The sequence below is a fragment of the Rana temporaria genome, chromosome 1 (genome assembly GCF_905171775.1).
Source record: "Rana temporaria chromosome 1, aRanTem1.1, whole genome shotgun sequence".
Taxonomy (NCBI): Eukaryota; Metazoa; Chordata; class Amphibia; order Anura; family Ranidae; genus Rana; species Rana temporaria.
Genome location: NC_053489.1, coordinates 209,286,309 through 209,358,397, shown reverse-complemented (window position 1 = coordinate 209,358,397; position 72,089 = coordinate 209,286,309). Strand labels below are relative to the sequence as shown.

The window sequence follows — 72,089 nt, the reverse complement described above, 5'->3', positions numbered from 1 at the left end:
ATAGAAGCAGCGGAAGAAACCCGAAGGAAAGAAGAAAAGAAGATTTTATTAAAAGATTTGTCAAAAACCGGCTACTGTCATTTTTAACACTTTGACATTTTTTTTGGGGTGAAATGGTAGAGGTACAATGTACCCCATTACCATTTCACATAGGGGGGGGGCCAGGATCTGGGGGTCCCCTTTGTTAAAGGGGTCTTCCAGATTCTGATAAGCCTCCCGCCCGCATACCCCCACAACCACCGGGCAAGGGTTGTGGGGATGAGACCCTTGTCCCCATCAACATGGGGACATCCTCCCCATGTTGAGGGCATGTGGCCTGGTTCGGTTCAGGAGAGGGGGGGGGCCGCACTCTGTCCCCCCCTCTTTTCTGCGGCCGGCCAGGTCAACGTGCTCGGATAAGGGTCTGGTGTGGATTTTTAGGGGGACTCCACGCCATTTTTTTTTCAATTTGGGGTGGAGTTCCCCTTAAAATCCACACCAGACCTGAAGGGTCTGGTATGGATATTTGGGGGGACCCCACGCCATTTTTTGGGGGCTTTTTTACGGCGGGGTTCCCCTTAATATCCATTCCAGACCTGAAGGGCCTGGTAATTTAATTTGGAGGGACCCCCTTTTTTTTTATTTTTTTTTTTAATGAGCAATGACTCTATTCTTTATAGCCATGAGTACTTTAACCACTTGCCCACCGGGTTAATTCTGGCACTTCTCTCCTTCATGTGAAAATCAAAATTTTTTTGCTAGAAAATTAATCAGAACCCCCAAACATTATATATTTTTTTTTAGCAGACATCCTAGGGAATAAAATGGCAGTCATTGCAATACTTTTTGTCACACCGTATTTGCGCAGCGGTCTTACAAGCGCACTTTTTTTGGATAAAAATCACTTTTTTGAATTAAAAAATAAGACAACAATACATTTTGCCCAATTTTTTTATATATTGTGAAAGATAATGTTACGCCGAGTAAAATGATACCCAACATGTCACGCTTAAAAATTGCGCCCGCTCGTGGCATGGCGTCAAACTTTTACCCTTTAAAAATCTCGATAGGCGACGTTAAAAAAATTCTACAGGTTGCATTTTTTGAGTTGCAGAGTAGGTCTAGGGCTAGAATTATTGCTCTCGCTCTAACGATCGCGGCGATACCTCACTTGTGTGGTTTGAATACCGTTTTCATATGCGGGCGCTACTCGCGTATGCGTTTGCTTCTGTGCGCGAGCTCGTCGGGACGGGGCGCTTTAAAAAATTTTTAATGGGTTTTCTTATTTATTTTTATTTAGTTTTATAATTTTTTACACTGAAATAAAAAAAAAAAAAAAAAAGATCAGTTTTCTTCCTATTACAAGGAATGTAAACATCCCTTGTAATAGGACTAGTGTGTGACAGGTCCTCTTTATGGAGAGAGGCGGGGTCAATACGGCTGGAAAGCATGGTATTGAAAAAATAAATAAAAGATCTCATGCTTTCAGCTGCAATCATGTTCGTTCACCACAGTGGTGTAGTGTATAGCACTTTGACCTAGCAAAAGAGTCGTTGGTTCGAATCCCGCCCGTGACAGCATCTGCATGGAGTTTGCATGTTCTCCCTGTGCCTGCGTGGGTTTCCTCCCACAATATAAAAACACGCTGTAAATTGGATCCGGTCTAAATAAGCCCTAATATGCAGTATTATATTTAGGTTTGGTTCTGCCCTAGGCCTGACTACATATCTGCACCTCCTAATAGAAAAATGACCCACCCCTTCCTGTCAAGGTCACACCCTGTTTTTGTATAACCCCGCCCAGTAATTTTCAGGGGACCCACACACTAGTTCTGGGGGGGCACTGGATTCCCTTAACCACTTCCATACCAGGCACTTACGCACCTTCCCGCCCAAGCCAATTTTCAGCTTTCAACACTGTCGCACTTTGAATGGCAATTGCGCGGTCATACAACACTGTACCCAAACAAAATTGGCGTCCTTTTTTCCCCACAAATAGAGCTTTCTTTTGTTGTTATTTGATCACCTCTGGGTTATTTTTTTGTGCGCAACAACTAAAAAAAGACTGCAAATTTTGAAACAAAAAAACGTTTTTATTTTTTAAGGTTAATTTTTTTGTAAATAAGTTTTTCTCTTTCAATTACGGGCACTGATATGGCGGCACTGATGGGCACCGATGAGATGGCACTGATGGACATCGATGAGGTAGTACTGACGGGCACAGATGAGGTGGCATTGATTGGCGGCGCTGCTATGCGGCACTGATGGGCACTCATAGGCGGCACTGATGGGCACTCATGGGCGGCACAGATGGGCGGCACTTATGGGTGGCACTGATGGATACTTATGGGTGGCACAGGTGGGCACTGATAGGTGGGCACTGTGCATGGATGGGCACTGTGGGGTGGCACTGATGGACACTATGGGGTGGCACTGATTTTCCCAGTCAGTGCCCATTTGTGGGCACTGATTGGCATCTTTTTTCTTATTTTTTAATGCTTTTTGTTTTTTTGTTCTATATTTTTTTTGTTTTTGCACACCCTGGTGGTCCAGTGTGGTGATCCGAGGGGGGGCTGCGCTGATAAACAATCAGCGCGAACGCCCCCTGTCAGGAGAGCCGCCGATCGGCTCTCCTATACTCGCGTCTGTCAGACGCGAGTGAGGAAGAGCCATCGATGGCTCTTCCTGTTTACATCGTGATCAGCCGTGATTGGACACGGCTGATCACGTGGTAAAGAGTCTCCGTCTCCGTGAGAGACTCTTTACCGAGATCGGAGATGCAGGGTGTTAGACTGACACCCCGCATCACCGATCGCCGCGCTGCGTGCCCCCACAGGCGCGTGCGGCATGAAATCCTGCAGGACGTCCTGTCAGGATTGTGTAACCACTTCCCGGACGTAAATCGGCCATAGGCTGGGCGGGAAGTGGTTAATTTGCATAGTTTTTCTCTCACTTCCTGTTTGGCTATGGGGCAGGAAGTGAAGGCAAATCTCCCCAATTGGACACAGATAATACAAAATAAACTGACAGGGCCTATAACCCTCCCTCACTCTATCCAAAATTAAAGAAAATAAAACTTGTTGATTATAGTTCTTGTCAGGGGCGGACTGACCATTGAGTCACTCGGGCACTGCCCGAGGGCCCCATGCCACTAGGGGGCCCCATCCGGGTTGCCAGGCTCAGTAAAACCAGGGACAGTATGTAAAAATCTGTGTTTTTTTTAGATCTGTCCCCGATATGTCCGAAAATGACATGCTTTTAATGTGAATATCCCAAGATTTTAGCTGCCCGCCTCTGCACTACCTCCTGGCGTGGTGGTCATCTGTAAGCCAGAGGGGCCCCATAATCTTCTATTGCCCAGGGGCCCCATGAGTTGTCAGTCCGCCCCTGGTTCTAGTTTAAGCACAAATTTCAGAGTTTTATTGAGAGCCCTAAGAAAATATAACCATGCCAATAGGCCAGGATAGAGCGTTGCTAATATGTAGGAATGTGTGTGTTAGAGCACCCCACCCAATGTTAACTAAAAAATTATTAATTTGCAAATAAGTAGTATCTGCTCATTTTTTTGGGGATGTCTGCACCCCTGATAGTGACAACATTTGTGAGGTGTCTTCACCCTTTCTAATTCATTCACTTCCTGTCACATAGCCAAACAGGAAGTGAGGGTAAAACCTTACTAATATCTTTTCTTGGGGACACAGATCAATCTAAATAGTTTCCCATTATGTAAATTGCACTCTAGCATTTTGCTGTGTACACCCCAAATTATTAGGGATCTTGGACTTTGGGGTCCATTGACTAAAGGCAAATCCACTTTGCACTACAAGTGCAAAGCAAGGAAGAAAGAAAACAAAACAACTTTGCTTCTACAGGATTGGATGTTAAAACCATCAGTGCTTCCTCTCTGATTTTCAGCAACTATGCTTGTACTGCAGAGTGGCTTTGCCTTTACTAAACCCCAAACTAAATAATCATTTTGGGCAGGGATCCTCAAACTACGGCCCTCCAGCTGTTTTAGAACTACACATCCATGAGGCCTTGTAATGCACTGACATTCACAGACATGACTAGGCATGACTAGGCATGATGGGAATTGTAGTTCCTGAACAACTGGAGGGCCGTAGTTTGAAGACCCATGATTTGGGGTGTACACAGCAGTGCTGGAGTGCAATTTGCTTAATGGGGACACTAGTTAGATTGACCTGTGTCCCCAAGAAATGACACTGGTAGGGTTTTAACCTCACTTCCTGTTCAGCTGTGTGACAGGAAGTGAAGCCAATTTTAAGAAAAGGGACACAAAGCTCAACACAAAAATAAAAAACACAAAGCAGGGGTTCTAACACTCACTTGGCTTCCCTCAAACACCCACAATTTGAATAGGATTGCCTTGCGCTAGATTTAAGCACAGTGCTGTAAATCAGCACGTCAAGCCTGTCCACCAATAGCAAACCCCCCCCACAGGCCATGTTTGCAGGTTTTCCTTCATCTTGCACATGTGCTTTAAAATACAGTCTGGACAGCAATTCTTGATAAGAGAAATCCACAAAACATGTCCTGTCGGGGGTACTTGAGGGCTGAGGACCACTGCAGAAAAAATAAAATACTTACCAGTTTTTGTCTTTAAAGTCAGGGAGAATAAACATGGCAAACATTTCATGATTACACACCAGGAAAGAAGCTTAGACAAAAATCACACATAATTTGTTAGGCCCTAACCTAGTTCAGCTGCAGCTGTCAACATATGTAGCATGAAAAAGTAACAAAAGACAAACTTAACAATTTTAAAGTAATTTTTATTGGTCAACAAAACAAGGAAAGCAAAAAAGACAAACAAACAAAAATACATTTCAAAATTCTAAACAACCATAGCTTTACACATTTTTCATAAAATAAGGCCACATAGACAAATACATCAAAGTGAACATCATTTAAAAATAAACCAAAACCATTGGCAAAAAGCAACAAACCACATTTGTGTTTAGCAACAGCATTTCTGCCAGCCTGCCCCTTCTGAGGGCAGCTGAGGACTGATCGATCCAAGCTTTTTATAACAGTGCTAGTAATGAAGCAATTGAAATCACATGACCAAATTGCAGTCTCTAGTTTGGGTGAGCTTGTAATTGGGCACACCTGCAATTAACCCAAACCACGCTCTATGAGCATCCAATGAGTGTTTTTCACCTTTTAAAAAGAAAGGATATTTTTTTTCTAAGTGTTTGAGCATGCTCAGTTCATCACACATGTAGGAACCAAGCTGCAATGGAATGAGAGCTTTTTTTTTTTTGTTTCCCCTGATCTGATGCTTTCCAGCCTGAAGGGGAGGTGTTAAAGACAGAAGTAAACACGCACATTTAATAATCTATTTGTGGGAAAAAAAAGGTTGCCAATTTTGTTTGGGAGCCACGTCGCACGACTGCGCAATTGTCAGTTAAAGCGACGCCGTGCCGAATCACAAAAACTTGCCCGGTCATTGACCAGAAATATGGTCCGGGCTCAAGTGGTTAAAAATTAACAAAACACAAAAGTGAGCCCAATTTTTGGGGATAATGTGAAAGATGATGTTACACTGAGTAAATAGATACCTTACATGTCACGCTTTACTATTGGAAACACTCCTGCAATGGGGCCAAAATGAATTCCGTGAATATCCCCATAGGCGACCTTTTATTTTTTTTTCCAGGTTACCAGTTTATAGTTACAAAGAAGGTCTAGTGGTAAAAGTATTGCTCTCGCTCTAAGGCACGCGTCAATACCTCACATGTGTGGTTTGAACGATGTTTATATATGTGGGCGGGACTTGCGTAAGTCCCGCCCACATATGTAAAAATTATTTTTACTTTTTGCTATAATAAATATCCCCAAAAATATATATTGTAAAAACTAAAAAAACCCTCAGTTTAGGCCGATACGTATTCTACATCTTTTTGGTTCCAAAAAATCGCAAATAGCGTTTAGTGTTTGGTTTTTGCAAAAGTTATAGCGTCTACAAAATATTGTTTTTTTTTGTTTTAACTAGTTATTGGGGCGATCAGCGATTTTTATCGGTACTGCGACATTATGGCGGACACATCGAACACTTTTTTGGAACCATTGGCATTTTTCTAGCGATCAGTGCTGTAAAAAATGCATTGCTTACTCTAAAAATGCCACTGGCAGGGAAGGGGTTAACACTAGGTGCGAGGGAGGGGTTAAATATGTTCCCTGGGTGTGTTCTAACTGTAGGGGGGGGTGTGTGACTGACATGGGGAAATGACAGATCGCTGTGCATGAAGGAGAGCTCCAGACCAAAAAAAAAGTCTGGTGCCACACCCGCGGTAATTGATTGGGGAGTGGACGTGCTGCAGGAGTGCTCTCTGACTTCCAGGAGCTATGGAGGCTGTAAGCCCAGGAGTTGGCCCTAGTCCCCAGCCTGTGCCTAGGATCATACCAGCGGTGAGGTCTGATGCAATTTCGGCAGCAGTGGAGAGTTTGAAACCTAATGATGTGGATATTCTCTTCCTGGAGGCCCAGGGGAGGACTAGTTGGCAGAGACCCGGGCCAGCAGAGAGGCCTGAACAGACTGAGGACCGTATCCTGTTTGTCCATGAAGCCATGGACAGGATCGTGACCTATCTGGAGATGGTGCATAGCGAATTGGCCCGGCTGAGGACTGCAAGGGATTTGGTCGGTCAAAGCAGACGGAGGGGGTACCGGCAGAGTATTTTGACGCTCAAGGCGACCCTCAGTGAACATGTTGCAGTGATGAACAGTGTGTCTAGTGCGGCTGATACTAGTTTCCCTGCATTGGAGGAATGGTTTCACCGTTTGGCGGTTGCTAGTCGCAAAGGTAGCCAAGCTGTTCGTCGTTCCCAACCTGGAGTGTCAACTTCTCTTCAACCAGCAGGGGGCGCACAGTCCGGAGGTCTGGCCGGAGCTCCCGCGATCGCCGCGGAACCGGAAGTAGCGGGTCCGATGGCCGCCGAGGATGCAGTGGAGTGTGCGATGGAAGTCGGAGCTACGGAGGACAATGCTATGACGGGTGGAGCCGCGAGCGGGAGCGGGACTATTGCTGTGGATACCGCAGGAGGTGAGATACCCGTTGCTGCCTTTGTTATGGACTCTCAGGGTGGAGGTGCGGTGGCTGCGGGTGAGGTGGCTGCTGGAGTGCCGCTGCCCATGATTGGACTGCCTCAGGCTGGTGATGTGTCTACTGCTGTTCCCCCCCCTGATCCACCGGCCTCTGTGTCCCCAGCCTTGACACCCCAGGCTGTGGCAATGACCCCCCAGCGGGCTGAGTGGGGTGGCTGTGAACCGGGTGTTACATCTTGCTCAGATTTCACTATAAACTCCATTAGGCTGCTGGAGGGAGAGCCAGACAGAATGGATCAGAGCGCTGTTATCCAGGACATTGTTTTGCCCCTAGGGGCCTCAGAGGGTCTAGGTCAACCCCAAATGGGTCAAATAGGTGGTGCAGGGACCCCTCTGGTGGTCAGTATTTCTACCGAGGGTACTCCTGGCAATGATGCTTCTGCTGAGCCTGCTGAACCTATGATCCCGGGGGATGACCAGAGTACAGTTATGAATATGTCAGTTATGGAAAATGTTATATTGAATGCTGGTCAACCCCAAATGGGCCAATCTGGTGGTGCAGGGACCCCTCTGGTGGTTAACACTTTTACTGAGGGTACTCCTGGCAATGATGCTCCTGCTGAGCCTGCTGAACCTGTGATCCCCGGGAATGACCAGAGTACTGTTATGTCATCAAATGCGGTTATAAGGAATGCTATAGGATGTGCTATTGGTAATAATGTGGTGAATGCTGTGGTGTCCCCTGTTTCCCCAGTTGTTCCTGTCCCCCTCCCTAGAAGAAGGAACCCCCCGGGTTCACTCTCTGGTCCCTCCCCCCCTGGTCCTCTCCCTGTTTCCCCCCCTCCTCCTGGTTCCCCCCTTGCCCCCCCCTCACATCAGTGGGTCCCAGGAAGCAGGGGTGATGGCCGCTTTAAAAGCTGGCAGATCCTTTGCTGATGTCACTGGTGGTCGGGTACAGCTTGGGCGCTTTTATGATGCCCATGGCACCATGACCTTCAGGGGCTCGGTGCCAGCTGCCACTAGGGTGGCGGGTATTGAGAGGAAGAGGCGCAATGTGGTTCAGTTGCGGTGGCAGGGAGATCCTGGTCGTGCTCCGGGGAGGGATGCAGTGGTGGATATGGTGCTGGCGCTCGGTTTCGAGGCGCCGGATATTTTTGCCATTATCCACCCTGCAGGCTCCCCGGAGTATGACGTGAGCTTCACCACTCCTGTGTTAATGGAGAGTTTTATTTCCAAGCGGGAGGTGGTGAGGACTCAGGTAGCATGGAAGCCATTCAAATTGATCTCTCTGTCTAGGCAAGAGGAGATAAAGAAGGTTACGATTCTGGTCAGAAATGAATCTATACCTGTTGAAGATATTGTCACCTGGTTGGGGCGTTATGGCCAAATAGTGTCCCCACCAAAAAAGGACTTGGACTCTAAGGGTATTTGGACAGGAGGCTGGTCTGTCCCAGTGAAACTCAAACGTGCAGGCCTGTCTGTAACCCACATACCATCGTCAGGGTATATTGGGAGGGACAGGATCTTGGCTTTTTACATGGGACAGCCGAAACTCTGTTTCAAATGTAGTAGTCCTTTGCACTTAAGTGCAAGCTGTAAGATGTCTCGCTGCTCAAAGTGTAACGAGGTGGGGCACCTGGCAGATGGGTGCAATAAGATACAATGCAATCTGTGTGGGGTGTTGGGACACACTTTCAGTCGCTGCCCTGCGGCTTTTCGGACGCCTGATGCGTCTGGAGGGTCTGGTGGGCCTGTGCCTCCAACCACTGTACCAACTGTTTCCCTTCCCCCACTTCAGCTTGCCGGTGCTTTGCCAGTTCAAGCCCAGATGTTTGTGATAGGCTCCAGAGATTTGGAGTCTTCATCAGACAAGGGAGTGACTCCAAAGCCTGGTTGTTCCAGGGATTCTCTCCCTAAACAGGATCCTATTAAAAAAGTGTCCCAGAAGGGTAAAATAAGATTGGTTCAGGAGCCTGGGGAGGTGTGGCGTCCTCCACAAAATCAGGATTCGCAACCCATCCCTACTTGGACCCAAGTTGGGGTGGATGTGGACGTTGGCCAACTTTCGGAGTCTGACTCCCCAGATGCTGCCCCGATTCGTAAAGGGAGAAGGAGGAAAAAAGCAGTTAAAAAAGCTTCCCAGTCTGAAGTAAAACCATCTGCCCAACCACCTACCCAACCACCTACCCAGCCACTTGCCCAATCTCCTATCCAGCCAGATAAAATGAGCAAGGGCAATATGTGGGTGACTGTGGGTAAGAAAGGCTCTAAGCCTACTGTGTTACCAAGCTCCGGTTCTGGTCCTGGCCCAGGCGTTGTTCCCCCAAGTCCAGGGGCACTGGTGGTACTCAGGCCCATGCATCCCTTGTAATACCTGTGCAAAATATGTTTGCAGCCCTGGATCCCGTGGGGGATCCCGGTGAGGGGATGGATACTGGGGTGAGTGTTGGAAATTAATAAATAGAATTGAAAAAAAAGAGGAAAAATTTAAAAATATATAATATTTTTCTTGCATATGTTAAATGTGTTATAAGTTTGTCTTTTGAAAGTTAGTAGTATTGTGTTGGTGTTAATATATTGAGTAGTGATCAGTGTTATAATATTGTAAAGATGGATTATGTCATTTTGTGTTTATGGCCAAATGTGGCATGTTTTTGTATATCTGTTTCTTTTGGAATGTATGGTAGCAGTCTTTTAATAAAAATTTCCAGACCCCCCCCCAAAAAAATAAGGTGGGTTCCCTCCAGGTGCATACCAGGCTCTTAGGCTTGGTCTGGAACATAAGGGGTTAAACCCGCGCAAAAAAAAATAGCGTGGGGTCCCCCCCAAGATCCAAACCAAGCCATTATCCCAGGCACGCAGTCTGGTCAGACAGGAATGGGGGTGGGGACGAGCGAGCGCCCCCCTCCCTCCTGAGCCATACCAGACCACATGCCCTCAACATGGGGGAGTGTGTGCTGTGGGGGAGGGGGGCACTGCCCCCCCACCCCAAAGCACTCTTGTCCCCATGTCGATAGGGACAAGAGCCTCTTCCCGACAACCCTAGCCGTTGGTTGTCGGGGTATGCGGGCGGAGGGCTTATCAGAATCTGAGAGACCCTTTAATAAAGGGGTCCCCAGATTCCGGCCCCCCACCCTATGTGAATGAGTATGGGGGTACATTGTACCCCTACCCATTCACCTGGGGAAAAAAAATGGAAAAAAATAATACACCACACATGAATAAATTAATTTATTAGTCAGCCGGGGGTCTTCTGCCGGGGCCCCCCACCACCACCCCATTAGGCCCCGGGCTTCGCCATCTTCTGCCGGAACCCCCTTCACCAGTGAGGCTCCTGCCTTTGGGGGAGGGTCCCGGGCTACTACGACGGTTTCTGCGGGGGGGGGGGGGTGCACTGGCACCCCTCCCCCGTCTTCAGCGACGTAATTCACCGGGACCCCCTTCACCAGGGAGGCTCCTGCCTTTGGGGGAGGGTCCCGGGCTTCCACGACGGTTTCTGCGGGGGGGGTGCACTGGCACCCCACCCCCGTCTTCAGCGACGTAATTCACCGGGACCCCCTTCACCAGGGAGGCTCCTGCCTTTGGGGGAGGGTCCCGGGCTTCCACGACGGTTTCTGCGGGGGGGGTGCACTGGCACCCCACCCCCGTCTTCAGCGACGTAATTCACCGGGACCCCCTTCACCAGGGAGGCTCCTGCCTTTGGGGGAGGGTCCCGGGCTTGTACGGTGTCTTCCGCCGGAGGGCGCCACTCTCCGGGCTTCTGCGATGCCTTCCGCTTCTGCCTGTCTCCTCCGCGGAGCACAGGGCTTGTCTCCGCTGTCTTCTCCCTTCTCTTCCATTCGATGTTGACACGACGAGGTCCGGCGCTGGAATGCCGTCTGCCGAGCAGTGGGCATGGACTTATATAGGGCAATGCCACCATGTGACCTCAACCCATGTGACATCACATTCCCATCATGCCCAGGGAATGTGATGTCACATGGGTTGAGGTCACATGGTGGCATTGCCCTATATAAGTCCATGCCCGCCGCTGACACGGCATGTCAGCGCGGAACCTCGTCGTGTCAACATCCAATGGAAGAGAAGGGAGAGGACAGCGCAGACAAGCCCTGTGCTCCCGGAGGAGACAGGCAGAAGAAGGAAGAGAGAAGAAAGAAGACGGAAGAAAGCCCTGGCTCCGCGGGGGAGCCAGGCAGAAGAGGGAGCAGAGAAAAGACCGGGGAGTTGGCGCACCCCCGGCAGAAGACCAGGAAGACCGGAACCCTGGCGGAAGGCACCGGAAAGACCGGGGGATAGGCGCCATCCCCCGGCAGAAGACCCCGAAGTCCGGATGCCCCTCCCTAATGAAAAAGAGCTTAAATGGGGTGGGGGCATCCGGCGGAAGGCTCCGGAGAGGACCGAGGGATGGCGCCCTCCCCCGGCAGAAATCACCGAAGCCCAGGGTCCCGGCAGAAGATCGGGAGAGAAGAAACCCCCCCTTCTAAGAGAGCTAAAGAAGAAAGGGGGGGCTCCGGAGCAGATTAATAAAATATTTTATTGTGTGGTGTGTTTTTTTTACTTTACATTTCCCCCATGTGAATGGGTAGAGGTACGATGTACCCCATACTCATTCACATAGGGTGGGGGGCCGGCATCTGGGGGCCCCCTTATTAAAGGGAGCTCGCAGATTCCGATTAGCCCCGCCCGCATACCCCGACAACCAATGGCAAGGGTTGTCGGGAAGAGGCTCTTGTCCCTATCGACATGGGGGCAAGAGTGCTGTGGGGTGGGGGGGCAGTGCCCCCCTCCCCCACAGCACACACTCCCCCATGTTGAGGGCATGCGGTCTGGTACGGCTCAGGAGGGGGGGGGGCGCTCGCTCGTCCCCTCCCCCATTCCTGTCCGGGCCAGACTGCATGCTTGGGATGAGGGCTTGGTTTGGATCTGGGGGGGACCCCCGCGCCGAATCGGCGCGGGCTTAACCCCTCACGTTCCGGACCAAGCCTAAGAGCCTAATGTAGCCCTGGAGGGGGACCCGCGCCGATTTCAAGTTTGAAATTTGGCGCCGAGTTCCCCTTCAGGGCTGAAAACAGCTCGGAGATTCCCGTGCGCCGCGTCACGCAGCGCAATCACGGGTACGCCGCTTGGTATTTACCAAGATTTTCACGGCGTACTGACAAGGCGCACGGGAATCCCTGACTTTTCTCTCTGCGCATGCCCAGTATGCAAATGAACCTCCCGAGGTTCAGGCGCACTGTGCAAGCGTACGGGGATCTGTTTTCAAAAAACACTTTCCCTTTCAATTCGGCCCGCCAAACACTTCAAAACACATGTCACTTCACTTCCCCTGCATCCCCCCACCTCCCCCCCTAATAAACTCCCGCCCAAACCCCCGCAATTTACAGTTTAATGTGCCGTGCGCCAGGTCTGTACTGGTGCACAATGCACCCTCTCCTGGGCGCACGGAGCACATTAGTAACTAGGGAAATACACTGCACTAGCAGCGTATTTCTTTAGTAAATGGCCAAAACGGCTGCTACTCCTGCTTTTACTCCATGAGTCATGGAGTAGTAAAGGCTTGGTAAATCAGCCCCAGTGTCTTAACCAGATAGATAGATAGATAGATAGATAGATAGAGTAGGAAGTGTAGTCAGTATAGTTAAAAGTACAGTTTGTAGAGAATATATTCACATCCTTAGGCGTTGTCAATATATTTATAAACTGTACAGCTCAGCTAGTTTATCTATCAGGCAGGAGATTGTTCCACATGCAGCGCTCTAACGTGTTGTATTGCCTGCATTAGGGATTTACTTTAAATATAATTATTCTGTGTTATTTAACGTGTGCTAGTTAATTGCACACACAGACGCATTACCTGTTACTGCACGTGTGCAATTTATTTGCACAGAAGCGCAGTCGCTGTTAATGCAACTGGGCTATTGAATTGCACAGAAACGCAGTCGCTATTACTGCGTGCGTGCTGTTTAATAGCAACTAAAGGCAGTTGGTGTCACTGCGTGCGTGCTGTTAAATCGCATTTGACCGCAGTCGCTATTACTGCGTGCGTGCTGTTTAATAGCAACTAAAGGCAGTTGGTGTCACTGCGTGCGTGCAGTTAAATCGCATTTGACCGCAGTCGCTATTACTGCGTGCGTGCTGTTTAATAGCAACTAAAGGCAGTTGGTGTCACTGCGTGCGTGCTGTTAAATCGCATTTGACCGCAGTCGCTATTACTGCGTGCGTGCTGTTTAATAGCAACTAAAGGCAGTTGGTGTCACTGCGTGCGTGCTGTTAAATCGCATTTGACCGCAGTCGCTATTACTGCGTGCGTGCTGTTTAATAGCAACTAAAGGCAGTTGGTGTCACTGCGTGCGTGCTGTTAAATCGCATTTGACCGCAGTCGCTATTACTGCGTGCGTGCTGTTTAATAGCAACTAAAGGCAGTTGGTGTCACTGCGTGCGTGCAGTTAAATCGCATTTGACCGCAGTCGCTATTACTGCGTGCGTGCTGTTTAATAGCAACTAAAGGCAGTTGGTGTCACTGCGTGCGTGCTGTTAAATCGCATTTGACCGCAGTCGCTATTACTGCGTGCGTGCTGTTTAATAGCAACTAAAGGCAGTTGGTGTCACTGCGTGCGTGCTGTTAAATCGCATTTGACCGCAGTCGCTATTACTGCGTGCGTGCTGTTTAATAGCAACTAAAGGCAGTTGGTGTCACTGCGTGCGTGCTGTTAAATCGCATTTGACCGCAGTCGCTATTACTGCGTGCGTGCTGTTTAATAGCAACTAAAGGCAGTTGGTGTCACTGCGTGCGTGCTGTTAAATCGCATTTGACCGCAGTCGCTATTACTGCGTGCGTGCTGTTTAATAGCAACTAAAGGCAGTTGGTGTCACTGCGTGCGTGCTGTTAAATCGCATTTGACCGCAGTCGCTATTACTGCGTGCGTGCTGTTTAATAGCAACTAAAGGCAGTTGGTGTCACTGCGGCTATTTTGTTACTTTACACTTGAGCCAAGTCGCTCTTACTGTGTGGTTGCTGTTTAATACCATCTGAAAGCAGTTGGTGTGACAGCGACTATTTTGTTACTTTACACTTGAACCAAGTCGCTCTTACTGTGTGATTGCTGTTTAATACCATCTGAACGCAGTTGGTGTGACAGCGACTATTTTGTTACTTTACACTTGAGCCAAGTCGCTCTTACTGTGTGGTTGCTGTTTAATACCATCTGAACGCAGTTGGTGTGACAGCGACTATTTTGTTACTTTACACTTGAGCCAAGTCGCTCTTACTGTGTGGTTGCTGTTTAATACCATCTGAACGCAGTTGGTGTGACAGCGACTATTTTGTTACTTTACACTTGAGCCAAGTCGCTCTTACTGTGTGGTTGCTGTTTAATACCATCTGAACGCAGTTGGTGTGACAGCGACTATTTTGTTACTTTACACTTGAACCAAGTCGCTCTTACTGTGTGATTGCTGTTTAATACCATCTGAACGCAGTCGGTGTGACAGCGACTACTTTGTTACTTTACACTTGAGCCAAGTCGCTCTTACTGTGTGGTTGCTGTTTAATACCATCTGAACGCAGTCGGTGTGACAGCGACTATTTTGTTACATAACACCTGAACGCATAACTATGGCTGGAAGGACAAAGAGAGGCAGAGAGTCACGAGGGCAAGCAGGCTCTGCATCTAGAGGTAACGCTGGTGATGGATGTGGTGCATCCTCTTCAGCACGTGGCCGTGGCCGCTCGTCCTTTTCGGGAGCTGGCCGTGTTGAGCCTCAACATGCTGAGAAATTAGTTGAGTGGATGACCAAGCCGTCCTCATCCTCCTCATCCTCTCTCACACAGACTGATTATAGTTTGTCTGGCAAAGCAGCTGCCAAGGCGTCCTCTACCCTCTGCACAATGGGATCACACAATCCTTCCCTAGTCCCACCGTGTCCTCCTGAGGAGTCCCCCGAACTGTTTCAACACAGTGTTGGGTACATGCTAGCTGAAGATGCACAGCGTTTTGAAGACTCCGATGACGGAACACTGATAGAGGAAGGCATTGATGTGAGCCCAGGGAGAGGGGGTGGCCGAGAGGGACAACAATCTGGGAGTGATGTTCCCCCAGCTGGAGCATACTGCCAGGTTGTCGCCAGTGATGATGAGGAGGGAGGGGATGATGAGGTCATTGACTCTACCTGGGTGCCTGGTAGGAGAGAGGAGGAGGAGGAAGAGGACGAGGCACAGGCACATCTTCAAAGAGGCAGGAAGCCCTCCAGGGGTCAGCTTAAGGGCAGTACACCAACTGCATTACGTGGCGCTGCTGTGTCTCAACGGTACAGCAAAAGTTCTTTGGTGTGGGCCTTTTTTGAAACCTGTCCATCAGATGCTACCTTTGCTGTTTGCAACATATGTCTCAAGCGTATCTCGCGTGGCCAAAACATCACCCGCTTGGGCACCACATGCTTGTCCAGACATATGTCGACCTGCCATGCAGCTCGTTGGCAGGCATACCAGAAAGACCCACACCAAAGACCAAAGCGGTCCTCCCCTTGCCCTTCTGTGACCTCAAACCCCACTAGACCCCTAGTCCTCTCTGCAGCCTGCACCGAAGGTGTAGAAATAGGTGTGTCACAACGTAGTAGTGGTAGTACATCCGGCCAATCTACTGATATTACCAGACAAATTTCCCTGCCCCAGCTGCTGCAGCGCCGAAAGAAGTACGCTCCCAGCCATCCACATGCCCAGCGGTTGAATGCTAGCTTAGCAAAATTGCTAGCACTTCAACTGCTACCTTTTCAGTTGGTAGATTCTGCCCCCTTCCGTGAGTTTGTGGAATGTGCAGTACCTCAGTGGCAAGTACCCAAACGCCACTTTTTTTCACGGAAGGCGATTCCGGCTCTCTACCGGCATGTGGAAGGCAATGTCCATACCTCGCTGGACAGGGCGGTCAGTGGTAAGGTGCATCTTACCGCTGACTCATGGTCCAGCAGGCATGGACAGGGACGTTACCTGTCTTTTACGGCCCATTGGGTGACTCTGCTGGCAGCTGGGAAGGGCGCAGGTCAAGGCACAGTAGTTTTGGAGGTTGTTCCACCACCACGCCTCCAAAACACTACAACTGCTTGTGACACACCTCTCTCCTCCACCCCCTCCTCTTCTTCTTCCTCTGTGGCCTCTTCCTGTGGTGATGTTGGCTCAGAACCAGCCGTGCTCCGTAGGCGTACGACGGGCTACGCAGGAATGCAGGCCAAGAGATGCCATGCGGTCCTAGAGCTGGTGTGCTTGGGAGACAGGAGCCACACTGGGGAAGAGGTTCTTTCAGCTCTGCAGGGGCAGGCTCAGAGGTGGTTGACGCCACGCCAGCTGAAGCCTGGAATGGTGGTCAGCGATAATGGCACCAACCTCCTCTCTGCCCTGCGACGTGGAAAACTCACCCATGTGCCCTGTTTTGCGCATGTTCTCAATTTGGTGGTGCAGCGGTTCTTGGGCAGGTACCCTGGCTTACAGGATGTCCTGAGGCAGGCCAGGAAAGTCTGTGTGCATTTCCGGAGGTCATATAATGCCACTGCTCGGCTGACAGACCTCCAGAGGGAATACAACCTGCCCAAGAACCGCCTAATCTGTGACATGCCCACCAGATGGAACTCTACGTTGGCCATGCTGCAGCGGCTGCACACGCAGCAGAGGGCCATCAATGAGTACCTGTGCCAATATGGCAGCAGAACTGGCTCAGGGGAGCTTGGGTTTTTTTCACCACGCCAGTGGGCCTTGATCAGGGATGCATGCACTGTCCTGTCACCATTTGAGGAGGCCACGAGGATGGTGAGCAGTGACAGTGCATGCATCAGTGAGACTGTCCCGCTTATTCACATGTTGGAGCACACCCTACGTGGAATAATGGACAGGGCCCTTGAGGCAGAACAGAGGGAGGAAGAGGAGGACTTCCTTACCTCTCAAGGCCCCCTTTATCCAGACACTGTTCCTGCTTGCCCACCTGGAACACAGGAAGAGGAGGAGGAGGATGAGGAAGAGGAGGAGGAGGAGGATTGTATCAGCAGCATGGAGGTGGAGCCTAGCACTCAGCATCAACAGCAGCAGTCTTCAAGGGATCATTTACAGTCCCAAGGAACACGTGGACTTTTACGTGGCTGGGATGAGGTGGCTGAGGATCCTGTCGTCCTCAGTGACCCAGAGGACTGTGCCCCGAATGCCTCTGCAAACCTACGCTGCATGGCCTCCCTGATTCTGCAAAGCCTGCGTAAGGATCCTCGTGTACGTGCTATCAAGGAGAGGGATCATTACTGGCTGGCAACTCTCCTTGATCCACGTTACAAGAGTAAGGTAACGGATCTTATGTTGCCATCGCAGAGGGAGCAGAAGATGAAACTACTGCGGGAGGCCTTGCAGAAGGGTCTGTGCAATGCGTTCCCAGAACCGGGGGGATTACCAAAACCTGGCCCTGGACAACGTCTTGCTGAGGCTTCGGTGAGTCAGAGAAGGAGCGGTGGAGAAGGTGGCCGTCTGACCGATGCGTTCAGACAATTTTTTAATCCGCAGCCCCAAGGTCTGACCGGTTCCAGCAACCATCGCCAGCGTCTGGTTTACATGGTCGGGAATACCTAGCGGCAAGATCCGACTTGGACACCTTCCCCACGGAAAATCCTCTGGCTTACTGGGTCTTGAGGATGGATCACTGGCCAGAGCTTGCACAGTACGCAATTGAGCTACTGGCTTGCCCTGCATCCAGTGTTCTTTCAGAACGTACATTCAGTGCTGCTGGAGGCTTTGTGACCGATCACAGGGTACGCCTCTCCACCGACTCTGTTGATCGACTGACCTTCATCAAAATGAATCAGGCTTGGATCAACACCGGCTACCAAGCACCTGATGCTGATGTTACTGAATAAGAATTTTGTGTTGAAATATCAGATCCCTTTGAGACTGCTGATGCTGAGTGACTGTCCTGTTGTGCTGCTGATGGAATATCCTTCTCCTCCTCACTTTTCATGCTGTTAGCTAGTAAGAAATTTTGTTTTTCTGTGCTCCGCCACCAGTGCCTAAGGCCTAATTTTTGTGCCCCTGTGTAACAGGGGCGTCTAATAACAATTTTTGATGCAATACTTTGCACGTGGCCTAAGGCCTAATTTTTGTGCCCCTGTGTAACAGGGGCGTCTAATAACAATTTTTGATGCAATACTTTGCACGTGGCCTAAGGCCTAATTTTCGTGCCCCTGTGTAACAGGGGCGTCTAATAACAATTTTTGATGCAATACTTTGCACGTGGCCTAAGGCCTAATTTTTGTGCCCCTGTGTAACAGGGGCGTCTAATAACAATTTTTGATGCAATACTTTGCACGTGGCCTAAGGCCTAATTTTTGTGCCCCTGTGTAACAGGGGCGTCTAATAACAATTTTTGATGCAATACTTTGCACGTGGCCTAAGGCCTAATTTTTGTGCCCCTGTGTAACAGGGGCGTCTAATAACAATTTTTGATGCAATACTTTGCACGTGGCTCCTTGTTGCGCTCCAATTACAGATATTGGGAGGGGTTGCAGTGTTATGTTGCGCCTATGGACACATTTTTATGCCCCTGTGTAACAGGGGCACCTAATAACAATTTTTGATGCAATACTTTGCACGTGGCTCCTTGTTGCGCTCCAATTACAGATATTGGGAGGGGTTGCAGTGTTATGTTGCGCCTACGGACACATTTTTATGCCCCTGTGTAACAAGGGCGCCTAATAACAATTTTTGATGCAATACTTTGCACGTGGCTCCTTGTTGCGCTCCAATTACAGATATTGGGAGGGGTTGCAGTGTTATGTTGCGCCTACGGACACATTTTTATGCCCCTGTGTAACAAGGGCTCCTAATAACAATTTTTGATGCAATACTTTGCACGTGGCTCTTTGTTGCGCTACAATTACAGTATGTTTGAGGGGTGCCCTTTTTTCTACAATTTTGCTTTCCCAAAAAGATAATGCCACCCCCCCACCACCCCTAAAATAATCGAGATATTGTTCCCATACAGCACGTGCGCAACCAGTATTAAATTACTTTGTTCTTATAATAATTTAATGTTGTGCAGGGACATTTCTAAACATGTGCCACTACTAGAGACACACAGCAGGTGTGATATTTGAAGGAATTTTTCATTTTTTTTTTTTCACTTTAAACATCATTAAAATCGCTGCTCCGCAAAAACATCCGTTTTTAAAATATTTTTTTCGATTGATACATGTTCCCTGGGGCAAGACCCGGGTTCTGAAAGACGTTTACCAACATTAAATTGAATATTGGTCTTTAAAATGATCGTTTTTGAATTCGAACGTTCGAGTCCCATAGACTTCAATGGGGTTCTAAATGTTCGCGCGAACCCGCGGTCTGTTCGAACGTTCTGATGCGAACCGAACCCGGGTATGTTCGGCTCATCCCTACTTAGGAATACCATTAACAAAGCGTCAAAGGTAAAAAATGTGAATATAATAAAAATTAATGCAGAGTGTCCATATAAACTTAAATATCCCCAGTGTTCACCGAATCCAATAGTCCAGGAAAAAGTGCTGACAGGATAGTGCCTCCACCAAACTGATGGACGTGATCTCTAATTATAGGAGATCAATATGCGCATATGGTTGAAATCCCAGCCTGGGTTCTCTATTGGTAGCAAAAATCCCTCAGTGTGGTTCAATACTGCATAGAAGATATCTCAAACAACGTAGCAATCCAAGATGCACCATATAAAAAAAAGGAAGGGACTAGCATAGCGTAAAACCCTTAAAAATGTAATAAGTAACATAAAAATGCACACTTACATCGATGGAGTGAGATAAGGCATATAAAATACAATCGAGCCGGCCGGCTCTTCAATTCAGCAGCCCGTATCTTCCGGGTCTGGCGCACAACGCGGTGATGTCAGAACATCGTTCCTCCCAATGTTTCGTCTCTAGAGGGACGTGGTCACTGGATAATTCGCTATTGTCACACAACTGGGTGGACTCGGGACACAGTGCTCTGCGCCCTCAGCCCACCCTTTTTTGAAGCCTATTACAGACTCTAATCTTGTGCTTCTTAAAAAAAAACCATTGGAATCCATGCGTCCGGCACCCCGCATATAGATTAGGGGGCCGGATACATGTATTAGGAGGGGCGGCACCCCTGCACTGTGTATTACGGGCCGCCACTGATCAGACTGTTTTCTATGTCTCTTCTTCAAATTTAAATTCAGCCTTCAGGTGAGCCGTGGTGCAGTGTGGAAATCTGCAATATGTCTGCATTTTTTAATCCTGCACGGCAGCACACGCACAGCTCCATTTGGGCTCTTTCACACCTGCATTAAATTTTAAAGCAGCCTAAAAGCGCATTAATGTACCTATAGTGTTAATGAGCATTTAGGATGTGTTGTACAGGTGTTCATGTTGTGTAACGCAACACTTCTCAAGCGCCCTGTGTGGCCCTGTACACACTGGGCCAGGATTTCCGTCAGGAAAAAAAACTTTGGTTGTGCATACAGGATTCATGTGCATACAGACGGCCATTCAAAAGAACTGCCGTTCTTTTGAATGGCAAGAACGCGGTGACGTCATCGACTACGTCACATTCGATGCCATCGCCGCTATCTTGCTACACCCTACACTATGCCTTGTATGCTACCACGCATTCGTCAAAGGCTTATCGAGCATGCGTGGGTTTACTTTCGGACAGGTAAGCATACAGACAACGGTTTTCTCAGCAGGAAACACTCTGCCGGGAATCCCGACGAGAAAATAGAGAGCAGGTTCTCTATTTTCCCATCGAGATTCCTGGCTGTTTTCACTTTTGATCAGAGGCGTCTCTAGGGGGGGGCCAGAGGGGGCCCTGACCCCCCCAACATTATGCTGTGCCCCACCATGTGCCCCCCCCAAAAAAAATTATTATTTTTTTTTTTTTTTGCTTTTTTTTTTTTTTTTTTTTGGGCCGCCGCTGGAGTAACAGTCTCTCCTGAGAGGGAGAGCGTCCCCAGTCAGCTCTGCGGGGCATTCCTCCCCCCTCCCTCTGCTCGCTGACACTGCATAATGCGAGCATTCACACAACCACAGCCGCCCGATCTGCTCCTTCCCCTGCATCCTCATTGGCACGGAGAAGAGCGAGTTGCAGAAAGGACTCCATGAGCACTGTGGGGGAGGGGGGCCCAAGCCTTCATCTCAGTTACTAAAAAACAGACTGATTTCTCCCGTCCTTAGGACAGGAGAACCAGCCTGTAAATTCCGAGAGTGGTGACTGCAAGCTGAGCCAAGTGTCAGTCTATGACACTCTTTTACAGCCCAGCGAGTCTAGCCACCCCCCCCCCCACTCTCCTCACATACGAGCAGGGAGGAATAAAGCTCCTCCTCCTTCTCCTTTCAGTCCCGCCCACACTATCTCGGTGTGCTGTATCTGAAGAGAGGGGATGTGTGTTCAGGAAATATGAAAATCAGCAGCATGTGTGTGAATGATGCCTGAGATTCTAGCCTGGACCGTGGGTATGTGTGTGCACTGCAGACTGCAGTACACTGTAATCACTGAACTGCATTATCTCTATCCCTTCTCTCCCCCATCTGTCTCCCTCCCCCTCTCCTGTTCTTTCAAGACATTCACAATTTACTTTCTGTAACGGTCACCACCGTTTACGATATTCCAATCCATCGCCCCACGACAGGTTATCCGACAGTCCGACAGACATCAGACACGACCCATTTCATTTCCCAGAATAAACGAGACAAAACAAGCTCTGGTACTGGCTCCAAAATTAATGAATGAATCCTTTAATGGTAACTTAGCTTTGTTATATACAGTACAAGCATGTTACAGTTAATCACAGGGACAAAGACACACTCCACCCACACATCACACAATGGGGGGGCTTCATACACATTCTTTTAGATAATAACATTCCGATGAGTTAATTACTACTTATTACCCAGACGGTCTGGCTCTGCATTTAGAGGGGTTAATTACTACAGCTTGACAAGTCACATTCCACATCTTAACAGTGTCATTAGCATACACAATGAACAGGTCTTAGGAGCAGACCTAATTAGCACAATGGACACAAAACAGTATTAGCATCACACAAAGGAATGTCTAGGAGCAGACTCAATTAACACCTCAAAAGCATGTCCCCCCCCATTGAATGAAAACACTCTATTGACCTGTTGGAGTCAGACTTTAACAACTTGTAATATTTCAAGATATCATGCAAAACATGAATTATCAGTAATGTCCCATCTCATGTAATTTATAATTATCATTTCTCAGTCACCCTATGCCCAAAAGGGCATAGTAACGCTGGCACAGGAGTAAACCCCATCCTTCAAAAGTCTCTGGGTGTCACGGGCCATTCTGTTACACTTTCACTTTCAGTTAGGCAGGTAACATACAATGCAAATTTTTTTCCTACATCCACAGATTGCAGGAAAGAAACTTGCATGATTCCCCCATCAACACAGACAGTGCTGAAGGGAATAACCCTCCTGCCCAGCAATTGTATTCTATACAGCAACCACTGGTGATAATCATAAGAGAATCTGCTCATTAATGGTTCAAATCTCAGCCAGTTCCTGCTGAACCAGCTGAGATTTAAACTGTCTATGGCTGGTCTTAGCTCTTAGGCAGCCCATACATTGATCACTTTTTTTCATTCAACTATTAGGTTGAATAAAAAAAAAAAGAAATGATCCAATTCCCCCATCTACACATTATAGGTGGATGGGGAAATCATCCCAGTGTGGACCAGTGCTGGAACAACCAGAGTTACTGTCCTGTCCCGGCTATTCACAGCGCTGGTCTCTGTCTCCATGGCAGCGGCGGCAGGACATTGGAACCCAGAGCTGGTTACTTTATGGGGCTGATGTACAGGAGGGCCAGCACAATTTGTTGTTAGAGATGGGCTGGGCATGTTCAAAATTCCACATGCCAGAGCCTGCCAGGAAGCCCACACTGCACAGCGCTAATCACAGGCAGTGAGACATTTCCCGGTCCGCAGCTGCACAGATCAGGAAATGTCTAACTGCCTGTGATTAGCGCTGTGGAGTGTCGGCTTCCTGGCGGGATCGGGCATGTGGGATTTCAAACACACCTGAGCCCATCTCTATTGGTTGTAGACAGTTGAGCTCCCTGCAGGTTGTTTAGCAGCAGTGGCGCTTCTCTGACATGCTGATCGTGATGCAATCCAGGTGATGCTCTTAGTCAAATCCTAGTGTTAAATATCAGAGATTTTATTGATCAAAGCCCACACTTTACAGGCATAGAGCCCACATGGCTGCGGAACATATGTTTGATTATATATATATATATATATATATATATATATATATATATATATATATATATATATATATATATATATATGGTTGTACTCTTGATGCTAATAAATATTGTGTTTATTAGATCTGACTGGGAGCATCACCTGGATCACATGCCGATCAGCATGTCAACAGAGAAGGTTATACAGCATTACTGCTGCTAGGTGACCAGCTGGGGGCTCAGCTCTCTATAACCAATAGTGCCAGCCTTCCCCTGCATGCACCCATAATGTCACCAGCACTAGGTCCTAATAGACTGCCGCCGCTGCCAAGGAGACAGACGCCAGACCAGCGCTGTCAATAGCAGGGACAGGACAGCTGGGGAACCCCACAGTGGCAGAACACCAGGCCCCAGTGGCAAGACAACCTTTGCAACCCTGAAAGTTCTCCCACTGCTTTGGACCCTTATATTTTCTTGGTGTGCTGGTGACATATATCTCTTGTTTTCTGCCACCCTGGGGGGCCCCAGTATAGTAGGAAGGGAGCTCACGACAGAACATGTAAAAGGACCCGTTGTGGGATCATAGTAAAGGGCCCCAGGAGATTTTTTTATATATATATATATAAATATATATATATATATACTGTATATATATATATAAAATTGCATTTTATAGTTGGCCCCCCTACTTTTTTCCCTGTCCCCCCATGTGCCCCCCCTAAATATGAAAGCTGGAGACGCCACTGCTTTTGATGCTTTGCAACCACACTGTGAACCCCCATAGGTGCAATTACAGTGCATTTAGTGTGCAGTTGTGGTACGTTTCAATAGAAGTGAATGGAGGCAGAGTTATTTTTGTAAACAAGCCCTAATGAAATTGTTGGTAGTTAAATCTTTAGAGATTTGAACAATGAGATCTACACACAGGAGGTCCCTTTCTGATGCCCCAAGATATCCTTAGCTTGATTTCACAGCTAAGAAGAACAACCCCCATTTAGAACTACGATAAATACAGGTTGCTGTGCATTTGGGGACACTTTGGGAATTATGTGTAGGCAATAAATCGATCTTCACAAAAGTGAAATATCAAGCTCTCTGTGAACTGAAGCTGGCCAAGAGTGGCGGCTGGTGAAGTTTTAGGATGGGGGGCGCAAGACACCGCCCATCCACGTTTGGCCCCTCCCACTTCTCGTAAGCCACACCCCTTATATAATCCACCTACTCCGTCCCCTGTATTCCACTTGCTTTCACTCATAGTTTCAGGAGTATACAGCTCAGCGTCACAGGACAGAGTATATAGCCCAAGCATCACAGGACAGAGTATATAGCCCAAGCATCACAGGACAGAGTATATAGCCCAAGCATCACAGGACAGAGTATATAGCCCAAGCATCATGGTATATAGCGCAGCCTTACAGATCGGCGCAAACAAACTGAAAAATTACACTGTTAGAAATGAGGGGTTCCCTCCATAATGAGGGGTTCCCACCTGTAAATAGCACGTATCTGCATTCTGCACCCTGTAAATAGCACATATCTGCACCCTGTAAATATCTGCATTCTGCACCCAGTAAATAGCACATATCTGCACCCTGTAAATTGCACGTATCTGCATTCTGCACCCTGTAAATAGCACATATCTGCATTCTGCACCCTGTAAATGGCACATATCTGCATTCTGCACCCTGTAAATAGCACATATCTGCATTCTGCAACCTGTAAATAGCACATATCTGCACCCTGTAAATATCTGCATTCTGCACCCTGTAAATAGCACATATCTGCACCATGTAAATCGCACGTATCTGCATTCTACACCCTGTAAATAGCACATATCTGCATTCTGCAACCCCCCAAATCAGGTCAGCTACAGTGCTACACTATACACATGTCAGGGGGGTGGTGGACACAGCAATCACCCCCCCCCCCAGACTAACACAGGGTGGCAGGGCAGACACACACTCCTCCAGGCTCCAGCCTCTTCTTCTTCTTCTTACAAGTACAACACTACTACAAGTCCCAGCATTAAAAAAAAGGCATGACCACTCATCCTTGTAGTTCTCTATTGTCTCCTGGGGCTCAGGTGCATGCTATCCACCATCTTTGTCTAGTTTTTCTCACTCCTGGGACTTGTTGTCTCATAGAAGGTGGATTGCATGCACCTGAGCCCCAAGAGAAGATGGGGAACTACAAGTCCCAGCAGGTTATAATATAAGGCTCCGAGGTGGATGGGTGTCCAGACATCCATCCACCTTAGAGCCTTATATTATAACCTGCTAGGACTTGTAGTTCTCCATCATCTCCTGGGGCTCAGGTGCATGCAATCCACCATCTTTGTCCAGTTTTTTTCACTGCTGGGACTTGTAATCCCATAGATGGTGGATTGCATGCACCTGAGCCCCTGGAGAAGATGGAGAACGACAAGTCCCAGCAGGTTTTAATATAAGGCTCCGAGGTGGATGGATGTCCGGACACCCATCCACCTCGGAGCCTTATATTATAACCTGCTGGGACTTGTAGTTCCCCATCTTCTCCTGGGGCTCAGGTGCATGCAATCCACACCCATCCACCTCAGAGCCTTATTGTATGTATAACCTGCTGGGACTTGTAGTTCTCCATCTTCTCCTGGGGCTCAGGTGCATGCAATCCACCATCTATGGGACTACAAGTCCCAGCAGTGAAAGAAAAACTGGACAAAGATGGTGGATTGCATGCCACTGCTGGCCAAAGGTGAGTAGTTTTTTTGTCTTTTTGCCAGTCGATTACCACACAAACTAGGTGGATGGTGGAATCCTCCCAGCCGGGAAATTGTATTATAATAACAGGACCTGTCACTGTTAGAATACACTGATTAGCAGCTGATTAAGAAAAGTTTTCCAACTTGTCACAACTGACTTCTGTCAATCAGGAGTGGCCACACAATGATTGATATTTGGGCGGTCCCTGCTGAAAAGGCTGAATTTCACTCCACCTATGGCCAGCTTTAACTTTTAAAGCTGACTCGAGACACGTATGAAAAAAAACACATAATTTATGCAACTATGTAATTGATAAATTTCATTAAAGCAGAAGAAAATGTTTTCCTTCCAATGCAGTGGGCTGTGCACGCACTGCATGGGTTAACTGCTCATTTTGTCCAAGGATGCACAGAAAGGCTATACTCACCTGATCGTTTGATTGTATGCAAACCAGCGCTCCCCCACGTCCAGCAGTGGACTGTTCCTGCCATCGTCATGTCCAAAGCCAGTCTATGGGCACAATGACTTCAGGAACGGTCCACCACATAAGATCAGGGGGGGCAGGGGCAGGGACCGGTCAAGCGCTCTGAGGATTGGCAGATTAGGTAAGTATATCTCCGCTCTCCTCACCCTTAGACAAAAGCGAGCAGTTAAACCATGCAGTACTACTGGCACAGCCTCTCTGCATTGGAAAAAAAAAATCTTCATTAAATACATTTTTGAACTAGTGGAAGTATCCAAATCTGTCTCAATATCAGTGCCTTGGAATTTCCTGCACAGCTAAACTCAGACTGAGAGAGGCAGTGTTAGTACTAAGAGCCAATCACTGCATCTGTCTGTTGAAGGCCCTTCATAGGCTGGGGGCCAGAAATTGTCCATGATGCATTTCTCAAAGGAAAAAGAGAAAAGCAAGGCCTGGCCACCAATCTGATTCTGCTATCTAACAGGGCTGTGTAGATCGCACGACTGGCTGGGCAAAATTACAAATCTTTTGACAAGTAAAACAGTTCCTACATATTTATTTCAACTGTGCCTTAAATGTTTTGCCTTAGAGCTCAGCTTTATGCTGCCCCACATCATAAGGCGTGTTTTCATCAAGCAGTTGTGGGCTAAAGGATTCTTTGTAAGAGAATGTCTGCTCTATAGTTCTTAGTTGTAGTAAGATAAATTAAGATTATAGTAATGCCCTTTTAATCTGAGCAGAGTTAAGCCTCGTACACACGATAGGTTAACCAGAGGACAACGATCTGAAGGACCATTGTCATAGGTTAACCGATAAAGCTGACTGATGGTCCGTCACGCCTACACACCATAGGTTAAAAAAAACGATCATGTCAGAACGCGGTGGTGTAAAACACAGCGACGTGCTAAAAAAAACGAAGTTCAATGCTTCCAAGCATGCGTCGACTTGATTCTGAGCATGCGTGGGTTTTTAACCGATGGTCGTGCCTACTAACGATCAGTTTTGACCTATCGGTTACCAATCCATAGGTTAATTTTAAAGCAAGTTGGCCTTTTTTTAACCTATGGTTAAATAACCTATGGGGCCCACACACGATCGGTTTTGACCGATGAAAACAGTCCTTCAGACCGTTGTCCTCTGGTTAACCTATCGTGTGTACAAGGCCTAAGGCAAAAAAAAAGAAAGACAGGCTGGGTGCTCCAGTATAGTAACAGAGAGACCACCCTCAGGCTGTCTGTCAAACTTGCATGGTTAGTTCTGCCAGTCTTGCAAGTTGATGTCAGAGGGGATGGGGGAGTGGGAAAGTATTGCACACAAATGTTTCTGGCCTTGTTCATCTCAAGGGACAACAATAGTGATCTAAACATGTTTTTAACATGTCCCAATAATGTTCCCCTTAAAATCCTTAGCTGGCATAATCTTTCGCAGTTTTGCAAGTGTACAGGATTTTATGGCTTGGCATATATAATATCTATTTACTGTACACAAATTAATCTTTTACATAAAATGGGAATTATATTGCGTTTGTGCCCATTCAAAATGATTTAAAACGGAAAATTGAATATCAAATACGTACCGCTATTTTCCTTACCTGACGAGCTTCAGGTCAGCCTACCCTCACCTGCAGGACCCAGCTCATAAATGTGACTTCATCTCCCAGGCCAGCGTTATGTAGTTAGATTTGCGCACCTGAGTGGGAGTTTGTGCTGACATGGAGCTCGTCAGGAAAGGAAAAAATGTGGTAAACATTTCATGTTCAATTTTCCGTTTTCCTGACAGCTTCATGTCAACCTACCACTGAGAATTAACTAGATAACCAGGCCTGGGGAGCAACAGATGGTCGGCCACAAGTTTATTGCAGCCAGGTAAGGGGAGCTGCTCAATCCTGTGAGGTGAGGAGGAAAAAGCAAGGAATGCCAGCCTGAGAGAGGGAGTAAAGTTTATGAATTTGGTCCTGCAGGTGGGGGTATGGGTGGGGCATACCCAGTCAGACTCGGGGTGAAATTTCAGTACTAATAGCGGTAACCCCGACCCAGACTCAGGATCGCATCGCAGTATCCAGGCAGGGAGTTACTTACCTTGTCCCCTGGATCCTGCAATGCATCCCCGCTGTGTGAGCAAGCTGTCTCCTCGCTCGATTCACACAGTGACCGAGTGCCGCCGAGCTCCGTTCCCTGCGACGTTACAGCGCACAGGGGCGGAGATCGGCGCCAAATTAAAAAAATAAAAACACAGTACACATACAGTATACCGTAATCTTATAGATTAAAGTACTGTATAAAATAATTACACACCCTCTTTGTCCCTAGTGGTCTGTCCAGTGTCCTGCATGCATTTTTATATTATAAATACTGTTTTTTCTGCCTGGAAACTGGAGATTGTCCATAGCAACCAAAAGTGTCCCTTTATGTCAAAAATGGTTGATAAATTAGATAAATTAGAATCACTTGCAGAATTGAGCGATAGCGATTTGTGGGGAAATTCGTCATTAAACACTGAAAGTAATGACGGCGACAATTCTGCAACTGAGCAAATTTCAGTGTTTTTGATTTGATTACATTATTGAATAATTTTTATTATTATTATTTGTTATAATTATTTATAGTTATTTATTATAATTAATGATTTTGTGTTTCAAACTTTATCATACCCGGGATGTCTACTAGACTTTGGTTTGGACAGATTTAAGCGAGTTATTTTTTAAGAATTAGAGGCCTACAATATAAAACACCAAATTTCCATGCAAAACAATTGTACCGCTTTTAGCATCAAAAACCTGACATAATCATACCGCCAGGGAGGTTAAACACAAAAGAAAAACAATCCAGCCTGTTTAACACACTGTATTATCATATTGTTTTGGGTTCATATTTTCTTTAGTTGTAATTATTTTATTTTTGTAGCATTGCATACATTTTTTTTTATATAAACGTCTCTTTATTGTATATGCTTTTTTTCATGCATTGTACCAGAGACAAATTTGTGTTTATTTACACAGGACAATAAAAACAGCACTTTCTATCTACAGTAATACCTGTTCTTTTACTGGTCAAGCTAGAAACTGGTTTTGTTACATCTTTGTTTGCCTTTAGTTAGCATTTAAAATAAATATTTTTTACAAAACAAAAAGAAAACCTTGGGGTCTATTTATCAATGTTTTCACTAGGAAGAAAGACAAGCTTCAAGCAAGATTCACAAATATTTATAATGAAATCTTACTTTAAAATGTGTGAATTGGATGAAAATGTTAATAAGTGGATCCCTTTATCTGTTTGCAAAAAAACAATCCATGTTATTTCAGTGTTTGACACATTTTTTTTTTTGACACTGACTGCATACAATGGCCCGGATTCACAAAGCACTTACGCCGACGTATCTCGAGATACGCCGCGTAAGTGTAAATATGCGCCGTCGTATCCATGCGCCGTGCCCACAAACTGAAATACGCCTAAAAATAGGCTTCATCCGACCGACGTAACTTGCCTACGCCGTCGTATCGTGGGCGCATATTTACGCTGGGCGCATTTGCCGCTCCCATTGATTTTCTATGCACATATGCAAATGAGGGAGATACGCCGATTCACGAACGTACTTGCACCCGGCGCATAATATACGCAGTTTGCGTAAGTCGTACATCCGGCGTAAAGTTATTCCCCATATATGAGGCGCAACTCATGCTAAGGTATGGACCAGGGAACACAGCCGTCGTATTTTACGTCGTTTACGCAGTACGTGAATAGGGCTTGGCGTAGGTTACGTTCACGTTGTAGGCAGTGATCCATCGTATCTTAGGGAGTAGTTCCGATGTGATTCTGAGCATGCGCACTGGGATACGTCCACGGAACGGCGCATGCGCCGTTCGTTTTAAGTACTTGTATGGCACTCGGCCCATCATTTGCATGGGGTCACGCCTCATTAGCATGGCTCACCCCCACTTCCACCTATGACGGCTTACACCGAGGGAACCCAGCGCAGTTTGGGAGGCAAGTGCTTTGTGAATTCGGTGCTTGCCTCTCTGCGCTACGTCGGCGTAGCGTATATTGGATACACTACACCGGCATAAATATGCGCCAATGTATGTGAATCCGGGCCAATATGTTTAATTCAAAATATTATCCTATGTATTTTTTTGTTACGATCTTGCTAGTTCATTGTATTGTATTATTTATATAGATATTGCTCCTGAAGAAGCAGTCCTTCCGCGAAACCGATTGAAGTTTTCGGCCTTCCTCCACTACAACAGACATCTGACGGGGCTCCGTCATTAACAACTATTGTTCTGATTGTGGGGTTCGGCTCAAATGATTTTAGTTTTGTATAGTTTGATGTATAATAAATTATTTTATTTTATATTAATTCTGTGTTTGGTTATCAGTACCTTGAAAGTCCAATCAACCTGTTCCTTTTGGGTGACCATTCATGGGTATAGGTAGTACTAGCTGCTACCACCCTATGTTCACCTAGTCCAATTTTCCTCAGTGTTTATTTTAAAACTAGCACCAAAGTATTTCATTTTTTTTCTATTTTTATGTATGATATATAAAAATAATTATTTTTCAACATAATACTGCCAAAGAAAGTCATTTTTTGTTCCAGAAAAGGGTATAAGTATAACTCTGCTATCATAAATAATGACAACGCCATTATGAATAAATAGGCCCATAAATAAAATAAAAAACTGTTCTGGTCCAGAGGGTTATATAAATGTGAGAGCTCAATTTGTTAAACAGTTTCTACCTGGAAGTTTGGAAAAGAGATCGAAGCTGAGAAACACGTCTTCGTTAAACTTAACTCTTCCAAGTCAATCCTTCATATTATTTCATATTATTTGTATTCCAGCTCCACCTAGTGTTTTATAAAATGTACACAATGATTTGCTTCACTGAACTGTAAGAAAAGCTATTGTACAAAAAGGACAACTGTGAATCTGCAGTGCAGCCTCAATCACTTATTTTAAAATGTCAAGACATTACATTTGGACAGGTGCATAAATTTAAGCAAACTAAACTAAAGGGTAGTTAACTCACTTCCAAACTTTGGGGTTGATTTACTAAAAGGAAAATCCACTCTGCACTGCAAGTGCACTTGTAGTGCAGTCGCTGTAGATCTGAGGGTAGATCTGAGGGTAAGCTCTGCTGATTTTATCATCCAATCATGTGCAAGCAAAAATTCAGTTTTTTATTTTCCTTGCATGTCCCCCTCAGATCTACAGTGACTGTATTTGAAAGTGTACTTGTAGTGCAAAGTTGATTTGCCTTTCGTAAATAACCCCCCTTGTGTCTGTTCTCCTTGAGTGCTTTCTTATTGATTATTCCTAGGCTCAGCATGTGGATCATTTGTTATGAAGACATAAGTTCTCAGCAATTGATAAAAGCATCATTTTGCAATGATAAATACATTTTAAAGATTATGTGAAAATAAATTAAAATGAAAATGTGTCAACACCTTCTGTGAAAATATCATTATAGGTCCCAAAAAGTCTGGCCATCCCAGGGCTGACTTTCACCACGTAATATGGTCCTGTCCGTCAATCGTTCTGATTTTACTGATCACAAGTAGCAGATTTACGAACTAAATTTCTCTCCACGCCAGTAGCGCTTACACCAATATTATGTCTTACTGGGTTGCTTGATGAAGAACAATGGCCTAGGCACACTAGGATGTTTTTGCACTCTGTTTCTAGCCCAAAAACAAATTGCCATTAAATGGATAAAACCATCCCCTCCGTCTATTTCCCAATGGCTTCACGCCGTTAATCAGATTTTAGTTTCAATGTTTTTATTGAAGTTTTTTAAAGAAAAATTATAAGTAATGTCATACAATAAAATGTATAAGAAAAATTACAGAACCATTAATGTACAGATCAATATACATAAATTCGAATTAGAGGGCGTATATTGCAGACAAGCAAAATACAAGAAGCGTTAATCCATATAAGAAAGAATTAAATAACAGAAACAAAATAAAATAAATAAAATTAGGAAATTTCATAATATATTATATTAAATATTGAAGGAAATAAAAGGGAGTAGGATTATAAAAAAGGAAAGAGTGCACAATTAATATTATGAATAAAGTAGCGACAATAAAAGAGTATTTAGCAAAATAAATATCCCTGGGTCAAGTCAAGGAATAATAGGAGGTGAGGTTATGATATTCTGAAGATTTAGTAAAGTGTATCCAGCTAGCCAAAGTATTGTGAAATTTAAACAGTGAGTCATTGGCCTGTTGAATCAGATCTTTAGTATCGAGGTTAAATTTATGAATGATGACTGGAGTTTTATACCATCTGGAGTATAATTTATAACTGTTTTCTTGAGTCAAAACATTTAATGAACCCTTGTGGGTGTATGTAAAAATCCGTTCCCATTCAGTTCTAGAAAGATTTATATCAAGTTCTCTTTCCCATTTTTGATTAGCTATGTCTTTTTTAGGATCAACGTTAACAAAGAGTAAAGTATATATTGTTGAAATTGTGTGTCTGTGTGGTTCTGATCCAGTGCATATAGTTTCAAAAGGTCGTTAAATCCTTAGACCATTGAGAAGGTGAATCGGAACTAAGTAAAAGATTTCTAATCCGAATATATTTGAGAAAGGGAATATTACTATTTGGATTTTGTGTAATGAAGTTGTTCTAGGAAATTAAATTACCTTTATTAAAAAGAGATTTTGCTCTAATAGAAGGGACGGATGAGTCATTCATGTCAAGTCAGGATTACGGTCAATTGCAGTAATGGGTCCAGGAGATGAAGCAATATTAGACTTTTTACAAAGTAATCGAAAGATCAGTAAGGTAGGACCAGTAAGGGGGTGAGTTTTATACCCATTAGGAATTTTGCGAGGAGTAATCCAAGGTATATGATGTATTGGTATATTGGAAACTGCTGCTTCCAGTTCTATCCAAGCTTTAGTAGCAGTAGGGAGGTGGCAGTCAACTATACGAGATAAATGACAAGACCAGTAGTATTTTTGAATATCGGAAAGACCAATTCCACCCAATAATTTGGGGGTAGTTAATTTATCCCATTTATTCTGGGTTGTTTAGAAGCCCAAAGAAATTTGAGACAAATTTGTTTATATGTATTAAAGAAATAAGCTGGTAGTTCAATTGGTATTGTTTGTAGTAGATAAAGAATTCTAGGAAGAACATTCATTTTAAGTATTGCCACTCTCCCAAACCATGAAAAGAATTCTTCATACCATTCTTGAAGATCATTTTTGGATAGTTTTAAGTATAGGGACAAAATTAGATGAATAAAGATTATCATCCCCTACCAAATGCAGTAAGCCGACTGCATGAGAGGCATTTTTTGTATGCCATCGAGAGTACCCCTACCCAACGAACCCCCCAAAGAAGATGTCGTGTCTGTACCAAGCGCGGATTTAGGCGTGACACCCGTTATTTTTGTCCCAAATGTCCTGCCGATCCTGGTCTTTGTATTGGGGAATGTTTTGAACGCTTCCACACACTAGTGAAGTATTAGCGTAGGGCAAAACATTACACAGGCTAGGCTCACTTACAGAGGGTCTCCCAAGATGCCATCGCATTTTGAGAGACCCAAACCTGGAACCGAAAAGTTGAACAGTTACAAAAAAAAGTGTTAAAAAAAAAAAAAAGGAAAAAAAAAAAAAAAAAAAAATAGTTGTCGTTTTATTGTTCTCTCCCTCTCTATTCTCTCTCTATTGTTCTTCTCTTTTTTACAGTATTCTATTCTGCAAAGTTTTATTGTTGTTGTGTTTTTTCATGCTTGCTTTTCAGGTATGTAATTTACTTTACTGTTTTCAGGTATGCCATTCAGCTGTTGCGCGGACTTATTTATCTTGACAGCAACAGCGTTTGCTCCCACGATATATAAAGCCGCGACTCCAGTGCTGTAGGAGGTGATTTCACCACCACAGTTAAAAAAAAGAGCATATATGCCGAAGCATGGGGGCAGCAGGGGCGGAGGAGCGATTTTGCTCCTAATGCCGCGTACATACGGTTGACATTCCTACGGAGGCTTTCCCGTGGAAAAGTCTGACCATGTGTACACGGCATAGAAAAGTCCGACCGTGTGTACGCGGCATAGAAAAGTCCGACCGTACGCGGCATAACTTTTTTGCGGGAGGATGCCCCCATGCTTCGGCATATATATATTTTAGGCACAGGTTGCGTTAAAAAATGTTTTATTTTTTACTATGTTTTTTTTATAGGTATTTGCTTTGCAGGTATGGTATGATCTTACTGTTATACTGGAATGTTACTTTGTTTTAATGTTAACCATCATTTGCTTAGCAGGTACGCCATTCAGTTGCAGTGCGGATTTATTTATCGTGACAGCAACCGCGTTTGCTCCCACGATATATATAAAGCCGCGACTCCAATGCTGTAGGAGCTGATTTCACCACCACAGTTCAAAAAAGAGCATATATGCCGAAGAATGGGGGCATTGGGGGCATTAGGGGCGGAGGAGCGATTTTGCTCCTAATGCCGCGTACATACGGTTGACATTCCTACGGAGGCTTTCCCGTGGAAAAGTCTGACCATGTGTACGCGGCATAGCAAAGTCCGACCGTGTGTACGCGGCATAGAAAAGTCCGACCGTACGCGGCATAACTTTTTTGCGGGAGGATGCCCCCATGCTTCGGCATATATAAATGGTGCATGTATGCCCATCATTAGAAGTGGGTGGATGAAGGGAGGTATTCTAATGGTGGGCATACCCACCGATCAATCTTACTGGTATGTTGCTGGACTTTGAATGGTTATACCAGAATGATGCCTGCGGGTTTAGGCATCATCTTGGTATCATTCTTTTCAGCCAGCGGTCGGCTTTCATGTAAAAGCAGTCCTAGTGGCTAATTAGCCTCTAGACTGCTTTTACATTCAGTGGGAGGGAATGTCCCCCCCCCCGGATATAAACGGAGCCATTGAGAATATGGGAAAGCATTTTATCACACCGATCTTGGTGTGGTCAGATGCTTTGAGGGCAGAGGAAAGATCTAGGGTCTAATAGACCCCATTTAAAAAAAAAAGTACCTGTACCTGTCACTAACTATTGCTATCATAAGGGATATTTACATTTCCTGAGATAACAATAAAAATGGTAAAAAAAAAAAAAAAATGGAAGGAACAGTTAACAAATAAAATAAAAAAGCGAAATAAATATATAAAAAAAAAAAAGCATCCCTGTCCCCCCCTGCTCTTGCGCAAAGGTGAACGCAAGCGTCGGTCTGGAGTCATATGTAAACAGCAATTGCACCATGCATGTGAGGTATCACCGCGAAGGGCAGATCGAGGGCAGTAATTTTAGCAGTAGACCTCCTCTGTAAATCTAATGTGGTAACTGTAAAGGCTTTTAAAATGTATGTAGTTTTTCGCTACTGCGTGTTTGTGCGCAATTTTAAAGTATGTCGTGTTTGGTATCCATGTACTCGGCCTAAGATCATTATTTTTATTTCACCAATAATTTGGGCAATATAGTGTGTTTTAGTGCTTTAAATAAAAAAAAAGTGTATTTTTTCCCAAAAAAATGCGTTTGAAAAAACGCTGCGCAAATACTGTGTGGGAAAAAAAAATTGCAACACCCACTATTTTAATCTGTAGGGCCGTTGCTTTAAAAAAATATATAATGTTTGGGGGTTCAACTTAACCTTCTTGCAAAAAAATAATATGTTTTTATGTAAACAAACAGTGTCAGAAAGGGCTTTTTCTTCAAGTGGTTAGAAGAGTGGGTGATGTGTGACATAAGCTTCTAATTGTTGTGCATAAAATGCCAGGACAATTCAAAACCCCCCCAAATGACCCCATTTGGAAAGTAGACACCCCAAGCTATTTGCTGAGAGGCATCTCGAGTCCATGGAATATTTTATATTTTGACCCAAGTTGCGGGAAATATAAATATATATATATATATATATATATATATATATATATATATATATATATATATATTAATATATATATATATATTTTTTTGCGCAAAGTTGTCACTAAATGATATATTGCTCAAACATGCCATGGGCATATGTGGAATTACACCCCAAAATACATTCTGCTGCTTCTCCTGAGTACGGGGATACCACATGTGTGAGACTTTTTGGGAGCCTAGCCACGTACGGGACCCCAAAAACCAATCACCGCCTTCAGGCTTTCTAAGGGTGTAAATTTTTGATTTCACTCCTCACTACCTATCACAGTTTCGAAGGCCATAAAATGCTAAATAGCACAAAAAAACCCCAAATGACCCCATTTTGGAAAGAAGACACCCCAAGGAAACTGCTGAGAGGCATGTTGAGTCCATTGATTTATTTATTTTTTGTCCAAAGTGATTGAATAATGAAAAAAAAAAGAAAAAAAAAAAAGAAAAATTTGTCACTAAATGATATATTGCTCACACATGCCATGGTTATATGTGGAGTTGCACCCTAAAATACATTCTGCTGCTTCTCCTGAGTACGGGGATACCACATGTTTGGGACTTTTTGGGAGTCTAGCCGCGTACGGGACCCCGAAAACCAAGCACCGCCTTCAGCATTTCGAAGGGCGCAAATTTTTGATTTCACTCCTCACTACCTATTCACAGTTTCGAAGGCCATAAAATGCCAAAATAGCACAAAACCCCCACAAATGACCCCCATTTTGGAAAGTAGACACCCCAAGCTATTTGCTGAGAGGCATGTGAGTCCATGGACTATTTTTTTTTTTGCCCCAAGTGATTGAATGAACATGACCAAAAAAATAAAAATAAAAAAATGTACAAAACATTGTCACTAAATGATATATTTCTCACACATGCCATGGTTATTTGTGGAATTGCACCCCATAATACATTCTCGCTGCTTCTCTCTGAGTACGGGGATACCACATGTGTGGGACTTTTTGGGAGCCTAGCCGCGTACGGGACCCCCAAAACCAAGCACCGCTTCAAAGATTTCTAAGGACATAAATTTTTGATTTCACTCACACAAATCTTGAAGGCGGTGCTTGGTTTTCGGGGCCCTGTACGCGGCTAGGCTCCCAAATGTCCCACACATGTGGTATCCCCGTACTCAGGGAGAAGCAGCAGAATGTATTTTGGGGTGCAATTCCACATATAACCGTGGCATGTGTGAGAAATATATCATTTATTGACAACGTTTTGTAATTTTTTTTTTTGGTCATTATTCAGTGACTTGGGGCAAAAAAATTTAATATTCCATGGACTTAACATCCCTCTCAGCTAATAGCTTGGGGTGTCTACTTTCCAAAATGGGGTCATTTGGGGGGGTTTTGTGCTGTTTTGGCATTTTATGGCCTTCGAAACTGTGATAGGTAGTGAGGAGTGAAATCAAAAATGTATGCCCTTAGAAATCTTGAAGTCGGTGCTTGGTTTTCGGGGTCCCGTACGCGGCTAGGCTCCCAAAAAGTCCCACACATGTGGTATCCCTGTACTCAGGAGAAGCAGCAGAATGTATTTTGGGGTGTAATTCCACATATGCCCATGGCATATGTGAGAAATATATCATTTAGTGACAACGTTTTGTAAAATATTTTTTTTTTTTGGTCATTATTCAATCACTTGGGGCCATAAAATTAAATATTCCATGGACTCAACATGCCTCTCAGCAAATAGCTTGGGGTGTCTTCTTTCCAAAATGGGGTCATTTGGGGGGGTTGTGTGACATCTTGGCATTTTATGGCCTTCAAAACTGTGATAGGTAGTGATAGGTAGTGAGGAGTGAAATCAAAAATGTATGCCCTTAGAAATCTTGAAGGCGGTGCTTTGTTTTCGGGGCCCCGTATGCGGCTAGGCTCACAAAAAAGTCCCACATATGTGGTATCCCCGTACTCGGGAGAAGCAGCAGAATGTATTTTGGGGTGCAATTCCACATATAACTATGGCATGTGTGAGCAATATATCATTTAGTGACAACTTTGTGCAAAAAAAAAAATCAGTTTGTCATATTCCCGCAACTTGTGTCAAAATATAAAATATTCCATGGACTCAAATGCCTCTCAGAAAATAGCTTAGGGTGTCTACTTTCCAAAATGGGGTCATTTGGGTTTTTTTTTTTGCTATTTTGGCATTTTATGGCCTTCGAAACCTTGATAGGTAGTGAGGAGTGAAATAAAAAATTTGTGCCCTTAGAAATGCTGAAGGCGGTGCTTGGTTTTGGGGCCCCGTATGTGGCTAGGCTCCCAAAAAGTCCCAAACATGTGGTATCCCCGTACTCAGGAGAAGCAGCAGAATGTATTTTGGGGTGCAATTCCACATATAACCATGGCATGTGTGAGCAATATATCATTTAGTGACAACTTTTTGTAAACATTTTTTTTTTTTTTTGTCATTATTCAATCACTTGGGACAAAAAAAAAAAAAAATTCAATGGACTTCAACATGCCTCTCAGCAGTTTCCTTGGGGTGTCTACTTTCCAAAATGGGGTCATTTGGGGGGGTTTAGTACTGCCCTGCCATTTTAGCACCTCAAGAAATGAGATAGGCAGTCATAAAATAAAAGCTGTGTAAATTCCAGAAAATGTACCCTAGTTTGTAGACGCTATAACTTTTGCGAAAACCAATAAATATACGCTTATTGCGATTTTTTTTTACTAAAGACATGTGGCTGAATACATTTTGGCCTAAATGTTTGACTAAAATTTAGTTTATTCGATATTTTTTACTTTTTGTTATAAGAAAAATCATTTTTTTTCAAAATTTACGGTCTTTTTGCGTTTATATGCAAAAATAAAAATCGCAGAGGCGATCAAATACCATCAAAAGAAAGCTCTATTTGTGGGAAGAAAAGGACGCAAGTTTCGTTTCGGTACAACATTGCATGACCGCGCAATTACCAGTTAAAGCAGCGCATTGCCAAATTGTAAAAACACCTTGGGTCTTTAGACAGCGTATTGGTCCGGGGCTTAAGTGGTTAAGCTGGCATATGTTGGATTGTCGGGTTGTTAGTACAGCGGCTCCTTCTGAGCCGTCAGTTTTTTTGTTCAGCCTGCTGGGTTGAAAAAATAAATAAAAAATACTAGTGTATACAAGGCTTTACACTATCTAAAAGGGAAAAAAAGGTTTTGCTTTGTGTGACACTTTAAAGCTGCGCTGTGTCCCGTGATGTATGAAATTACATATTAAAACCATAATATTGATACCCACACAATACAATTATATCAGCATTTTTATCATATCTTATGAGCCAACTACATGAACATTTTGCATTGACTCTTCAGTTATTTGACAGGGTTTGGGATCAGGAAAATAAAGCAAACAAATGTGCCTGAAAATTTTAAAACAAACACTCCCAAATATGACTAAAAATACTGATACAGTTAAAAAATAAATTCAATATAAGTTTGTGTATGCTGCAAAGAACATAAAAAGGATCAACAACAATAGTGTACTTGAATAGAATAGTAAGGAAATCTAGTCAGAACTGCATACTGGCTGTCAGTACACCTCTGCTAGGGAGAATGTGGTGGTAAATTTTAATTCTTTACTCGTTCATACTTTATGTACCGTACATACAATACTTCAGAGGGTCAATGTGGATTGCGGATGTTATAGGGCAAAGAAACTGCCAAATAAAGCAGTTACAAACATAAATATTCAATTATTTGAAACCGATTTTAATACAATGTTTTTACAGAAATTGTTGTATCACCAGTTATGTTTGCTAATATACATACCTGACCAGCAGAGGTAGTTTGAGGTCTTTTAAAAGAATAGTGTTTACCTAAGGCCTCATCCAAACAAATGCTTTCAGGCATCCAGTGTAATATGTGCGTGCATTTCCATGCCCAGGAAGAGGCAGCTACAGCGTACTGCCCCCTATAGATATCAATGGTAGTACACTAGCATTCACCATGCTACCATACTCTCACACACAAGTTAACTGCTTGCAAAAAAAAAAAAAAAAAAAACACAAATGGCGTAAAATCTCTGAACACAAGTTGTGTGTTCAGGGATTTACACCCATGCATGAGCTTAGCCCAAGCATGGCATATACCCCGTACAGTTAGCATATAGCCATTCATTACTATGGGTGGCTATAACTGCAGCGGTTTCTCCCAGTTCTGAAGTAAATCTGTCATTTAAATTGGATGCATGAAAGGGTCTGTGTACCTGGAGCCTAAATGCCTTGGCCGCACTTATATTTATGAAGACAAATTATGAAAATTAAAGTGCTTATACTGCAGCTCCATTTCATTCTTGCTTTACTTTCATACCATCGGTCACCATAGGGTGCAGTATGTCACAGTACATCACCAACCTATTGTCTCTCCAAAACTACAGGTCCTTAAATGAGCACAACTGTATCCCCATCTCACTGTAATAATTGTGCAGTAGGGGATTTTTCAAGACTTCCATTTCATGCAGACGCTCCCATGACTGAGAAAAGTCATCTGGGCCTTCTCCACAGCCTCCTACTGGGGGGACACTGGGGTATCCAGGATGAGTCATGAGTTCAATGGTGATACTGGTACGTGAATGTGGACTACACAGTGGGCTGTGTGGGGATTGGCAGCTATGAAGAGACTGAATACTATAGTCCAGGCCTTGCTGGATGTTACTTATTGTCATATTCTTTCCCATTGTGCTAAGACCAATATAGATGTCTGGCCACCTGCAATAGGAAACAAAGTGAAAACATTAAAATGACAATCCTGCCAAACACTATTTTTACAAATGTGGATAGATCAGAACACATTTTTGGGGGATTTTATTTGTGTCCCCCATGAGAGCAATTTCTGTGTCCAGGTGTCAGACTGAACAGGATGAGAATTAAAAAAAAAAAAAAAAAAAAAATATCTTTATTTAATAAAGGAATTCGACAAAATACATACATACACATTATATATATATATTACACATACACACACAACTTTACCTATAAATGTCAGTACTCAGTTATATTCTCTACATTTAGGAAAGTATCCAGACCTTTCTTAAAGCGGATTTCCGGCCACAATTTCACTTTTTAAATATAAATACCCCTGTAATACACAAGCTTAATGTATTCTAGTAAAGTTGGCCTGTAAACTAAGGTCCGTTTTGTTAGGTTGTTACAGCATTTAGACACTTTATAAAATAGAAATTGACTGGGGCCATCTTAAGTGTGGGCATCATGAAGCCAGACTGTATGACTTCCTGGATTTCAGCCTTGCAGATCTCGAACATGCTCAGTGCTGCACAAGCAGTGTCAGATCAGGTTTCAGCACCTGTGCTGTCCAAGTCACATGATTCTTTGAGACTGGGGAGTGCACAGACTCCTGGAAAGTTACACCCACTACATTCCCAGGAGTCTGTGCGGTGTAGGTTAGGAAGCATTAAGCACCTAGGTGCAGGAAGTGGGAAGATTGACTATTCTGCCTAGCAACAACACTTTGAAGGCATCTAAAAAAAAAAAAAAAAAGGACTAATGACATTTTTTTAAAACTACTGATGTAATGTTATATTTATGGGTGGAACTCCACTTTAAAGCAATCTACTGAGCTGGCCAGAACCATGTCTGGAGGGAGTCTGTTCCACATTTTCACAGCTCTTACTGTGAAGAAACCTTTCCGTATTTGGAGATTAAATCTCTTTTCCTCTAGACGTAAAGAGTGCCCCCTTGTCTTCTGTGTTGACCGTAAAGTGAATAACTCAACACCAAGTTCACTATATGGACCCCTTATATATTTGTACATGTTGATCATATCCCCCCTTATTCTCCTCTTCTCAAGAGTGAATAAATTCAGTTCCTCTAATCTTTTCTCATAGCTGAGCTCCTCCATGCCTCTTATCCGTTTGGTTGCCCTTCTCTGCACCACGGGACACAGAGCCAATCATTACATAATGGGTTGTATGGTCACCAGAGGTGATTGGACACTGGCACAACCAATTAAAGACAGTTCAGCTTCATATAACCCCTCCCATCAGGGAAGTACCTCAGTTTAGTAGAAAAGCAGTAAGGTTCCCATAAGGGGGGAGGGGCTCTGTGTCCCGAAAAGGATTTTACAGGTAAGCCGTTATAAAAATCCTGTTTTCTTTATCGTACACCATGGGACACAGAGCCAATCATTACATAATGGGACGTCCCAGAGCAATGCTCAATGAAGTGTGGAAGACACAGATCAAGCAGGCCGCTTACGGACAAGAAGCCCTATACTGCTGCTTGCAGCACACTTCGCCCAAAGGCGGCATTCATCATGTCCTTTCACATCTACTTGATAGAATTTGGAAAATGTATGTACTAAAGACCAAGTTGCAGCTTTACAGATCTGAGCCATTGAGGCGTGGTGATGCACTGCCCATGAAGCACTTATCGCCCTGGTAGAGTGCGCCTTAACAGAAAAAAGGAGGAATCCTGTTCTTTAAACCATAAGCTTGAATAATTACTTGTCGAATCCACGAGAAATGGTGGATCTTGATGCCGCTTGTCCCTTCTTAGGACCATATGGTAAAATAAACAAAAAACATCTGTTTTGGGTATCTGAGCGGTTGCCTGCAGATACACCTTTACTGCTCTCACTACATCTAGAAAGTGCAATAACTTTTCCTCCGATGTCTGCGGGTCAGGAAGGCAGAACACCACCACCTTTGGTAAAAAGGTAGCATGGGGTCTTAGAACAATCTTAAATAAGGCCCTTTACGAGAAAGAGCTGCTAAATCTGATACTCTTCTAGCAAAAGACATAGCAATCAAAAAGGCCAATTTCCTGCTCAAAAGGATCAAAGGAATATGGCGAATAGGTTCAAAAGGTTGCCTTTGCAACACAGACAATACCAAATTCAAATCCCATGGGCACAAGGGAGACTTGACTGGCGGATTGATCTGCATTACCCCCTGAATGAAAGCCCAAACTAGGAAATGAGATGCCAGCGGTCTTTGATAAAAGACTGATAGAGCCGATATTTGACCCTTGATGGTACTAAGGGCTAATTTCATATCCACTCCTAACAGGCAAAAGGCGAGAATCCTACTTATTTCATACTTCTGGAGGATTCCATTTCTTGGTTTCACACCAGGAAACATATGCCTTCCAGACTCTATAGTAGAAAATCCCGGAGGCTGGCTTCTAGCATTATGACTGTAGAAAGCACTGGACCCGAGAGCCCTTGTTTCTTCAAAATGTGAGTCTCAGTAGCCAGACCATCAAATTTAGCTTTTGTAAGGAAGGATGGAACACTGGACCCTGCGACAGCAGGTCGTGACGAAGCGGAAGCTTCCTACCGCCATCTTTATGATCTCGGCGTACCATGGCTTTTTGGGCCAATTTGGGGCCACTAGAATTACTGGAATTCCTCCTTCTTGATCCTGCAAAGTAGCCTTTGTAAGAGAGCGATCGGAGGAAATGCATAGATCAGTGAGAACTGATTCCAGGGAATTATTAGCGCATCCAATCCGTAGGCCAGAGGATCTCTCATCCTGGATACAAAGTTGTCCAACTTCTCGTTGAACCTGGAAGCTAGCAGGTCTACATCTGGGGTCCCCCATCTCTGGTATATTGCCTGAAAGACATTGGGGTGGAGAGACCACTCTCCTGGTAACAGCTGCTGGCGACTCAGATAGTCCGCTTGCCAGTTTTCTACCCCTGGAATGAAGATTGCAGAAAGACAAGGAACACGATCTTCTGCCCAAGTCAAAATCTGATTCACCTCTTCTGAGCACCCTGACTGCGGGTGTCTCCTTGGTGATTGATGTAAGCTACTGCAGTAGCATTGTCGGATTGAATCCGAACAGGGTGGCCCTGTAACCTGTGTGTCCAGGTTCTGAGGGCTAAGTATACTGCCCGAATCTCCAGTATGTTGATGGGCAGGCTCTCTTTGGTCTTGGCCCAGGTTTCCTGGGCTGAAGTTTCTTCTAACACTGCTCCCCAGCCTATTAGGCTGGCATCCGTAGATACCACCTTCCAGGTGACTGGGAGAAAGGATTTTCCTTTCCGCAAGTTCTTGGTTTTTAACCACCAACTGAAGCTTTGGCGCATATGTGAAGACAGGCGCATCAGTAGATCCAGAGCTTGGATCTTCCTGTTCCAGGCGGCTAAGATACTGCCTTTAAGTATTCTCAAATGAAATTCTGCGTTAGGGATAGCCTCGAAGGAGGCCACCATCTTCCCTAATAGCCTCATGCAAAGGCGAATAGACGGCCTTTTCTTTGCCTTGACTTTGTGGATCAGGTCCTTTAGAGACTTGATCTTTGGCTCTGGCAGGTATAACCCGCTTTGAGCTGTGTCTATGATCATGCCCAAATACTCTACCCTTCTTTTGGCTTGTAGAGAGGATTTTTGTAGGTTTTACGATCCATCCTAAATGCTCCAGGTATTTTACTGTGGTGGGCACAGCGTGATCTAATCCTGCCACTGACTGATCCATCACCAGTAGATCAACTATATAGGCTGTTACTGCTATGCCCTGTGTCCTCCGATTTGCCAACAGAGGAGCTAGCACCTTTTTAAATACCCGGGGTGCGGTAGCTACACCAAAGTGCAGAGCCACAAACTGGAAGTGGCGATGTTCCACCGCAAACCTTTAGAATCTTTGGTGCGCAGGATGGATAGGTACATGTAAATATGCGTCCTTGATGTCTATAGACGCCATCAATTCTCTGCCTTGTAAGGTGGTGACCACGGATCGAATAGTTTCCATTCGGAAATGGCGAATGTTTAGAAACTGATAAAGAGATCTTAGATCCAGGATGGGTCTGACATCTTCATTTGGTTTTGGAATCAAAAAGAGATTTGAATAAAAACCTGAACCTTGCTCCTTTAGGGGAACTTATGTGATCACCCCTTGAGACAGGAAGTGATTCAATCCTTTGAAGAAGGATCCTCTTTTTAATGGATCTTTGAACTTCAGAACTGAGAAGATGAGATCTCTTGAAATTCCAGTTTGTACCCTAGGGATACTGTGGATACTACCCACTTGTCCTGGAATTCTGTCTGCCATGCCGATGAAAACTGACGGAGCCGTCCCTCCACTTGGCCGAGTGGGGGCGCCTCTTCATAAAGAGGCATTGTGGACTTGCTTGTTAGCTTTTGAACCCCACAGCTTCTTATTCTTCTGGGCCTGGTTTTCTCTTAGCCTTTGTGGCTGGCTGAAAATGCGTCACCACTAGCTGGAGGCAGATCTTTCCGGAGCTGGGAAAAGAGAACGTTTAAAACAAGGACGCTTGTTTTTTCTTCTTCTCTGGCAACAGAGTGGTCTTACCGCTCGATGTCGTTTGGATATATTTTTCCAAATCATCCCCAAAGAGGTGTTCGCATGGCCAGCGTCATTAGATCTGACCCAAATATCTCTGGACTAAAAATAGGAAGCATTACTGAAGAAAATTGACCTTTATGCCGATGACACGATTCTGTACTTAGCAGATCCCGGCCCTCTCTACAGGCTGTATTGTGCACTATAGAGAATATTGGGAAACACTCTGGATTGCGAATTAACTGGTCAAAATCTCAAGTCTTGCCCCTTAATCACGTCCCTCCTGTCTCCCACACACCCCCTCTCCCCTTACCTAGGGTGTCCATTATTAAATATCTGGGAGTGGTGGTCACTAGACAGCTTAGAGATTTCCCCCTTAATATGGAATCTCTCTTTGCATTAGTTAAAACCAAAACACAAACATGGGCCAGGCTGCCTCTGGGCGTTATGGGTCGAATAAAACCTAATTAAAATGATACTCTTACCAAAGATATAATATTCGATGTGGCATGCACCCCTTTAAAAAAAAAAAAAAATCTTTAGGACCCTAGAATCCATCCTTAAAAGGGGTTGTAAAGGTTTGTTTTTTATTTTCTAAATGTTCTCTTTTCTCTTAAAGGTTCCTTTAAGCTTAAGGCTTAAGCTAGGGCATTGTTGGCCCACTTACCTTTTCCTTCGATTTCCCTTCTAAATGTGTTTTTTCTTTGTTTTTTGTCTGAATTGCTCACTTCCTGTTCCTCCTCAGTAAGCTGTTCTGACTGACTTTCCACCACTCGGATGATGGTGGAAAGCTTACTGAGGAGAAACAGGAAGTGAGAAATTCAGACAAGGATAAAAAACATTTAGAAGGGAAATCGAAGGAAAAGTTAAAGGAAATGTTTTTTTGCCCAAAATTAATGTCTGCAAGGTAGACAGAATAGTGTAATGATTCTGTTAAAAAACGAGTAAATACCTATTAAATTCCTTCATCTATATCACCTCCAGCATTCTAGTTTCTGTTCTCTCATTCACATCCTGGTTTGCATCGTTCGTTCATGTAGTAACTACATTTCCCAGTATGAATAGCGGCATGCCCAGTAATTTACACCTCCCTGAGGTCTCTAACACGTAGAGAGCGTCCTGCCGCACAGATGTAGTTCCCAGGAGGGGGTGAGCACGTTACTGACCACCGCAGTAAAGCCTCCCGTCACGGTGGTGAGTAACAATCAGACAAGCAGGAAGTGAACAGAACAGAGAAGAAATAGAGCAACTTCTGAGCAAAAATGAACAATGAGGAAGTGAAAAGAGGAATGTTTGCAGGTAAAGGATGCTTATTATGAAAAAAATGTTTTTCCTTTAAGTGAACCAACAATGCACTAGCTTAAAGGAAGCTATTTAGAAAATAAAAAACAAACCTTTACAACCCTTTAACTCTTATGTGGGGACATGGCAAGCACAAATTAGCTTGGTCAGTCCTTAAAAACCCCCACTCCATTAGGAGGAACTGCCCTTTCCGATTTCCAGGACTACATAGCTTCCCAACTATCCCACTTCTACTATTTTGACAAAACAACAGACCTTCAACAATACTAGTCCTTATTAGGTCTTAGCCCAGACCGTCCTGCTTACACCCACAGCCCATTTTCCGTGGAAAATCTCACCATGACCCCCCCCCCCCCCCAATCGGTGCAACGATTGAGTACTATTACACCACAGACGAGTATGGGAACTTGCCTTACACAAAACTTAAGGTTAAAAAGGGCCCAGCTCATTAAACATTAAAAATCTGCACGGTTTACTTGGTTAAAAAATAGCAAGATATTAGCCAAGCTTTTAGATATTGTTGATAGTACTGCCCATGCATTACCCACATAGAAGTGCCTGCCAGGGGACATGCTTAGGTGTCCATCCGTTCCTCAAGCCTGGGACTAGCATGTTCAGCCGGGAGGACGCCACTGTCTCACAGAACTTAGGTGGTTCCTCTGCATAAAAGAGCGGAGCTAAAGAGCGTTGCTAGTATCAGCCTGACCACTGGTCATAGAAGGCCAGGAACAACATCTCAAAAAGGTTGTGACAAGCACATGTAAAGGAAACCTTTTAAGTGCAATCTTAATTATTATTATTATTATTATTATGTTCCCCCTTATGTTCCATTTATTTAGTGATGAAGTTTCCTGCCATTGATATTGATGACAAGTGCATGTGTGACGAAGAAATATATGGAGCGCAGTATTTTTAGGAGGGAAACTGTTACAACAAAAACTACATCCCGGAAGCCTTTGATGGAAGATTCTACTCAAAGATTTAAAAATCACATTCTAGTGCCAAGGCAAAGACCTCATGCAGCAAAGCTCGAAGTAAACCTCAGAAGAGAAATGTAAGGGTTGCCATAATTCACTTCCCTCTGATAACGATAGCCTGTTATACGGGTACTACAATAAGTCTGCAATACTTTCTCATTGTTCGTTTCATTTTAGTAATCAAAGTACTTCAGTTCTGATACCATCATGTTCTTACCGGATGTCATGGTTCTTGAAAACTTCCACAGTGTTTAAGGCATCATTCTCCACCCCTCTGTAAAACTCCATTAGTTCTCCCTGAATCCAGTCACATTTATTTAGACCTACTTCCACAGGGACACGAGTATAGGCGATTCCATGTTCATTCAGCACTTGTGCAAACACTTCTCTGATTCCTGGTAAAAAGATACACACATTAAACAAAAAAAAAAAAAAAACCCCTTCTGATTTTGACAACAAAACCATGTAAGTTATGTTTGCGCAGTTGCTCTACCACCCATAAATCTATTCCATAAATATACATTTTGGCCCCATTCATACTTGTCATTTAACTTTGGACCCCACAGCCGCACCTCATGTTTCCCCAATAATAACCATTCATACCTTTGCAAATTCAAAGTAGTTCCTGCACTACTTTGGTCCTTTTGTATGCGATTTGAGGTCCATAGACCTCAATGTAAACCCACAAAAGTCACACCTGCATGATACAGATGTGATTTGGGTGTGACTTGTGAATGCTGGCAATGGAATAAAAAAAATAAAACATGTAGGGTCACCCTCCAATGCATATCAGTCCCTTCAGGTGTGGTATGGATTTTAACCACTTCCCGCCCGCACAGCGGGTTTTTACGGCCACATTGTGGTTCTGAATTGCCGGGAGGCCGTCTATAGACGGCCTCCGGGCCACTGGGGGGCGCGCGCACGCCCGCCGCGTCAGTCAGGTGCCGATGCACGTGCCTGGCGGCCACGATGGCTGCCAGGCACCCGCGATCGGCAGTCACCGAGACAGGGACGTGGAGCTCTGTGTATAAACAGAGCTCCACGTCCTGTCAGGGAGAGGAGACTGATAGCGTGTCCCTTGTACATAGGGACAACCATCGGTCACCTCCCCCAGTCACCCCCCTCCCCCCACAGTAAGAATCACTAATTAGGGAATACATTAACCCCTTCCTCGCCCCCTAGTGTTAACCCCTTTCCCTGCCAGTCACATTTATACAGTAATCAGTGCATATTTATATCATTGTTCGCTGTATAAATGTGAATGGTAAAAAAAAAAAAAAAAAAAAAAAATGTGCCCAGTAAGCAAGTGGTTAAGGGAAACCCATTTCCAAAATAAAGAATCCATACCAGACCATTATCCGAGCATGCAGCTTGGCAGGTCAGCAAAGGCATACTGGGTCACATTACCTAAACATGTGGCATGCTGTACTTTCCCCTATCCTACACTACTAAAGTATAGCTTACCTAAAAAAAAAAAAAAAAAAAGTATATGTATGAATAAAGTAGTATTTTTTTTTTTTTGTATAGAGTGAGAAAAAGGTTCTTATGGATTTCTGTACCCCCATTGGGGAGATTCACCACTTTCTTTATTTGTACTAATGATCATTGTCATTAATAAAGAGTGGAGTAAAATGTAAGTTATCCTCAGAACAAAAGATAACGTGACATTTTTCAATAAGGACACATGTTCTGGGGACAGCTGGAAATCCCCTCACTTTGCAATCCTAGCAGGAGGTTTTAACACTTCATGACTACCGAAAACAAAAACGTTTTGGCTATACATACACTTTAAAGCTTTACTGTCACTTTAACTAGTTTGTTTGGACCTGCTTGGTCTGCCTACCTGCTTCCTAAGAAGCTTTGCATCTATTTATGCAATACAAAGCGACCTATGAATGGCTGAACGCCAGGGCTCAAGTCCTGCGGGAACGGAGTTCCTGCACTTTTTTCACAGCAGGAACTCGGTTCCCTTTGCAGGACTAGAGCACCCGAGCCAATCCTTCACTAAGCGGCGATGCCCAGCTCGAGTCACTGTCAGGGGCAAGTGAACCTTAGTAATCCTTTAGGTTACTGGCCGCTTCCTGTATATGGATTCATCAGGTAGTGTGCGGGTATTCCGTCACTTCCTCAATGCCGCAATGTCTCCTGGGAGCTTTTGTCATTGTTCCCAGGAGACATTGCGGAGGTCTGCCACGAGTTATCGCGGGATTTAGAAAGAACTTGCTTCTTTCGAAATCCCGCAATAACTCGCGGCAGACCTCCGCAATGTCTCCTGGGAACAATGACAAAAGCTCCCAGGAGACATTGCGGCATCAAGGAAGTGACAGAATACCCGCACACTACCCGATGAATCCATATACAGGAAGCGGCCAGTAACATAAAGGATTACTAAGGTACAGTGGATCGAAAAAAAAAAAACCATGCGGTTAAGTAATTATGCATATGAGCGTATCATTTATTTATTTTTTGGTGGGGGAGTGGATCTTGGGTGGGAGTTCCCACACTTTTTCCCCCCAGGACTTGACCCCTGCTGAACGCCACTCAGCCTATTTTGTTCACAAGTCTGTACACCAAGTATCGGAGGCAACATGCGGTTTATACAGCGTGTCCAGCAGGCACACCTGTTAGTGTAGGCCTAGCCTGGACCAAATGGACTATTTAAAGTGACAGTAAAGCTGGAGATCAGATTTAAAGTTGTATTATGCTGACTGTTGGCCAAGGAGAAGGAACTTCAGGTATGCTCAATAAGCACACATGGATACATCATATCCTATATTTTTTCCAGTTCCTACATCAGGTTTCTCTAACTGGTTTTCTCATCATATCTTACTTGGTAACACATGAACATGCTGATGTCCATCCATATGCTGAGGATTCTGTCCTGTCAACTCCCGAAACCGTCTGACTTGAGCACACAGCTCCTGGCGAACCTGCCAAGTAAACATGAGGAAAGTAATCTCTATCGTTATAGAAAGCTTCATCTCATCCAAAACTGTAATTCATGGCTTAACCAAGTAAATTAGAAGTATAGGCAAAACTTTCTTTATTTTGGATAGAGTAACCCCTATTATTTTTTGCCATCTGTGTCCTATTGCAGAGATTTCCCTTAATTTCTTGTCCCATAGCCAAACAGAAAGTGAAAGGAAATCCCTGAAAATTAGGGGAATTCCTTAGGGACCCCAGGTCACCAGAACTAGTGTCCCCATTGGACGATTTCCCCTCTAACTTTTCTGGGGACAACCCAAAATTTGGGATTTTCTTTTACTTTCAAGGATAATGGTAAAACAGGGCAAATAGAGAGTGCGAGTCTCCTTAAAGTGGAGTTAGTTGATTGCGGTGGTTTTATGTGGGTATTAGATTTGTGGTTTGGGGAGGGATTGATGACGGTTCTTTTTTGTTGAATATTTTCACTGATTTTTTCAATTTTATTAATGAAATAATCCGATAGTTCGTTGCAAACTTCTTGTAACAGACCTATGTATTCTGCCTGGACATGCAGTGAGGCATACAAAGAACTGCATGACTTGTTACAATTGGATTTACCACATTATATTCTGAGCTCAAAGGGTTAATTATAGAAGGGACTCTTTCACTGCTAAATGCTAATATTCCATTTGCATAGCTAATTGACTCTCCTTTGTGTAGTTAACAGCCTCCTGTCAGGTGTATGCTGATGGGATTATGTGTGAGTGTATAATTGTTTTAAAGGTTAATTGAATTCTATTGATAAAGGAAGGTGTCTGATCAAATCATGTTAAATGTAAGCTTGGAGCCAAATCGTCTAGAGACTGATTGGCTCAAGGGAATGTCATTATTTCAAAGTATCTGTATTGAAGCCCCCCCTGTGTGAGGGGGGGGGGGCGGAGATTGTCATTGTTCCTGTACAGTTTGTAACCACATATAAGCTAGGTGAAATGTGCCATTAAACAGTCTACTTGACCCTGCAAACCGCAGCCGCGTCTCGTTCTTGAAGGGGGACTCTCTCTCTCTCTCTCTCTCTTGATCTTGGGGATGGAATAATACCGGTTTTACTTGCATATCGCACTTTGCCAGGGAAAAGGATGTCTCCAACGGCTGATACCCTCTCACTACCTGGGTAGCCGTTACACTTCTTGTGAGTGAAAATTGGGGGCCTCTAAACAGGCTGGGTTCATAGTCTGAGTGACCGGCTTGAAGAGTTCGCGGGGGTGGTTTAGGGCATTTGCGATGATGTTAGAAAAGTGATTTTTTTTTGGCCATAAAGATTTCTTTGCGATATTTCTTGGTTATTCTCTTATAAATGGTGAGTTTTTTCACTGACGGGCATCTTTTCCAAGTGGCTTCCGCTCTTCTACGCTATTGCAACGACAGCTGGTCAATAAACCAACTGGAGTTGTTTTTCCGGATGCATGTTTTGCGTTTTGGTGCTACTAAGTCGGCTGACTGTAGTAGCGCCTGGTTGATGGCGTAAAGTGTTTCTGTGGCTGTTTGCTGTTGTTGAATAGTTTTTATTTTGTTCCCTAGTGTAGTTTTGAAGAGTTCCGAGTGGAGTTTCTTCTGAGATCTAGTCCAGTGAGTTGTCACCGGTTTTGTCGTTTTTTGGAGGGGAGGTTTTTAATAATTGTGAATTTAATAGCGTGGTGATCTGTCCATGGTTGTGGCTCATTTTCCAGGATGTCGATTTCCAAATCTTGTTTGAAAATTAGATTGAGCGTATGACCTGAGGTATGGGTGGGCCCGTGTATTAGTTCTTGCAGACCTAATCCTTCCAGGTGGTCGATGCAGGCGTCGGCGACGGGATCCATTGAGGAGTTGGCCCAGAGGTTGAAATCCCCAAGCAGCAAGAGGTGTTTGATGTTTAGGGTATAGGTGGAGATGAACTCCGTCAAAGACGTGAGAAGGTGCGATTTTGGGCCGGGTGGTCTATAGCAGAGTAGAATGTGGACAGTGTCTTGGGGATTTGTTTGCAGTTGCAGAGAGAGGGTTTCCATGAATGAAAGAGAGTTTTGAAGGACTGGCTTTGTGATAGAGAGGCGAGTCTTGTGGATCACCGCCAGGCCTCCTCCTCTTTGCCCCACTCTGTTTTGCGTTAGAATACGATAATTTGCTGGCACCAGTTCTCCTAGAATGGTGTTGCAGTCAGCTGAAAGCCAGTTTTCTGTGATAAAGAGGCAGTCTAAATCGTATTGTAGGATGAAATCATGGATTTCTTGTCTGTGTTTTACTGCCGCTCTTGTGTTGACCAAAGCGCATGATATGCGCTTCTGCTGGGGTGCGTGCCTATAGTTTTTGACTGTCGATCGTCGATTGATTCTGAGCAGTCACTCACTGCTCAGAACTTTTTTTATGCCCGCTGGTAATATTGAGGCAAATGGTTTTAAGTCCCAGATGGTTTCAGCCGAATATCTGAGATTAGGCATAGTCGCAGAGAATGTGGGGGGCAGTAGTATTAGTCGGGGAGGTAATTGATGGAAATGAGGAAGAAAGATTACCAAGTGGGCCTCCACTCGTCAAGTCTTCCCTCCCCGTTTGAGCCAGAGGAAGGCGAAAAAACCCTGGTCATGCTGTAACCAATCTGCGGCGCACGGGGAAAAAATTCCTTCCTGATCCCGCAACGGCGATCGGCGAGCCCTGGATCAAAACCGAATGGTTGAAGTTCCTTGATTTATGGCTGCTAGAGCCAATGGGGGGGTATGCAGACCCCCGAGTTCCCAGGTAGGGAGCCAAGTGGGGGTGAGTGGTGGGGGTGAACTGTGATTGCTGAAGCCAGATGGCTACCTGAGCCTGGGGCTGAGGTTCGGGGTGCTGCAGGAAGACCAGTGGAGCTTCTGCTGGGGCGGCGAGGGATGACGCCGGGTTTAGAGAGGTTTGCGGGGGGGGAGGGGGTGGGTTTAACTAGTATGAATGCGGTCCGTACTAGGCCACGGCTGAAGCTGCACACTTTCCTAGTTGCCGCCGCCGTGACTTTTGAGGGGAAATTATGGGGGATGGCGGGCGCAGTGGAGGGGAGATGACGGGGATGTTATGGGGGCTGATGTGAGGTGTGGGGGAGAACTGAATCGGCCGTTCCTCGGGCTGTATCTCCGCCGGGCCACAGCCACAGCTTATCCTTAAAACGAACCGGGAGCCTGCTGGCCTGGCTTTTCAGAGAACAGACAGTATCTGCACATGTGGCTAATATTAGGGATAGTACCAAGAGACTTATCTGACCCCGGAGAAATCAACTCCCGCTTTGCTGAGGCACGGATTTGTATTCCTCCAGTGTCGGGTATACTCTGGCTGAACTACACTCCTTTTTGGAGTCTATTCAGTTCCCTATACTTTCTGAGGAGGCAAGTGTGGGGCTTGATGCTCCACTCATGCTGAAGGCAATCCAAAGAGCTATAACCTCTATGCAGGCAGGAAAAATCCCTGATGAAGATGGCATACCAGCTGAATTTTTTAAAACTCATAGCGATTCCCTAGCTGCTAAATTTTGTGAGGTGCTGTTGAAATCTCTGAATGACTCCTCGCTGCCCTCCTCAATGTCGCAAGCTGTTATAATGGTCATACCCAAACCGGTGGAAGAATCCCAAACCTCTCTCATCTTACAGACCTGCATCTCTGCTAAACGTTAATGTCAAGATCCTCATTATTAAGCGGTTCGGCTTAATAAAGTAATACTTTATTTAAAACATGGGGATCAGACAGGCTTTATGCCAGGTAAGGGCACAGATATTAACCTCAGATGGTTGTTTACAGTGATTGACCGGTAGCTTGACTACAAAGTGGCCTTTGACTCAGTGGAGTGGGACTACTGGTGGATGACAGTGCACAAATTTGGCTTTGGGCAGGTCTTTAAATCATGGCTGCAACGGTTATATTCCAGCCCGATGGCTCGGGTCAATACAAATGGAATGCTGGCTGCATCTTTCCCACTCTACCATGGTACTAGGCATGGTTGTCCGCTTTCCCTTGCCCTCTTTGCCTTGTCTATTGAGCCACTGGCGATGATGTTCCGGGCTGCTGGCTTTAAATTTTTGCAGGGGTGGGCGAACCTCCTCTTTAAAAGGCACACTTGTGCAACTTGAAAGTCACACAATTTTGACACTACTTGAAGCAATGCCTGTGTAATCTTGAGGTCTATGGTCTTCAAGTCGCATCAAAGTGGGACCAAAGTAGTGGAGGGACTACTTTGAAGTCGCTGCGACTTAAAGACGCACAGATATGAATGGTACTCATTGGAAATCATGGGGTACGACTTATCATGCGACTTTGCAGTCCCAAGTTGCAGGACAAGTCGCACAAGTGTGAAAGGGGCCTAACATGGGACACAGACGGCAATAAAAACTGACATGTGTTCTAATCCTTCTCCACTATATCCATAAGAAATAAAAAAAAAGTTTTGCCTTTAGTTCTACTTTAAGTCCTGTAAATTACTTCACAACTCTGACAGCTGGAAAACATTAGGCAATGAGAGAATCAAACACACTACTTGCATTTAGGTATGACAATTTAAAGTTGGTCTGCTAAGCACAGTTTGCACATAAACTAACCACATAATGTAATCCTTTTAACTGCTTCCATACCGCCCACCACATATATACTGTGGCAGGGCAGCCCAGCTGCGCAAAATTACGTACCACTGTGAGGGAGAAAAGGAGAGATCTTTTGTTTCAGCTAAGCTGAAACACAATCTCTTTTCCTCCAGTGTATCCACTCCCCCCACAGTTAGAATGCTCCTCCCAGGCACACACTTAACCCCTTGATCACCCCTGGTGTTAACCCCTTCCCTGCCAGTGTAATTTATACTGTGATCGGAGCTAAAAAAAGAAAAATACACCGATTACAGTATTGGTGTCACTGGTCCCCAAAAAGTGTCACAGTGTCCAATTTGTCTGCCGCAATGCTAGTAAAAATAAAAATGCCATCAATTATAGAGGTGATAACAGGGCCTACGTGAATAGGGGGTGTGTGCACCTTTCCTCCAATCAGCTATCACACAGTGTATGCCAAGAATCCACTCCTACTGATGAACGAGGAAGTAAAAATTCTAACACAATGTTAGAATTCTAAAGAATACAGCAAGCTGAAGAAAGCAAATATGCATGTAAAACTTATGTAGGGAGATTTGTTTCATCCCTGTGTATCATGTGAGGCTGTTCACTTCACTGGGTATATGTGAGGGTTTACATCCCCTTTAAGGCATCCGACTACCATTCCCCATTGAAAACGTCAACCTATAACGAAACGCGTCTGGGACGGCGTACAGTGATGTCACCGCGCTCAATGTGAAGGAGGAAGGGCTCCTATAGTGCCGGCTATTACGAAATGTATGTTTGCAAGTACAATTTTCTAATAAACTTGCCCATACGTTATTACGCTATGGTCCGCTCTTTTCAATTCATGACCCACGGACCACATGTATGACAAGGGTGCAGCGTTCTCATGATAGGAGGATACATTGTTGAGGCTCCTGTTAATCCAGCGTTTTAACCTGTGGATGGATGTTAGATTTCAATGCTGATTTTACTTGTCAATGGGGTAAGCGGCTTTCCATGTGGTGGTGGTCTTCACGGATGTCAAAGTCACTGGGGTGTCGTGTGTTGGATTATGGACACTGAGGAGATTTTATCAGCACAATTTATGGACATTATTATTTAGTTTAAATAGTTCACAATTTATTTATGTGGTTTAAATTCATATTTACATCTGCATATTTAAATTTGATTTTCTATCTAGCCTTGGTGGCTATTAGTTTTTGTTGGCGCAGTTTTTTCATTTCTCTATATTGTTTGCGTTTATACCACCTAATTGCAGCCTTCTGGTTCATCATTTCCCATATTTTTGTTGTGTTAGCGCAGTTTTTTTTTGTACCATCCCACTACCATTCCTGCTATATAAATATAATTGCAAATATAGGAACATCTATATTGTTGGTAGAAAGGTTATTGAAATCAAAAGCTGACTGAAAGTGGTTGCATGCAGTGGGCATCATAAAGGAAGAAATGGTGGCACCAAGATGCATAGGAGGGGTAGGGAATTGGAACCTGTGGCAACATGTGTGTGGTTTATATGGGCAACATCACTTCTATGTTCCCATTTTTCCAAAAGGTATCTGAAGATGGAAAATGTGGTATTATTTATTGTTTTGTTATTTTAATTAACATATTGGTACACAAAATCCCCATCTGGTTACTTTATTTCATATACCCACCTCTGCCATGTTGAGAAGACCTTGCGCTAGTGCTTTTCGGATGCCCATCTTACCATGAAAGAACCCCTGTGCACTGATAAGGGTGGAGTTGTGCTGAAGATCTCCACATACTGGGATTCCTTCTGAGAGATTTGCATGCAGACCAATCGGTATATTATATCTGTGGCAGAAAAATGCAAAAAAAAAAAAAAAAAAAAAGGGTTTAGTTTAGGACATCATGGGGTTGATTTACTAAAACTGGAGAGTACAAAATATGGTGAAGCTGTGCGTGGTAGCCAATAAGCTTCTAACTTCAGCTTGTTACGTTAAAAGTGGAACTATGGGCAATAAGGGAGAGTTATAACCTGTCGATTTCTTTTCGCCATCTCTGTCCCATTGCAGAGATTTCCCTTCACTTCTTGTCCTTGTCAACGAGGAAGTGAGAGGAAATCTCTGCACATTAAAAAAAATTCTTGGGGACCCCCAGGTCACCAGAACTAGTGTCCCCATTGGATGATTTCCCATCTATTCGTTTTCTGGGGACAACCCAAAATTTGTGGTTGTCGTTTACTTTTACCTTCAATGATAATGGTAAACAGGATAAAGAGTAGTGTTGCTCACGAATATTCGTATTGCGAATATTCGGCTCGAATATGGCATATTCGAGTATTCGCGATATATTTCGAATTTCGCGGTGAATATTCGCTATTCCGAATATTCGCATTTTTTCAATTTTATTTTTAAAACAGATCACATCCTATCGACGTCTAAAAGCATTGCTGGTATGATTAGAGACCCTGGGCCGAGAAGCTAAGCTGAGGCGATCCTTTTATGTTGCCGAATTTAAAAAAAAATAAAAAAATTGCGAATTTTCGCTAATGCGAATGCGAAAATGATTGCGAATTTTCGATAACTGTGGTAGGAGAACTCTGATTGTCTCTGATGCAAAAGGGGGGGGGCTTTGTGTATGTTTCTGTTATGAATATTTGTATGTTTGATATTATTTTTTTTTGTAAGAAGGAAAAAATTGCGCATACCTTAAAAAAAGCAAGTTAGGCTTACCGGTAACTTGTTTTCCAGAAGTCTTTCAGGACAGCACCTCGAGAGATAGTGGCTCCTCCCTCTCCAACAGGAAACACCTTCATTCCAAACTTTAAAGGGAGGCTCCTCCCAGCACACTTCAGTTGTTACCGAGAAACCTCCGGCCCCGGCTGGAACATATAAACACATAGGTTAGTCACAGCATGGCACATTTAACAAGTATCTCAAACGGGCGGGTTGCTGCTGTCCTGAAAGACTTCTGGAAAACAAGTTACCGGTAAGTCTAACTTGCTTTTTCCCAGAGCGTCTTTCAGGACAGCACCTCGAGAGGATACCAGAGACTTACCACCTTAGGGCGGGACAACAGCTTGTAGGACCTTTCTGCCAAATGCTTGGTCCTTGGCAGAAATCAGGTCCAATCTATAATGCTGTATAAACGTGTTAAAGCTTGACCACGTCGCCGCCCTGCAGATTTGTTCCGGGGTGGCACCAGCTCTCTCTGCCCATGAGGTCGCAAGCGCTCTTGTAGAGTGGGCACAGATCCCATCTGGTGGGACAATCTTTGCATGCAAATAGGCCTCCCTGACGGCTAGCTTTAACCATCTGGCTATCGTGCCCTTTGAGGCTGGATGGCCCCTTCTTTTGCCCCCAAACAAAACAAATAGTGAATCTGATTGTCTGAAGGACTCTGTTATTTTAAGGTAGCATAACAGAGCCCTTCTCACATCTAACATGTGAAAAAACGATTCTTTTCCCCCCGAGGGGTTTGAACAAAACGTAGGTAGTACAATCTCTTGAGCTCGATTGGCTGCTGAGGCTACCTTTGGTAAGAATTTTGGGTCTGTTCTAAGCACAACCCTATCCGAAAATAAAGAAAAATACGGTTCCCTTATTGACAGGGCCTGTAGTTCGCTCACCCTACAGGCTGAGGTGATAGCGACCAAAAAAAGAACCTTTAAGGTAGCATCTCTAAGAGAAGCATCACCCAAAGGTTCAAAAGGCTTTCCAGCTAAAGCTTTCAAAACAATTGACAAATCCCACTTCGGGAAACCCCTGACCTGTGGCGGCCTAGCCCTCGAGAGTGCTCTAAAGAACCTTGAAACCAACGGTTCGGAGGCTATTGATCTTTCTAGGAAGACTGCTAAGGCGGATACTTGCACTTTCAGAGTGCTGACCGCTAACCCCATATCTGCTCCGTTTTGCAAAAATTCTAGAATGGCCCTCAAACTGCTAGGTTCCATGTTAGCAGTGTGACACCAGGACGTAAATACTCTCCAAACTTTAGCGTAGATGGCTCTTGTGACCTTCTTCCTGCTATTTAATAGGGTAGACACTAACCGATCCGAAAACCCCTTATCCTCTAGGATCTTTCTTTCAGAAACCAAGCTGAAAGGGAGAGCCTGGATACGTCCGGATGACACACTGGACCCTGACTCAGAAGATCTGACCTGCAAGGTAGGTGCCAACATGGTCTTGTAGCCATGCTTAGGAGTGTCGAGAACCATGGTCTCTTGGGCCAAAACGGAGCAATCAGGATTACTGGGACTCCCTCCTTCTGAATCTTTCTCAGGACCAGTGGAATCAGTTGGAACGGGGGGAAAGCGAAGGAGAGGCGAAATCCCCAGGGATGCGCCAGGGCATCCACCCCTAAGGAGCCCTCCAGTCTGTTTAGAGAAAAAAACAGAGGTACCTGGGAGTTTTCTCTCGAAGCAAATAAGTCCACCTCTGGTTGACCCCACTTGCTGACTATTTCTGCGAAGACTTCGGGGTTTAGAGACCACTCCGACTCCTGAACCTGACGCCTGCTCAGAAAATCTGCCACCCCATTCAGGGATCCCTTCAGGTGTATTGCCGAGAGGGATCGCAGATTTTTTTCTGCCCATAATAGAGTGCTTTCGGCCAACATCAGCAGGGACTTGCTTCTGGTGCCCCCCTGCCTGTTCAAATACGCTACGGCCGTAGCGTTGTCCGTCAACACCTGGACATGTTGGTCTAGAAGATCCGGAGCAAACCTCTCTAGAGCTAATGAGACTGCTCTCAACTCCCTCCAGTTCGAGGATCGAGCTGATTCCTCCTTTGACCATCGGCCCTGAACAAAGTTCTTTCCCAAATGGGCTCCCCATCCCCAGGCACTGGCATCTGTCGTTATCCTTTCCCCCACCGGAAAGGACCAACTCAGACCTCTCGAGAGCACCCTTTGGTCCTTCCACCAATATAGGGATCTTTTTACCCGAGATGGAATCTTTACTAGACTGTCCAGGGAATTGAGGTTGTGATCCCATGACTTTAACAGAAAACTTTGTAGGCACTGAAAATGCAGCCTTGCCCACTGGATTGCAGGCATGGTTGAGGTTAATAGTCCTAACGCCGCCATTATTTGCCTTATGGATATGGGTTGATAGGACTGAAGTCGAGAGATTGTCTCGTGGACCTTGATCTTTTTTTCTTGGGGCAGAAATATACTTTGGCTCAGAGAGTTCACCTGAAATCCTAGAAACAGAATATCCTGAGCAGGTACCAATGAGGATTTCTGAAGGTTCAGGATCCATCCCAGGGACTCCAGGTGAGTCTGAGCTGTGGCCACGTCTATCAGTAATTTTTCCCTTGACGGGGCAAAAAATAGCAGGTCGTCTAGATATGGGACCACTGCTACTCCCTGTAGCCGCAGCGGGGCCAAGGCTTCCGCCATCACCTTGGTAAACACCCGGGGTGAGGATGAGAGCCCGAAAGGCAGAGCCCTGTACTGCAGATGCTGAACTATCCCCCCTCTCCTTACCGCAAACCTGAGGTATCTTTGGGATTGCGGAGAGATCGGGATGTGCAGGTAGGCGTCCCTTAAATCTATCGACGCCATGAAGCAACCTGGCGTCAATAGATTCCGGACCGAAAAAATAGAGTCCATTTTGAACCTCCTGTACCTGACTGACCTGTTTAAGGGTTTCAGGTTTAAGATCATCCTGAATTTTCCTGTCGGTTTCCTTACCAGGAAAATATGGGAGTAGAAACCCAGGCCTTGTTCTGCCTGAGGTACCTCTATTATTACCCCCTGCTGCCTCAACTCCTTTAAAGAGGATTTCATGGCCAGGGATTTTGCTGGATCCTTCGGGAAATTTGTCACCAGAAATCTTTGGGGTGGAGTTTCTGAAAACTCTATCTCGTAACCCCGGGACAGGGTGGTCAGAATGTACTGATTGGTGGTTATCTCTGACCATCGCGGAAGAAACCTTTGTAATCTTCCGCCAACCCGGGACGCCGAGTCATTGCGTTTTTTGGGGCTGTGCAGGAGGATTGAAAAGGATTCCCTTCTTTTCTTTGGCTTTCTGTGCCCAACCTCTCCTGTCCCCTTGGGGTTTGTTACCCTTATCTTGTGCCCTTTGCTGACGAAAAAAACGTCTAGGGGGCTGCCTTTTCCTTTTGACCGGGAAAGATTTCTTTCTATCTGCGGTCCTGTCCAGGATACTATCTAAGTCTGGACCAAATAAGAGATCTCCTGAGAAAGGGATACCGCAAAGTTTGTTCTTTGATGCAGCATCCCCTGGCCAGGTTTTTAGCCAAAGCGCCCTCCTGGCCGAATTAGCCAGGGCCGCTGACCTTGCTGACATTTTAATGGCCTCCACTGAGGCATCTGCAATGTAGGCTACTGCCGCGGTCAGAGTAGAAAACGATTCCAGAATCTCCTCCTTCGACGAATCAGCCGAAATATGATTCTTCAGCTGATTTGTCCAGAATTCTAGATTCCGGGCAACACAGGTTGTGGCCATGGCGGGCTTTAAACCATTCATGATTGACTGCCAAGATCTTTTGAGGAGGAGATCCATGCGCTTATCCATGGGGTCCCTTAGAACGCCCATGTCCTCAAAGGCTAGGTCCGTGGACCTAGATACTTGCGAAAAAGCCGCATCGAGTTTTGGAACTTTATTCCAAACTGCTGTTTGATCTTCCTCAAAGGGAAAGCGCCTCTTATGTGCTTTAGGGAAAAAGGGTTTTTTCTCTGGGTCCTGCCATTCTCTAACTATGGTCTCAGAAATCACTGAATGGACCGGAATGACCCGCCCCTTTGACTCACCCAGACCCGCATACATGCGGTCATGCAAGGTTAGATCCCTTTTTTCCTCACTCAGGCCTAGAGTTAAATGAATAGCCCTGATTAAGCCGTCCACTTCCTCCAGGGATAGTTTAAATTTTGAGGGGTGCCCCACAGACTCCCCTTCTGACTCCTCTGAGTCCTCGCTGTCTGGTACCTGAGAGCCCCCTTCCCCGGGACCTGCGTCAACTGTTCCCAAAATCAGTTCCGGTACTGACACTGAATCCTAAGAGGATTGGGAAGTGGAGGCTAGAGGGGTGGTAGGCGGAACTAATGACTCACGTAAGGACTGAAATGTGGACAGTAGTTCTTTCTTTGCTGAGGAAATCAGTTCATCCCGCATAGCGGCTGACTCCTCCTGTATCAAAGAATCAATGCATGGTTTACAAAGTGCCTTCTTCCAGCTGTCACTCATCTTAGTTTTACACGATGGGCATCTCTTTTTAGAGTCAGATTTAGCCTGCAAGGAAAAAACAACAGGGAAGAAAAGGCAGGGAGACCTTAGTGAGAAACCCTGTTCACACTTATGGACCCCCATAATAGGTGCACTAGGAAAGAATAAAGACCAACCAGTGCCCAGACAGGCCCCCAAACCACTGGAGGGGAGAAAAAAGGATTTTGAGACTGACCATCCACCTGACAGTAAAAAGGAAAAAAACAGGCAGAACTCATAAGGAAGGAAAAACACTCACTGTGCTGCTTCCCGCCGAGGTCTTGCTGGTGCCTGTGCCTGTCCCCACCGCTGGATTCTCTGCTGTCTCCATCGCAGAATACCAGCGCTTCACTCGTGGCTTCACTGACCGGCTTCCGGAGACCTATAGCGCCGTTGCGCCGGACCGGAAGCGGAAATCGGCACCAGCTCCCGCTCCGCCCCTTCCTGGCCGGCGCGCCGGAAATGACGCATCGGCCGGCGCCCGCGCTGTAAACAGAATGGCGCGAATCGCGCGCGCGGCCGCCGGACGCCATCCCCTGCTGTTTGTGGCTCCACTGAGCACACCTCGCCTGCCTGTAGCACCCGGACCCCGGATGCATGGAAGGGGAAAGCCCGGCTACTACCGTCGCCGAACGGGTAGCTCGGGGAGCGGAGTCTCCCAGGCTCTTAGCCTGTAAAAGGTATGAAAAAACGGGAGTAATCCAGGGCTTCCCTGGCCTCTAAGAACTCCCTTGAAGATGTTCCCTCCGGGTCGGAGGAAACACAAAAACTGAAGTGTGCTGGGAGGAGCCTCCCTTTAAAGTTTGGAATGAAGGTGTTTCCTGTTGGAGAGGGAGGAGCCACTATCTCTCGAGGTGCTGTCCTGAAAGACGCTCTGGGAAAAAGGGGAGAATACAGCAGCAACTCAAAAATGTTATACAACATAAATTAATACAAGACAGAAAATGGAGTCGCTCTACAAGAATAAAAAATATGTCTAGTGACAAGACATGTGGGCAAATTATAAAATAAGCAAGCGCAAATAACTTGTGAAATACACAGTGAAACAAATATATAAAGAAATATAGTCCCAATAATAGAAAAATAATCTTTCATAAAAATGTCTTTGATATGTGAAGTGAAAAAAAGTCCAAAGCATGCAGCATGAACGTGTTCAATCTTCAAGGTGTTTGATTGACAAACGGCTGTGACAGATGGATAGAGTAAAGAATCACCACCAATGCAAAACACTTTTTATTTTCTATTGTAAAATATCACGAATATTCTGAGCCAATCAGAGTGCTCCTTCCGCATTTGCCGAATATTCGCAATTATTTTGTATTGTAAAATATCACGAATATTCTGAGCCAATCAGAGTGCTCCTACAGCATTTGTCGAAATTGCGCAGTAAATATCGCATTCGCATTTTGCGAAATTTCGAAAAAATATCAAGAATATTCTGAGCCAATCAGAGTGCTCCTACCGCAGTTATCGAAATTTCGCAATTATTTTCGCATTCGCAATAGCGAAAATTCGCAATCATTTCATTTCGATAAAATATCACGAATATTCGAATTTAGCGAATATATCTCGAATATTCGACTATATATTCGAGATATATCGCGAAATCGAATATGGCGTATTCTGCTCAACACTAATAAAGAGGGCGAGTCTCCATTATTGACAGTGGCTATAATCCCTCTCCACTCTTTCCAAAACAAAAACGTTTTGCCTTTACCGTGTTTCCCCGAAAATAAGACCGGGTCTTATATTAATTCTGGCTACAAAAAACACAGTAGGGCTTATTTTCAGGGGATGTCTTATTTGTTTATGGTATGTACAAAAAAGTTTCTCCCCCTGTCAGCTCTGGAGTCAGCATTGTGAAATTCTGTAATCCCAAAAATAAACCTTTGTTTAAAGACCTTATAAAATGATGTAATCCGTTCTGTAAAAAGATAATATCATGTGCAGTGTGTCTCCTTGTGTAACATTATTGTGGAAAATACCTTATTTACAGTGCCGCTTGCCACTCACGTGACCCGCTGGAGCTCTTCTTCCCTACTCCAAATACTGCAGAGGGAGGGGCCAAGAACCCCAATGACGTCAGCCCCACTCTGAGTACTGCAGTGGGTAGGGGCTTAATAAAGTTTTATTGAAAAAAAAACAGCTGATATCAGCCGGGAGGAGAGGAGAAGAGCTCCGGCGGGTCACGTGAGTGCCCAGCAGTGCTGTAAATAAAGTATTTTCCACAATAAAGTTACAAAAGGGAGACACACTGCACATTATATAATCTTTTTACAGAACGGATTACATGTTTTTACAAGGACTTTAACTAGGGCTTATTTTTGGGGTAGGGCTTATATTGCAGCCATCCGAGAAACTCACGCTAGGTCTTATTTTCGGGGTAGGGCTTATTTTCAAGGAACCAGGGTAGTTATACTTTAAGCTTTGACAAAAAAAAACACAACACACACACGCAAAGCTGATCAGTTTCTGTCAAGAGCTGCACCAGATTCTGCTCTCTCTAGTGAATCAATCTCAATTGCTTTGTGTAGTCTTGCATCCTACAATAAAATACCTTTGTGCACTTATTTGTATTACTCAATTGAACTTTTACTATAAAAAGTACTTGTAAGTAATGTTTGGCTTGCGTCACACAGATCTGTAGGTCAAAGGGAGCATAATCAAGTTTATTCACCCCTTTCACTGCAGTGGCAAATTGAATAGTGAATACATGAAAATCAATTGTAGTCCCTTGAATGCATACATTACCTTGTTCTGTACAGTCCAGTAAACCTACCCTGAAATACCGGTGTGGCGGCTTCTGACCTCCCTAATTAAAATGCTAATTGACTGGCTTCTATGCTGATCCACCAGGTTTAAATCTTTTCTGAGTCACTAACCCAGAACAAAGTATGCAAATTAGGAGAGTCAGAAAAGTAAAAACGTGGTTATCTGCATACTCATTCCAGGGCTCCAACTCAAAATACTAGAGAGTGTCGGCAACACAGCCAGGCAAGCCATACCCACAGAATCTCACTTTTCCTGCTGCAGCATAGGATGAAATTACACTTTTACATAAACCCTTCAAGCCCTGAACAATAGCACACGTCATAGGTAAAACACAGCCAACCATGGCAGGACTCCTGAAGTCCACCAAACAAGAGATATTATGTCACGTTACCAACCACCTCTCCCAACCACCGCCAAACTTTGAGGGGAAAATAGGCGGTAAGTGAACAAAGCCAGGGGCACATTGGAGGAGAGCTTCAAAAAAATGTCTTCCAGCATTTATGCCATTGCTGTTGGGAAGTTTACCCAGAGATAAAACAGCCTCCCCAGGCCACTACCCCTGCACAGCTTCGTAACCAACAGTTAGCAGAGGCAAGGGAGTGACAATCGCCACATTCAGAAAGGACACCTGTTATACCAGTCAAGTGGACTTCAAGGGACATCCATTCACTGCCCCTGCACCAACGACAGAAAGGACCCACACCAGGCCAGTTCACCAAAAGTAGTAAGTCACAATAAAATACTGATCTACTCCAAACACTGAAAACAGGAGTGGCCCAGACTTTTACCTGCTTATAAAGAGGATATAGACTAAGACCCCTTTCACACTGAGGAGTTTTTCCAGGCGGTTTAGCGCTAAAAATATTGCCTAAATACCACCTGAAAAACTCCTGCCCTGTAGTCTCAATGTAAAAACCCAAGGGCTTTCACACTGAGGCGATGCGCTGGCGGGACCGCTCCAAAAGTCCTGCCAGCAGCATCTTTGGAGCGGTGTGGTTTACCGCTTCTCCACCGCTCCTTCCTATTGAAAACAATGGGACACTGCGGCAATACCGCCGGCAATGCGCCTCTGCAGAGGCACATTGCCGGTGGTGTTAACCCTTTCCGACGATATAGTGCCACTAAAAATAGCGGCGCTATACTGTAGGCGCACCTCCCGCCCCAGTGTCAAAGGCGTCTCTTCCAATGATTTGTTTTAATCTGAAGATAAGCAAAATAAGGGGTTAATGGGTTGTTAGCTGGGTGTGGTGTCACACTTGGAAAAATAAACAGAAAAGCATGCAAACGTGGTAAAAGCTGACGCAAGAACCCACAAGTTTATGTGGAATATACGTGCAAACAAAACAAATAATGATTCACACAAAACGTAGTCCGTCTTACCTATTTGCTAGGTTAGCTGCACTAGCTGCTGAGTTTCCATTTACCAGCAAAGACACATTAGAGATGGCTCCCGCCTGGAAGCACTCTACGATGCCAACATCTCTGCGAGGACAATAACCAAAGTCATCTCCCGTCACCACCAGCTTGACGGTATTTAGAGACATTGCATACATCAGAAGTCATCTGCATGTTGGAATTAGAGAAGAAAATTAGTAAATGGGCATTAAACTAGCCACACATTTTAGATGGTGGCTGAACAAGTAGGCAGCCTTTTATTTTATTCAGCAGTTTTATAAGTGTGCATGTACTGTCAAATTCAGTGGGGGTGTAGAGGGAGAGTAGCCAGATACTCCCAGGATCCTTCTATCAGTTTACCAGTCACCTAAGGCAATACAACTCGAAAATCGAAAGAACAGCATATGTTCATATTTTTGTTATGTACAAAATCGTGGCAAAAATTGCGGTAAAAACGTGCGACTTTGAAACGCTCAGGTGTGAATGCAGCCTAACAGATTGGATAGTCATATCCTGATGCCGCGTACACACGACCGGTTTTCGGGATCTAAAAAATTACGTTTTTTTTTATGTCATTAAAAACGATCGTGTGTGGGCTTCAGAGCATTTTTCGGGTACTGAAAAACGGCCCAATTTTTTTTCGAACATGTTCTATTTTTTCACAACGTTGTCCTTTTTCAGGTTGTAAAAAATGGTCGTGTGTGGGCTTTAACGACGTGAAAAATCCGCACATGCTCAGAAGTTATGAGACGGGAGCGCTCGTTCTGGTAAAACTACCGTTCGTAATGGAGTAAGCACATTCATCACGCTGTAAGGCCCCTTTCACATTGAGAAGTTTTTCAGGCGGTACAGCGCTAAAAATAGCGCTGCTATCGCGCCTGAAAAACTCCTTCACTGCAGACTCAATGTGAAAGCCCGAGGGCTTTCACACTGAGGCGATGCGCTGGCGGGAGACAAAAAAATCTCCTGTCAGCAGCATCTTTGGAGCGGTGAGAGGAGCGGCATGTATACCGCTCCTTCACCGCTCCTTCCCATTGAAAACAATGGGAAACCGCGGCAATACCGCCCGCAATGCGCCTCTATAGAGGCGCATTGCGGGCGGTATTAACTCTTTATCGGCCGATAGCGGGGGTTAATACCGCACCGCTAGCGGCTGATACCCGCGGCAATTCCGGCGGTATAGCGCCGCTATTTTTAGCGGTGTTATACCGCCACCGCAGCTCCCGCCCCAGTCTGAAAGGGGCCATACAGACTGAAAAGCGCAAATCGTCTTTTAAATTTTTGCAGGGGTGGGCGAACCTCCTCTTAAAAAGGCACACTTGTGCAACTTGAAAGTCACACAATTTTGACACTACTTGAAGCAATGCCTGTGTAATCTTGAGGTCTATGGTCTTCAAGTCGCATCAAAGTTGGACCAAAGTAGTGGAGGGACTACTTTGAAGTTGCTGCGACTTAAAGACGCACAGATATATATGGTACTCATTGGAAATCATGGGGTACGACTTTGCAGTCCCAAGTTACAGGACAAGTCGCACACCTCTGCGGTTTTTATTTTTTGCGCTATAAACAAAAATAGAGCGACAATTTAGAAAAAAATGCAATATTTTTTACTATAATAAATATCCCCCAAAAATATATATAAAAAAACTTTTTTTCCTCAGTTTAAGCCGATACATATTCTTCTACCTATTTTTTTACCTATTTTTTTACCCATTTATCGATTGGTTTGCGCAAAAATTTATAGCGTTTACAAAATAGGGGATAGTTTTATTGCATTTTTTTTTTTTACTAGTAATGGCGGCGATCAGCGATTTTTTTTGTGACTGCGACATTATAGCGGACACATCGGACAATTTTGACACATTTTTGGGACTATTGTCATTTTCACAGCAAAAAATGCATTGTTTACTGTGAAAATGACAATTGCAGTTTGAGAGTTAACCACTAGCGCTGAATGGGTTAAGTGTGACCTCATATGTGTTTCTAACTGTATTGGGGCGGGGCTGGACGTGTGACGTCATTGATCACCTTTCCCTATATCAGGGAACAGACGATCAATGACAGCACCACTGTGAAGAACGGGGAAGGTGTGTTTACACACACACCTCTCCCCGTTCTTCAGCTCCGGGGACCGATCGCGGGACTCCGGCGGCGATCAGTTCCGCGGGTACCGCAGCCACGGAGCTTCGTACCGGGTCGCGGGCATTTAACAATCATGTACAGGTACGTGATTGTGCCCAGCCGTGCCATTCTGCTGATGTATATCGGCGTTAAGTGGTTATTGATCAAGTTAAAAAAAAAAAAAACTTTGTTTTTTCTAGAGCCTGAAAAATTTAGTTTTTTACAACCCGAAAAATTATCATGTGTACGAGGCATAAGACCTCAAGACAGGTCTTGAATTTTGGACGATTCCTGCTGAGTTGGCGTAATTGGGAACTGTGGGTCCTCAACATCTGGCTTTCAATTGACTTGTTGGTGGAGCGGGTGGAAAATCGTCATCTAAAAAGTAGCTACATACCATCATATGCAGTCACTGTTTGGGTATTCTGCAAGCTGCATCTACCAGCTGTTAGAATATAATAGCCAGCAGGAGTGATCACCATCCATGCGGTTTAGCGTCAGTGGGAGGAATCTGTTACATTTCTTTCAACACCCCACAGCTAGCCTAAGGCCCCTTTCACACTACTTCGACTTCAAAGTGGCGCAATTTTGTAACTAGCATCAAAGTAGTGCAGGGACTACTTTGAAGTCATACTAATATGAATGAAAGTCATTGGAAATCATGGGGAACGACTTGTGAAATGACTTTGAGAGTCCCAAGTCGTACAAGTGTGAAAGGGGCCCAAGGCCTCCTTCACACTGACCCTTTAGCCCACGTTACAGTCTGAGTTTACAGGTGCCTAGGAGTCCCAGGTTCAGCGTTCAAGTCTCGCTGCTGCCAGCCTATTAAAGTCTAAGATAGGCAGAAATACGTGGCAGCTGTATGCTGTACCGATTGGTACTCATCAGCGTTGCCCCGATACCAAGCATTTGCACCAGCTCCGATATCTTCAGGTTGGCCAGTTTGTAGCGAGATTTCAAAGCACGGTTCCGGTGCGATTTAGTTCAGGAGTGATTTCAATGCAAATTGTAGTGTATGAGATTAGGAATCGCACCTGAACCAGACTGAAACTGTATACGACTCTTTCAAATCACACTGTGGCCAGCCTGCACATGTGAGAACTCACATGAAAACCGATGTCTCTGAATACATACAGAAGCTGGACAGCAGCCAGACATGAATTTTAGGCTGTGATCAGTGACCTCCCTGGGGCCCTAAGCGACGTGTCACATTAAAGTTAAGAAGGGGGGGGAGGGGGCGTTCTGCTGTCGGAAATGACAGTGAGCTGAGAAGCGGGGTGACGGGGCCTCTAGTAATTTGGGGGGCCCTAAGCGGCTTGCATAGTGAGCCTATAGGGCGGATCGGCCCTGGCTGTGATAGACATTGGCAGGCTGCAGATAGTGGGGCTGAACGCTGCGCCTGTCCAAATAACTCCATGGACTAAACAGCCAGTGTGCATGTATCTAAGGCTACATTCACATCTGCCATTCAGGACAATTGTAGTGGCAGGAATCTACTGCTGTGAGTGGCTAGGTGGCCACCTATTAATTCCAATCACTATAATGACAGATGCACATTCCCATTGCACACGTTCCTGAAAAAGGCTCTAGTGTACCGTGTGCTGCAGAAACCACCAGACGGAATCTTACATCACACAGTGTAAATATTTGCCAGCACACCATGGATCTTTAAATTGAGCCAAAAACAGCTTTATCGAAGTACGATCACATCGCAAACAAGAGAGTGTAATGTTTCGGAGTCACGCAGGACCCCTTTATCAGGCATGTGATGATGAGGGGGTCCTGCGTGACTCTGAAACTTGTGCTTGGCAACTATTTACACCAGGGATCCTCAAACTACGGCCCTCCAGCTGTTGCAGAACTACACATCCCATGAGGCATTGTAAAACTCGGACATTCACAGACATGACTAGGCATGATCGGAATTGTAGTTCCTGAACAGCTGGAGGGCCATAGTTTGAAGACCCCTGATTTACACTCTAGAATAACAGGACGCCGGTGGCCGCAGCCATCCTTTGTAGGTGTCCAGCAGCAATCACTGCAGGTAATCGTTGGCGGTGCGGGCAGCTGGGGCCGCACCGGGAATCAGAAGGTTCCTGCCATTACAATTCGCACCGACCTAAATCGCCCGGGTGATTGTTGCTCAAAAGGAGAATCGGGACTCTGCGTTTAGATGTGATCAGTTTAGCTGCTTAAAAAATAATAATAATAATAATAATAATAATAATAATAATAATAATAATAATATTATATATATATATATATATATATATATATATATATTCTAATAATAATAATAATAATAATAATAATAATATGGCGTCCAGAGGCAGATCATATACTCTGATCTCATGTACATGCAGGGGATAGGGATCTGGGAATATCCTACAGAGCACTCCTAGGAGTATAGCAGGACACAGAAGTGTGGGCTAAGACCATTATTATCTGCACTTCAAAACATCAACATGTACATCTACATACATTATATACACACACATATATGCACACGTGTTCCTTCACTTTAATATATAAGGACAGCCATATTCTATACAGACAATGTGGTAGCTATGAGCAGTGCAGAGCAATGTGTGTGTTCTATGGATGTCCTCCATACAGTGTGAGGAGAAGGAAGTGATGATCACACACTCACCATACCCCGGACGCGGCACTTTAGTCTCAGCCTCCGTACTGCTTCCTCCAGGTCTGTCATTTCCTTCACCGCTCATCGCCCTGTAGCGTCTATCCGAATCCACGGCCCGCCCCCAAGATGTCACACCAGAACCCCGCCCCCCAAGATGTCACACCAGAACCCCGCCCCCCAAGATGTCACAACCAGAACCCCGCCCCCCAAGATGTCACAACCAGAACCCCGCCCCCCAAGATGTCACACCAGAACCCCGCCCCCCAAGATGTCACAACCAGAACCCCGCCCCTAACATGTTCCGCCTTTCCTATTCGCCGGCCAGGTGGCGGGTGGCTGTGACGTGGAACGTCAACGCAGAGAGTGGCTCCTCTTGCCCGTCATCCCTATCCCCGGGCTCCTGTTCCTTCGGTCACAGATAAGGGGCTGTGCAGACCTGCAATTCTGACCGATTCGTTTAATATGTCTACTCGTTCCTGTTCAGTGATCTAGAGAAGCATGGCAGGCAACTAGCAGATTCATATATGCGAACCTCAGT

At 44.9% G+C, this 72,089-nt stretch overlaps 1 protein-coding gene across 2 annotated transcripts; it reads right to left on the bottom strand.

Moving 5' to 3' along the window:
* Window positions 1-39,617: 39,617 nt before the first annotated feature.
* On the bottom strand, window positions 39,618-71,683 carry YDJC (YdjC chitooligosaccharide deacetylase homolog). 2 transcript variants are annotated; one of them, XM_040348414.1, is made up of 6 exons: window positions 71,561-71,683; window positions 66,775-66,957; window positions 57,086-57,245; window positions 50,741-50,840; window positions 48,128-48,305; window positions 39,618-41,076 (listed from the first exon to the last, which is right to left on the bottom strand). In XM_040348414.1, the coding sequence occupies exons 2-6, from the start codon at window positions 66,945-66,947 to the stop codon at window positions 40,740-40,742; spliced, it is 948 nt and encodes a 315-aa protein (XP_040204348.1). In that variant the 5' UTR covers window positions 66,948-66,957; window positions 71,561-71,683; the 3' UTR covers window positions 39,618-40,739. The 2 variants fall into 2 exon arrangements, with proteins under 2 accessions (XP_040204348.1, XP_040204355.1); XM_040348421.1 differs by having other exon boundaries at window positions 71,566-71,683.
* Window positions 71,684-72,089: the final 406 nt, after the last annotated feature.

Coding starts and splice junctions, on each gene's coding strand:
- YDJC (XM_040348414.1), bottom strand. CDS start 66,947: ATGTATGCAATGTCTCTAAATACCGTCAAGCTGGTGGTGACGGGAGAT. Junction 57,246..66,774: donor GCAGCTAACCTAGCAAATAG/GTAAGACGGACT, acceptor TTTCTGCCACAG/ATATAATATACCGATTGGTC. Junction 50,841..57,085: donor GTCTTCTCAACATGGCAGAG/GTGGGTATATGA, acceptor TTTACTTGGCAG/GTTCGCCAGGAGCTGTGTGC.